Consider the following 72,089-nt stretch of genomic DNA (forward strand, 5'->3'; position numbering starts at 1 on the left):
GGATAGAGGATTCCTACCTATCCAGCTTTGCCACCAGGATACTCAGGAATTCCTTTACTGCCAACAATATCAGGTGCCTGAGCACTCAGGTGCGTGTTGCCTGCTTCTGAGTAACCCAGGAAAGAAAGGGAACTGTTCTATAAAATACTTGGGGCCAGATTTGCTCCCACCATTGCAAAACTGCCCTAAATTTTCTAGGCCTTCAATTGCTCTTTTTTCAAATGTGAATAATAATACTATTTAATCTCACCTGCCTCAGGTTTAATTTATGATATTTCATGACCCTTCAGGGTCAGATAGGATTTGTACATGCATGGAAAGCTGTTTTAGGTCACTTTTAGAAGCTGCAAAAATTGTAATATATATAATGCTATTGGATGAAAGGAATGATATAGAAGTGGCCTTATACTATACATAAGAAGCTGTACAAATTATGGCCCCATCACAATACCATCACTAAATATGGCATGTATTAGCATCCTTATTCACAGTCTCAGCAGGGAAACCAGGGATTGAATGGGCATAGAGACTGAACTCCCATTTCACCACTAGAGGGGGCCAATCCAGAATAGGCTCAGGTACATTGATAAAGCAGTGCTGCTAGTGTTGTACCTATTCTAAGGATAAGAAGAGAACTCTGTTCACCAGATAATATTTTCTCATGCCGATGTGCACACACAGACATAGGATTCATATCTTAAATCACAACAGATATTCAAATACATATTCAATTATATATATGTGCATCCATGCAAATTATTAAAAGTAAAGTTGTGTGATGTAGTGTGTACTGTGATTTTGTTTTGATTGTGTCATTTAATTCATAATTCTGTTGAGACTTGAGATGAATCTTAAGTAGTTTTTTGGCATCAAGACATGCAAAGTTTTAACACAATGCTTTTGCTTATGGTTTCTGGCAACACTTATGCCTTGCACGTCACTTGTGGAACTCTCAGTAAAAAATGTGCAGAGTTGCATTTGTTTTTTGGCCTTATGGACTGTATAAAAGCTATTTTAGTGCTTATTCTAAGCTAGCTATTGAGAAAAATGTAATGTTACTTGAATTTTATAAACAAGTTTCTATAGGACTGTTTTATGTTATTATAGCTACTTAGTCTTTACATTGAAGAGGCAATGCAGAAAACTTTGTATTAGTGAAAATCCAGGAAGCACATGTGGTAGTTCCAGGTATGTTAAAAACTTTCCTTACTGTTGAGTCCAAGGAATCTTTTCCAGAAAGAGGAGCAAAACAAATTAGGTGACAATTTATGGAGCTGAAGCAACTCTCATTTAGTCAATAGAAGTTTTGTCATTGATTTCAATGAGAGCAGGATGAAGCACGAATGTGAAGGATTTCACTTAGATAGTAAACTCTTCCTAGACTATAAACACCTTGGGTCAGAGGCTGACTTTTCATTATTTGAATAGACAGTACCTAGCACATGGAGATCCTGATCCCTAATTGGCAGCTGTAGACACTACCACAATAAAAACACAATTATTATATTTGTTAGTTTGTTAAAAGCAGAATTTGTTACATGGCAAAGCTGAGCACTCTTAACAATGATACAATTTGCAATAACGATGTCAGCTATAGTAAATATGTCTGCTGCCTAGTATATAAAACAGAAGCTGATCCATTTTCAACATATGATAGGCAGGTGTTACAGGGTGACTGGCCCATGCAAGGAGAAAGGGGGCCAGCGACACCTGTGCCATAATTAACTGTGTCCCAGCCAGAGGGGCCAGGACTAATGGGGAGGAGGGGATATTAATATCAGGCTAGGCTGGGCTGGGCTTGGGAGAAGCACAGACACGGTCCTCAAGCAGCAGCATAGGCTCTCTGCAAACTTTCTGGGTGCCAGGGCGAATGGGATGAGGTGTTAGCATGGTGAACACCTGGGCCTCATAATAAAAAGGCTTGCAAGAACACACTCAGGAGAAAGCAGTGATAGGAATGCCAGGGAGCATCTTTGGCTTATGTGGGAAGCCTTGAGGTAGGGTCTGTAGGAGGCAGGGAGGTCCCCAGGACTGTCTACTGGGAGCTGAGACAGTAGGAACCTGCTAGGGAAAAGGGCCTCCAGGGAGAAAATTCTGGAAAGCAAAGCTCAGTTAAAATGAGTGAAGAACTCTCTAGGGCCTACAAATAGGGGCAAAGAGTCAGGAACTTCAGCCAGTGAATGATAGACTATAAGAGACCCACAAGGGGGAAAGCCTAGTACAGAGCAGAAAAGAATTGTAAGGTAGACCAGAGCAATATTCCCTCTAATTATTCCTATCCAGGTGCAGAATGAATTTTGCTATGTGCACCAATATGGAGGTGGTATGTGGTGGGATTTGGGCAGAGGGGTTCAGAGGGTGGGAGGGGGCTCAGGGCTGGGGCAGAGGGTTGGGGTGTGGGGGCTGAGATCTCCGGCTGGAGGTCCGGGCTCTGGGGTGGGACCAGGGATGAGGGGGGCAGGGGGCGGGAGGGGGATCAGGGCTGGGGCAGAGGGTTGGAGCGTGGTGGGAGTGAGGGCTCCAGGTGGGGATGTGGGCTCTGGGGTGGGGCCAGGTATGAGGGGTTTGGGGTGCAGGCTGCCATGGGGAGAGAGGACTCCCCCCAGTCCTCTCTCCCCCCAGCAGCAGCTCTGGGGCTGAGGCCAGGGGAGATGTGCCTCCTCCTGCCACAGCAGCGCTGGGGCTGGAGCCGGGGGAGTCCTCTCTCCGCACTACAGCCCCGAAGCTGGGAGGGAGAGGCATGTCTCCTTGCCGCGCCACAGCTTCGGGGCTGGGGGAGTCAAGTGTGTGGCCCTTGGTGGCCTTCTGCGCGGCCACGCAGGCATGCACTGTAGAGGGAACTTAGGCCCAGAGGGTGGGCTGAAGAGTAACCCAAGACTTGCAGAAGAACTTTATTTTTGTTTGACATTTAGGTGGACTTTTGCTTCCATTGAAGGGGACTGAACTTTAAGTGTGACCTGGCTGGAGAGCTAAGTCACCCAGAAGAAGAGTGCTGCAGAACCAGATGAGCTTACAACAGGAGATTCTAGAGCAGAAGAATCCCTGAAGTGCTGCATGCTGGTCTAAGGAGTTGCCTCAATGACAGCAAGCTTCAAAGGGTTTGGATTTCTGGCTCAATCTGCATGAGCATCCAAAATTTCAGAAGCTTTTTTATCCCTCCTAAAACTGGTCTGGGAGTCTCATGGGAACAGGCTGACACATTCTACTGCTTTCAGGTGCAGTCATGGCTAGTAGTACAGGAAGAATAGCTTCTTTTGTGGTATTTTAGAACTTCTAATTCCAGATATGGAAGAAATTTTGGAAATTTTTGTTCTTGAAATGGCCGAAGGTTCAAGGATATTCTTAGTTTTGAACCTATTCACTAGTTGTTAGATTCAGTGTGGCAATTTCTCTTTGGGGGAAAAAAAGAAAGGGGAATGAATGTCAGGGATCTTTGAACCAAGGCTGAGATTCTGTGTTGCACCTCCAGAAGGTTCAGTGCAGAACTCATAGCCCAGTGGGAGGAGGGGCAAAGATGACTTTAAGCCACCTATGTCTCTGGGGTTCTAGGATGCTCCATGGACCAGTGTGACCACTGGTGTGCAGCAGCCTTCTAAGTTATGCATCTAGGCTGCTCTGTCCCACAGAGCAGCACAGAATCTGTGCTATGGAGATTCCCTGACATGCTCCTTCCTGCTTCCTATCCTGCCCCTGGCACTCTTCTGTAGCTGAAGGGGGCAAGGAGGAGAAAGCCAGAGCTGCCCCTTGGGTATGGTGAATTGGGGTGATTGCCCTGGGCCCCGCACTTTGGGGGGCCCCACGCTTCTACAAAATCATGAGGAGGCGGGCGGGGAGGTGAGGCGGGCGGGCGAGCAGGGTGAGGAGGCGAGCGGCAGGTGGGTGGAGGCAGGCAAGGAGGAGCCCCCCTACCAGAACCTCCCCCTCCCCGCAGTCCCTCCTGCCCACTGGTGGGCCCTGCCAATCAGCGCCTCCCCCACCCTCTCAGCGCCTACTGACTGCCGTGGATCAGATATTTCACGGCGCCAGGAGGCACTGGGGGGGGAGGGGAGAGGAGCGAGGGTGCAGCACGCTCGAGGGAGGGGGCAGAACTGGGTGGGGAAGAGGTGGGGCAGGAAGACGTGGGGAGAGGCGGGGCGGGAGCAGGAAGAGGTGGGGCAGAGCGGGGGTGGAAGAAGCAGGGCAGGGGTGGGGCCTTGGAGGAAGGGGTGGAGTGGGGGCAGGGCCTGGGCGGAACCAGGGGGAGCACCCCATCGCTCTCTCCCCGGGCAGATTAGAAACTTGGCACCTATGTCCCAGGCCCTACACTGCCCTAGGGATGGCCCTGGACAAAGCATAGGGACACTTAGTTGTCATGGTCCTGTGTGGAGCCTGTGCCAGGAGTATTCTCCCTAGAGCACAAGCAGGGACCACAGCAGAGGGGAAAATCCTTCCCTAAAGATAATATAAGAACTGATTTGGGCTAGAGACTGCTTGATATTGAGGTATAATTTGGACCCTGGTAAATGAGACCCATTTTGAGTGTGCCATTGTCAATGATTTCCAGAGGCTCCAAGGTGGTATCTATTCTTTAGCATTTAGTGAAAAGAGTTGTCTACATATATTGTTTTCTTTAGATTTGCATTGGAACCGGTAAAATCTTCAGCTGTTGTGAATTGGCAACGTTCCATTGAAGTCAGCAGAGCAATGCCAGCTGATGATCTGGCCTGGCTATTTTGAAGTATTAGATATAGTGAAGGGACTGAACAGTTAGTAGTTTGCTCAAGGATCTGCCATTAATTTCTGCCTGGATATCTATTTATGTGACATCGTTTTTATGAAGATGTCTCTAGAAATATGGACGAGAATACTATTGGATAAAATCAGATCACCAGATACTAAAGGGCTCACTAGTGGAGAAAGGCATGACAAAAACCAGGTGAAGCCAGGCACATTCACATTAAATATAAGGCAAACTTAACAGTGAGGGTGATTAAGCATTAGAGCAAACTACCAAGGGAAGTGGTGCCTTTTCCATCTCTTCATGTCTTCACATCAAAACTGGATGCCTTTCTAGAAGATATGCTTTAGCCATACATAAATTGTTGGGCTCAATGTAGGGGTAATGGGATGTTGGCCGGTGTTAAACAGGAAGTCAGACTAGCTGATCCAAAGATCCCTTCTGATCTTAAAATCTATTAATCAGACACTACAAAAACAGTGACCATATAAGTACCTAGGTAGCTAGAACTGATTCAAACTGTCAACTAGAACTCAGTCAATACCTGAACCTAAACTATATTTTAGTTTTGAAAAAGTTGTTTGTTTTGTCAATTTTTCACTTTTATTAACATTCAGCTGCAATCTGCAAGTCTAGAAGAAAGTTGACATACCAAATTCTGGAGCTTTTACTGACTGCCTGAACTAGGAGGTACTGGAAATATTATAAAAATGTCCATTCTTGTGTGACATCCAGACTTCTTTCTAATCAAAAAGACCCAGACTCAGATAAGCATCCAAAATACCTGGAAGTTTATCTAACCCACCAAACTGGAGCTATTTGAAACTTTCAAAACTTCAATGGAAAGCTTTTTTGTGAAATACTATGACAATTTTCATCTTGTTCTACTCCAAACCTTTCGGAGGGGTAGCTATCTCTACTTGCTATACAGCTCTGTGTACCACACATCAACTATACTATGAGCCAAGGTGGCATCTACGTTAGAGTGTGAAAGCTCTGCTGAATGCAAAACTAGACAACTTCTGAATACTGTGTAATATCTTAGGAGAATACTATATTCAATTTGTTTTATTTTTGTCTTTTCAGTTCTGTAGAATTGATGTGAATTGGCTTCATAACCCCTACGGAAATGTGCCAGGATATTTAATAAACACCTTTTTACAGATTTTATGGGTGATTATTATGATAGAGAATTTTATCACTGTTATAGATTTCTACAGAACAACTTAAAAAAATCTTTTGGAAGATCACCTTATTAAATTCCATAGGTTTTAGAGTAAGTTTTGCTTAAAAAAAAATTATTAAATTTAGATATAATCCTATTGGTTTCATTTTTACTCAGTTCTATTGGACTATTCCATAGGATCTGAAATAAAATAAAACCTTAAAAAGGCCACATTGTTGCTGTAGCTTATGCACAGCTCCTTCTCACTAGGTACCTGCTAAATAGACAGTATTGTAACATGGTTATAAAAATATCCTCTTCAGTTTTGGTTAGAGAAATTGGTTAGAACACCACAAGTAACAACTGTGCACGGTTTTAACCATAGTGCGCATAAAGCCTTTGGGACTTTCTATAATAGGCTAGTTTTGATTCAGATCAAATCAGAGCAGGGCAGTGAAAGGGGACACTGGCTTTTAGCAGAAGGGAGTTGACAAGTGATGAAGTCAGGAATGTGCTGATGTCCTCAAGCTGAATGAGGGGGCAAAGTGTGGGAAGCCACAGTAACATAAAGATGAAGTCACTGTTGGGTTAATTAATTAGGGTGGGATGTCTGCACATAAAGGGGAGGAAAGGAGCAACAGGCTTGATTTGGCATGGATCTCAAGTAGCAGTTACAAAGGATTCTGGAGCCACAGGAAGGCTGGGAGAAGTGTTGGGTACAGCTCAAACTGGCTGTTGGCCAAAGAAACATGTCAGATATTTGTGAAAACAGGCTGCAGCTGCTAAGGACAGGAGTAGTTCACTTTATAAGCACTGTATCAGGCCTGAGTGAGAGCCTCCATTTACTGCTTTGGTAACTCTGACAGGAATCCGTCAGCCACAGGTCAGGTTACACACACAGGGCCTGATTCTGAAAACACTTAAGAACAGGCATAGTGCTTTCTATGGTGAAGTCAAACAGTGTCAGCTTTGGAGATTCAGTGGGACTACTCATGATAACCAGACCCAGAAATAAATGATTGCAGAATTAGGATCTATATTTTGTATCTGACCTTTGGCTCAGAGACAGCCACCAAGTAGAAGTTGATGCTCATTAATGTCAAAGAGCTAACTTTAATGTATGCTATTAACATCAGTACCAGATATAGGTGGGGTTTTTTAAGTTACACAGCGGTGGTAATTCCTCTATAGTTAAGGCTAAAGATAGTGCTGCCTTACATGCCTGGTTTTCAATCTTTCTCTAATCTCCCCTGCAAAAAACAATCTTCCTGAAATTTTGCATACTACTTCTCATCCCATTCCCAGGGTGAAATTTTCCTGGTAGATTTGATAAAAACCAGCATACGAGTTTTAAAAATAAGGTTTTCTTAAAATGTAGCTCTAATTTACTTTTTTAAAATGACTCTAACACTTTTCTGGTTTAGCTTGTCTCCAGACTTGCTTGGCTTAGAAACTCCACATTTATTTTATTTTGTTTGCCTCTGAAATATATTTTTAGTATTTTTGAGAAGTTTAGTTGAGGCAGGGGTTAAAAGTTATCAAGATTTGTTTCTGTTTAGACTGCACGGTGAAAGTAAAAAAAAGAGGGAATAGTTGGCATGAGTCAAGTGGATATATCCTCATTTCCAGACTTTCTTATTTGTTTAAAGGTAGAAATTTTATTCTGTTAGAAATTCTAACTCACTTTCAGGGTAAACACCATTGAAATACACTCTCATCCTGCACTTTCCTATCATAGTTTTTTCTTTACTAAGTTAAACAAGATAAGCAAAGTATCAGAGGGGTAGCCGTGTTAGTCTGGATCTGTAAAAGCAGCAAAGAGTCCTGTGGCACCTTATAGACTAACAGACATATTGGAGCATGAGCTTTCGTGGGTGAATGCCCACTTCGTCGGCTGCATGATAAGCAAAGACGTTAATCAGAGTTGAGACTTGGCCTTGCTTTTGATGCCAATACTAATTTCACAGAAAATTGAAGGGTTACTCTAAATTATGTTGGCTGCAGTGGTTCTGTGGAGAACTTCTAGAACTCCTCTTCACCTCCCTCCTCCTGACATGGCTCTTATGCAGGGTGCTGTTGAGCTAGTGCAGCAGTTCTCAAACTGTGGGTCATAACCATAGGCGGTGAGTTATATTGACCCGTGGTGCCCATGCTCCACCAATATTTAGGAACAGGGGCCAGCTCCACCAATGTTTGGGTTTACTGCGCTTTGGGGGCCCTGTGCTTCATGGGGATGCGGGGTCCAGGGCAGCTTGGAGGGTTAACGGGGGGCCTGGCACCGGCAACAGTGAGCGACTGCTCCCGGCGTCATTCGGGGGAGGGGATGGAAGTTGGAAAGAGGTGGGGGCAGAGGCTTGGGGGAAGGAATGGAATGGGGGCAGGGAGAGGGTGGAGCAGGGTCAGGCTGGGGCCACGTTGCTTGCTGCTGCTGGCGCCAGGCCCCGTGCTAACCCATCAGGCCGCCCTGGACCTGCATCCCCCTGGAGTGCAGAGCCCCCCAAAGCGCGGGCCCTGAGGTGCTTGTCCCGGTCCGTCCTATGGACGGGACAACTCTGCTTGGACCCGTTCTGGGCACCACCAAAAATTATACAAACCTGGCAACCATGGTTGGAACCTCAAAGTGGATCGCGAACCCATTTTAATGGGGTTGCTAGGGCTGGCATTAGACTTGCTGAGACCTAGGGCCGAAACCCAAGCCCCACTGACCGGGATCAAAGCTGAAGCCCAAGAGCTTCAGTCTGGGGTAGCGGGACTCAGGCTTTGGCTTCAGCCTGGGATGGTGGGGCTTGGACTAGGCCCCTGACCCAGGGCTGAAGCCTTTGGGCTTTGGATTCCCACCCTCCACCCCCCCCCCCCACCAAGGGCAGCAGTGCTCGGGTGGGCTCAGGCTTTGGTCCCCTTCCTGGGGTCATGTAGTAATTTTTTTTTTGTAGAAGGGGGTCTTGGTGCAATGAAATTTGAAAACCCCTGAGCTAGTGTAACTGGTTCTACACCTTCTGAGGAATCCTCGCTGACGGGGATCCTCAGCTACCCTGTAGGGCAGTTTGACGGCCACTTAGTGCTGCAGAGGAAGCACAAAGTAGCTGCAGGTGAAGCTGAGAATCCTGCCCTACATCTTGTAAAAAAATCTAAGGAATAATTGTGCACAAGAAGGTCACCTTTAAAGTTTGCTCCGTGTATGTCACATTGCTGTATTTCAAATTCAGAAGGGAAAAAAGAATGCGCTTTGGTTGCCATTGACTGCTCAGATGCTATGGTTATTATTTATGATCATTTTTGTAGTTCTTGAAAATGTGCCAGGCACTTTAAAGAACATTGGATTTGGCCCCATCTCTTTTTTTTTTTTCCTCAGCTGGCGAAATCCGCATATCTCCACTAAAGTCAATGGGGCTATGGCAGTTTACCCCAGTTGAAGACCTGGCCCCTAGTCCCCATCCCAAAGGACACACAATATAATTGTAGATGTGATTTGATAGGAGGGTAATAAACAGTCAGGGAAATGGTGTGAGGAAGGAAAAGGGTGACAGTAATTGCTTAGGTCCCAATCCAGCAAAGCATTTAACCACATGCATGAGTAATCCCATTGACTCCTATTGGAGTCAATCCCATTTAACTTTCATGCTTAAAATTAGGAATGTGTTTATGTACTTTTCTGGATTGGGACCTAAGCAGTTACTTGCTCATTTTATATGCATATCTCAATAGTGGTTCATCTACAAGCACGTCCACTATACGTCCACCAGTGGCCATGTTCTTTCTCTCCTACACCCAGTTTCAAATTCACATAATTTATGTCTCGAGGAAAGCACAGGTAACTCTAAAGGGGTCAGGGGGAGAGAAGGGAGGAAGTATGTAAGCATTCTTGTCCAGTGTACTGAGAGAGAGACAAAAAAGAGGGCTGAAGCTCTTTGGCCCTATGTCAGAGCGGAAAATGAAGGGAGAGGGTGTCTGGATGTGCAAGTGTAACAAGGTGAAGCACATTTTAAATTCATATCTCCTTATAGCCTTGAACGGGGGGGTGGAGAGGGGGATGTTTTTGTCTCCATTTTAATTCCACTTCATCACACAGAAGAGTTATTCCAAAAGCACTTGGCAGCAGTAAGACAAGCTATTTCCTAACCCTCAAAATAACTCTTGTTTTGAATATTTCCCAAATACTTAAATGTATCTGTCTGTATGTACATTTTGCATGGAAAACAATCTGCAGTTACCATAAATAACTGATGTTGGTTGCTGAAATCCTGCTTTTAATAGCAGTGACAGTGCTTGCCTTCCAACTCATTTTGGAGGACCCTCTCTATTTAAAAAAAAGAGAAGACATATAGTTGAACAATTTTAGAGATACTTTGATCCACTATTGGAGTGGATCAAAGTAGATAATGGTAAGTGATGGACAACCTACTTCTATTATGTCTGAGACCTTTATTTTCAAAATCTAATATTAGCCTTTTTCTTTGAACTCCTTTTAGTACAACAGTAAAGCCACCCAAGAGCATCTGCACAGAACTTGGGCAAGGCTTCATTATCTAAGGAAAGATAACAGATTTGATGAAGAAATTCAGAAATGCAAAACTGACAAACAGAATAAACAAATTTATCATATTGCCTTGAATGGGAGTATAGAATGCCTATGGAAACAACTTTCAAGCAGATGGGAAGAGCTCGATTATTTACATTCTCCCAGTTCCCGTATCCAGTAAGTGAGACCCAAAGGCTAATTAGAGAAAGCTGCTCATGGTTTTAGGTTGACTTCTTGGTAACCACCTATCTACTCAAATGTTCTTGACCCATGTTGCTTATTGAAAGAAATGGGACTCACTATCAGTCTTATACATTTTATTGAAACGTATTAAACTAAAATAAAAAAATGTTGTAAAAACTTAGCTATTACTAATATTAAATTAAGAAAGCATGGAGTAAAAGCTAGAACTGCAGTCAAGGATTCAGGCAGTGATGTTCTGCTGGCACAGCGCTTCTTGCTAGCCTTTTTCAAGTGCAGGGAGCCTGGCAGAGTCTGTTTAATATCTTGACTTCCTCTCCTCAAAGTGGCCAAGTCTTGGAGATTCTGGAAAGTCAGTCTTTCCTTAGGTGTTTTGGTGACTCAAAAGATAAGCTTTCTCAGTCTTACCCTTGACTTTTATAGTTTGCAAACTTTGCTTACACTGCCTTGCAGTGCCTTCCTCCAAGATCTGAGGAAAAATCAGGTAAGAGGTCTACCATGGAGCCATGCACCTTGGTCTAATCAGATTCAAATTAGATCATCCTTAGCAAGCATGAATTTTGTGAAAAGTCCCATTTAGACCAGCAATTTTTTAAAGAACACATTGTTAGATACCACAAAGACTGTAAATCTGTGACCCCCTCCAAAAAAATATAAAAAAGCCAGACATAAGAGACAATTTATGAAGATACTGGTTTGGTCTTATCCAAGTGGAAAGGGGTTTAGATGACATTGTGTCACCAGTTCAAAGAAGGTTCAGCACAAAAGTCCTATAAAAATAGTTGTTTGCTAGGGTTCTTTTTCAATAGCCAGTCACTCAATATTCATCTAGCAGCAAAATGAAAAATACATTTGAATAATTTATGTTTAACTGCATCATCCTTCTCACAAACAAAACAATTTACAGTAATCGTTCTATTTTCGACCTAGCCTATAAATCAAACATCTTATTTTCTGGAATCTTCATCTTGTTATAGAAAAGTTACTTTAAAACCTCTTAGGATGGAACCCATTTAAGGAATAACACTTTAAAAGTTTCCACAAGCCCTGCATTCATGCACACACATACTATTTCTCTTGGTCCCTATTGTTGGTTGTTTTATATAAAGTTGTTATGATTTAGCAGCAAGTTACAAAAGTGCTGACTTCTATGGATCACATTTTCATTTTCAACAGTATTGTCATTTTGCTTTCTAATCCCGGCCACTGTGTGTGCTTATTAACTAATCAGACATAGTTCCTCAAGGAACTTGTCTTCTTTAAAATAATATTTGCTGGTTTATTTCAGAACTGCCAGAACAAAGCATGTATAATCAATTTCAGAATACAAGTCATATGCTTCTTTTACTTTATCTTCATAATGAAGATTTAGGGCCAGTTTTTCAGAGTTCTTTGTTCCTTTCTGTAGGCAGTTTATGCATGCCAAATCAGACACACTAGTCAGTATTTATTAACGGCATTTGCCGTTCATTTATGAGCTCAAATTATTTACTCTCTTTAAATTACTTTATAGGCTATACCAGTCTAGCCCTTATTACCCAGGTAACTCAGTGATGGGCCCAGTATAAATACAAATAATAGGTAGAGTAATGGACAGTGTTTAATCTCCAAAGTATAATAATATTTTGTCAGAATAAAGCATCATAGAAACAAAATTTGCCAGTAAGAAAACTGTGAATATAGCTGAAGTATTTTGGGGATTGGATGACATCATTAAAAATAAACCACTTTGGGTCCTGTTTTGCACTCCCTTTTCAGAGGAAACTACATTGTGGACAATGCAAATGTAACCAGAGTTAGGACTGCAGGATCAGATATTATGTCAACACAGCCCTTGATATATTTATAGTCTTGTAAATTATAAATACCTACAATTTTATCCTTTCTGGACCAAATTAAGCCCTGGCATAAGCTTCACTGGAGATGCAACACAGTAGACTTGGCCCTCTGTTTTTCACATAGACCCCTGTTTAGCTTTATTGGAAAGAATATGAGTAGTCCCGTTGACTTCATTGGGACTCACATGCTTAAAGTTAGGCATGTGCTTAAGTGCTTTGTTAAATCGGAGCTATATAGAGAGATTTGATCTGTTTTATTCATTGTTAGTTATAAATATCAACCTCAAACTTTCAACTTGAATAAAACCATTTTTATTTTCATTTTTGAAAGATCCTAGCAAGCAAGGGCAGCTAGATGTCTCACTAGAACAAACTCTGAGGATCTTTTCCCTTTGCCTTAAGTGTGCCAACAAAGATCACACAGAGACGTTCATTTACTAGCTAGAGCCTTTCCAGTTCACAGCTTCAAACTTAAGAACACTTCTCAGTGAACTCCAGCAAAAATAACACAGAGATAGCTCTGACTGTGATGTTAACATGTTGCAAATTAAGTAGTGCTCTCCCATTTGCAACTTGGTTATTCTGAAAAGCATATTGGAAGGCTTCAATTAAAAATCACTGAATATTGGAGCACACTGAAATGATCTGTATGCTTGCTGCTGAATGTACTGTACAGCTTATAACACAATGAGGTGAAAATATTTCTAAAAGGGGAGTAGTTATTACTTTATGTTAAGGTCACTCAATCATTGTTATTCTCAGAGGGCCTGATCAAGAGCCCATTTGAGTCACTGGGGATCTTTCAATAATTTCAGTAGGCCCTGGATCAGGCTACTAGGCTTTACCTATGTTGTGGTATTTCTTTAGAAGTTAGCTTCCTTGATCATAATGACCATAAATAAATAAATCAGTATCAAATTGCCTGTTCTTAAAGGGCTCTCATCCTGAGTGGCTCCAGAACCACTAATTATGGATCGTGTTTCAGAGTGGAAAGAGAGCAAACGTTTATCACCCATATAATTAACAGGGGACCCAATGACATCCACTGGGGAATGCTATATCTGTGGGCTCAGGAAAGCTAGAAAGATAGGGGAAAATCTGACACATCAGAATAATGGAAACCAAAATTATTGCAGAGGGAAGAGTGCCAAGTATATATGCCAGGAGTGTGTGTTGGGTTTTTGTGTGTGTGTGTGGAACAGACAAATAGTAAAAAGAATTTAGATATTTTCACAGGACACAAAAAAGTCTCAAAGTTCTTGATGGTGAATGCTTCTGCACTGAGCCACAGGTCTGCGTGTAGTATCTCAAATACCACTTTGTGGTAATGCTTTGTAATAGCATCATAATTTATAACAAAATAAGTTTGATTGCCTAATAGTAGATCCCAAAATCCATATTTAGAAGCTAATTAAGTTGCCTTATTTTTCAGAAGTGCTGAGCCCCCCATGTCTCCTTTGAGGGATAGTTAATTGAAGTCAATGGGAGCTGCAGGTGTATCAGCGCCTTTGAAAATCAAGTTATCTATTTAGGTCCCTAAATATGGATTTAGAGAGATTGTGAGCAGAGTGATCTGTGATAGAAAATGCCTGTCAAATTGAAAAGCAAGATTTTTCAAAATAGTAATTAGGCCTTCACTTTTGTAAGGCTCTGAATGTTGGGTACTTGAGAAGAGACAGGAGCAGATCTTGAATACAGTGGAAATGAGCATATTAAAATGGATGTTTGGGGTTTGGAGGATGGACTGTATTTGAAACAAACAAATTAGGGGAAGTGTGAAAGTGGTACCAATTGTAGAAAAGTTCAGGGAGTTCAAGCTTAGATGGGCTTGTGAAAAGAAGAAGAAGATCAGAGTAATATATAGAAAATGGGGTGTTAAATTTAGAAGTGGAGGCTAAGGGAAGGGTTGGAAGACTCAAAACTAGATGGATGGATGGATGTCATGCAGACAGATTTGATTGCTTCAAGGCAGACTGGAATGAAGAGGAAGGATTCAAAGATTTGACCTCATATAGATGAAACTGAGGCTAGAGGAAGAAGAAATATGGATTTAGAGGAACTAACTTCAGGCACACATTTTGAGATTTCTTGGGGCTCAGTTTATAACCCCCATGTCATGTAGGTGCTGTCTTCAGTATTCTGTTCTCTGAGCTCACAACATAGTCTATCGGCAAGGTATTTAATTTCCAGGTTAATAAAGACCGCAGACATCCAATAGAGTGTGCATTCATCAGTCACCATATGCGTACAGATTCTGATCTCATTTACACTACCATAAATCAGCAGTAACCCTAGGTAAGGGAGATGAACTTGTGTGAATGAGATCATTGGGTGTGCTGTATATCTGAGTTGAAATTCATCCCTGTGCAGAGGGTCAAAATATAACCCTTAAGTCCCACTCACCATAAGGAAACATAGGTGGTTGTGAAGGGGTCTACAGGCCCCACACTGAACCAAGACTGGGAGTAGAGCAATGCTGGACTAGGGAGGTTCTGCCCGTCAACAGGAGCAGGGCAGGTTCCCAATGGAGGAATAGTTTAAAAGGACACTGGTAGCCCAGGAAAGGGGGGAAGGAGTTGTATGCTGTACCAGGAAATAAGGCTTGTATGGAGAGGACTGTCAGGAATGGCAATGGATGTGTGAAGGCTGATCTAGTAGCAGGGATTTGGATTCCCCCCAATCCTCTTTGGGAGCTGAAAGCCCAGAAAGAGTCTGAGGAGTGTTGACTAAACTGGTGACCATGCTGCAAACTGAGGAGCTCCAGACTAGCAGGAAGTAACCAAGGGGCAAACATAATTTGAGGTAGCTCAATAATGGACTGGATGCTTTGATAAACCCCTAGGAGCCTGGGTTTGGATCCAGTGGAATGGGTGGGCCTGGGTCCCCCTGCCTTACTTGCCTCCCACCCCGTTCCTCTGTAGTAACAGAACCTCTGCGGGAGCAACTGGCGTGCAGAGGAGTGATTGAGGCCACAGCTGGGGCCTCCTCTGGGATGACTAGTCTGGCAGAAACTGTAAGCCTGTGACCTGGCCACCAGGCCAGCTGATGATTGGACCATCCTGGTGACTGGTTTATGAGTTTCAGGCAGGCCCTCTGGACAGGTATAATTTTCACTCATTGTTTCTTACAGCTTCTGATGGAAACACAACTGGAAAAATAAATGAATGTTATTGTTACTTTTGTACTGTGGCTCTACTTCTGAAGCAGAGCAGAAATGCCAGGAATGAAAACTCTTTTTATTGCCTTCTTTAAGTGGTCCACATTTAAACATTGAACTGAAAAAAAACCATGAAAATATAATAAATTTACAAGGATCATTAGAAGAACAGAATAGTAGAGTTTATATACTGGATGAATTGTGGGATAAACATCAGGGAAAGGCTAACTAATATGAAGTGAGAGGACGAGCTGCAAACTTGAAGTAGATCCTCTGACTCCATTATTAAGTCATTAGAGAAAAAAAGAAATTCACAGTCAAAATACTTCCCAACAGAATGAGAAAATGAGGTGGACTACAACCACTTCCCTGAGTCCCTGAACTTTTGCAGAAAGGTGAGGGGGAATAATTGGGTAGTATTACCAATCCCAAACAGTCAAAAATCATGAGCCAGACCCCAGAAAATCCCGAGATTGTTTTATAAATCATGAGATTTAAACATTAATAATTTTTTGAATTCTTTGTAGTTGCCTTCTGGATTTTGAGACTTAAGGATATATTGGGTTTATGTTTTCAGGCCTTTCTTTACAACCATGAGGACTAGAAACTTTTTTTTTAAACGAAAGCTGACATTCTCGTATAACCACTTGCCTCCAGAAGCTGTAGCTTTAATAAAAATACCAAATAATGTGACACTCACGATAAAATTACAAGAATTTGCAGCATAAAAGGGTCCTAAAGCTGCCCTAAACAAACAGTTGAGAATTATTTTGGTGTGATGTTCAGATGATGTAGCCAGCTCTATGCTACCTCCTGCTGGATCCTGAGGTATGAGATCTATATAGGGTGCTGCTGGGGTGGGAGGAGGTCATGGCCAGAATGTGCTGCACTTCAGCCTTCCCTACTACCATAATGGCAACTACATGAGGATTTCACATTGGTGTAACTGGGAGCAGCCTTTAGCCTTCTCTGAGTTATGCCAGCTCCCAGCTGCCCTAGGGATCAGGGAAGCATAAAGACGGCTTCAAGCCATTTTTGCCCTAACCCTTAGCTGTGCTCTGTGCCCAGCTGAGGCTTGGGGCTCAGTAATTTGACCTCAGCCAGTTGGTTCTTCCATCTCTGTCACACATCTATTAAACAAATGAAAGCACATACACACTTATACTGCCAGTTTTCACAGTTATGACTATGTCTTCACACAGCTCCAGTGGGACTCCAAGACACATTTTTGTGGCTATGAAGTAAATAGTGGTTACACATGTGTTTCGCAAAGATAAGTAGCTGATGCATAGACTTTGTGTTTTGAATGAGCTTTGGCCTATTTCTCCATAAGAAGTTATCTATAACAGATTACAAGCACTGCCATTACATTTAGAGGTGTCATCTGAAGAGGTCTGTGATGCAGCAGAAGCTTTGAAGTATAAGATGAGAACAGACATGGGTATAAAACCATTGCTCCAAGAAATGGCAAAATAATTTTGCAAAGGTCATCCACTTTGTCAAATGAAATTTGATCGATTTCATAAACCTAAGAAAAATTATTTGGCTAAATTCATCTTGGGTGTAAGTTTAAGTTGTGAGACTGTGATAAATTTGGCCCATTAATTTTGATCACAAAAACGTTTTCATTTAACCGCTTGTGTTGGGCTGTTTTTAATTTGAAGGAATCAGATCTAGACATTTTATAAGAAACAAATACAAAGGGGCAAAATTACTAAATTAGTGGTTCTCGTTTTGTGACAAGTCTCAACAAAGGGTCTTCTGACTTTCCAGGAAATGCAGTTAAAATGTGTGACGCTGTGTAGCTAACAATATGGACAATTATCTTATTAGGGGGATTTCAATATAACTAAACATTCATTTTTAAATACAGCATTTGTCAGCATAGAAAACTGAGTTGCTGTGCGTTGAACAGTCCAGATGACAAGCTTTTTATAGTCTAAAGTGTAGCTACCAAATCTAGGGTGAACTCCTGGGCTCATTGAAACAAATGACAAAACTCACATTAACTGCAAATCTGCAGATATCCGCTTTATATCCACGGACCATGTTTGCGGATCGTGGATAGGATGCAAATAGAAATTTTTATCCGTGCAGGGCTCTAACAATGGGGCCCAGGATTTCACATCCATCAATCTATTAATCATTGCAGATAGAGCAAATAGGATATTTTTTTTCAGATTTTAATTATTCATAGAATTAGAGTGGGACTCTGGATCCTGTTCCCTGTCCTGAAAACTGGAAAAGTTTGGATCCAAATCCGAATCCAAATGCCAAGCCTTGGACCCATATGTACATAGCAAAGAACCAGATTTCATTCCCTTTACTCAGACTGCATAGCAGCTTCTCCACATGTAGTCCCACTGCTATCAATGTGAATGGTAGAATCTAGCACAAAGTGCCTCTAGGTATTTGGTGGAAGTGAATGAATTCCGTCCTTAGATTAATTTTATTCTCCAAGTCCTTCCATAGTTTTTGTTCTGTTTATACTCAGAATCCTTTTTGAAAATTCCCAGAATCCAAAACTCTTGACTTCTCCCACTCCTATTTATTCTGTACAGTTATCCAGATCTGCACTCTTCAGGGAAAAGTGCTTTGCTTGCATTAAAATTTGGCCAATTTCCAGTTTGAATGTATGATGATTAAATGCACTTTGAAAAATGTGGTCTGAAAAAATTGCATTATTCTTAAAAACAAAACAAATATAAAACAAAATAATTGTCAGAGCCGTGGTAAAATTTAGAGCCTAGATAATAGTTTCTCATGCCACTAGAAAAGCATTCATTGATCCATCTGCTAATGTACAACAGTGATAGAGAACTGAAATACATAATTAGAGTATATCTCTAAAGTGTCCCCAATGATCCAGTTTTCCTCTTGTAATTTCCTTTTCCCCACTGACCTTTCTGAAACATTCAAAGATTCATTTTATTTTCTGAGTTAATACAGGCGTGGAATCTTATCCTGTGTTTGTAAAAAGATTCTGTTTCACTCATTTCCCCATGCTATTTTACTCAAGCCAGTATTAGACTGAGTAGCTTACTGTAAAACAAACAGGAACACAGGGGCAGACCCTGATTACAAGGATGTCCTTGGTTTCAGGGACATAAGGTGACCCTGTTTATTTATGAAAATGTATTATTTGTTTCTATTGTTCATTCACACTGTAGGCAGAGCTAGCAGCACTGCATATACTTAAGGTTGCCCAATATTTCCCATTATAAGACCCTTTTCCAATTGTTTATAATTTCACCAAACTTTAATCATACAGGCTGAAATTTTCAACACTAAATGTCTGCCTCAGGCTGAATTTTCCTTTAAAATTTCAGCAAAAATGGTTCAACTGCTTTTGAGAATGAGGTTAGAGAAAAATATGTTGCTTTGCCCATGTGCGCTGAATTAGGCAGGGATCTTGTGGAAAAGATGGAATGTGACCATGTAATTAAAGACTGTATCATAATGTATATGTACAAGGGGATTGAATTAAGGTTACTCAGGCAATCTTGATGCTGGCATTTCCTAACTTTTGAGTGCTTGACTTTGCAAATTTATTTTTGTTGTTGTTGTAGTTTTGCATGTGTAACTATATCTAATGAAATGGAATCATATTGGACAGGAGTCATTTATTTTATTTTGGGGGACAGTGGAACATGAGTTAGTTAATTTTTTTTCCAGAGAAGGTGGCAGATGGAGTTGTGGGAGGCAAAACATTTTGCAGTCCCGGCAAAAGTGACAAGGCTGGCCATGGTAAGAGGATACCATGTTCCAGTTTCCTCCTTCAGCATGAACACGCAAGGTATGGCTTAGAGATGAGACCAAACCAAAATCTGTGATTCGAATACCTCCATACTTTGGGAAGTTTGAATCTAGAGAAACCCATCCCCATTACACAATTGCCCCTTATAGTATAGCCTTGACCTTAATGGGACTGTTGCTTAAGAACAAAGAAATGACTATGGACTTGGACATATTATTAATAACCAATAATATGTTGGGCCAAAACCACTGTAGTCATTCAACTACATTATGTAGTTTTTTTTTTAAACAATTATTGTAAGAATATTGAAGTACTTTTGTTGCTTACTTTATTAAAGATAAACAGTTCTTGACAGGGACAAGAATATTATAATTCTTTTATAAGTGATACATTCAACTGTAAAAAAATGGCTAGTTAAGCCACTGAAGTTTTTCTCTTCAACAGCACAGCCTGCCATGCTAGAAAAATGTCAGTGGAAAATATCATATGGTCCAGTCACACTAATAACAAGTATATTTTTCTGACCCTGATACAGCTGAGCTGGATTCCAGATTGTCTTAAAATTGGTATCAATGTAATGATTCGCATGGCAATTATTGAATCAAGAGAATTCTGTTACTGTATTGTGATCTCTATTTTCTATAGAAAAGTTTTCTTTAATTTGCATTCTGATTATGAGTAGGGTGACCAGATGTCCTGTTTTTATAGGGACAGTCTCATTTTTGGGGACTTTTTCTTATATAGGCACCTATTACCCCCTACCCACTGTCCCATTTTTTCACAGTTGCTATCTGGTCACCCTAATTATGATCAATTAGGCCCCGATCCTACAAAACTTAGTGCTTAGTTGAATATACGGTGCGTTGCAACAATGACTTCAATTATTATTACTCTTGGAGTAAGGTATTGCTCTGCCCTAGTAAGGGTATCAGCATCTGGATCAAAGAATTCTGCAGCAATCCATTTTCTGTGGCAATTGTGATGCTGAGAATGACATCAGGAGATTTCACTGAGTATGTTCAGGGATTTCCCAAAAAATCTTTAAAAGGTAGCAGCTTCTGGAGTGTAAATAAATGGCCATCTATCCTCCCCACTGGCATATATACCCACGTGCATTTGCTGCACATATACAATACATGCCACTACATCAGTGTAACACATTTAAAATTAAGCCACTCCAGTAGTTTCTGGCTTCATGGTATAAGTTCTAAGGCAAAATGTGCAGAACACCCACGTAACCCAGGGCTTTTAGATCCCAAAGTAAATGTTTTCACATAATCATGGATTGCATCCAAGCAAATGTCTGTAAGATGACATTTCTGGAAGCGTTTTGCATCTTTACATTATATTTAGTTTACACAATATACTATACAACTGGAAAAAATAGCCATATGAGCCAGACCAGCATTTGACCTCTTGTAGAGCGTCTTTGAGAACAGGCTATTCCACTATCCTCCCCTTAGGCTAACACCTTTTACATCAGACAATTTCAAAATCAGGAACTTCTTTGAAGTTCCTGCTCTTGCTTTCATAGTTTACTTTAAAAACATCACAAGGCCAGTGGAATTTTTTTGTTCATATGCATTGGGGGCCCCAAGCCTCTAAACATAGATGTGAGTTTCTCTGCATTTTAAGCCCACTACATTTTCCCCATATTGGCCCCAAGCCTGCTCCAGTTTGAATCAATGGGAATCTTCAGTGAATTTCTGGGTAGAATTCAAGTTGTTAGTTTTAATCTTATAGCCCTAAATGATACTTACCTGAGGGACAGCTTGCCATGCCACCGTGGTGTTTGGCAGAGTCACTCAAGTACCTTCACTATAAACAGAAGGGAGCTGCTGATGGGTCATTCCCTGTGAAGGCCCCTCAACTCCAGATATAACTGTGCCTAAAATATTTAGGGAGGAGTGTGAGGGAAACCAGCATCTTTCTACTGTGTCAAACAGCACAAACCCAGCACCTCCGATCATATGGTTTGCTAATACCACATGCTGTTTCTATAGTTTTAGTCTAGTGGGTGCAGTGAATGTGCTCTGTTTGTATGAACCACTGACAGGAAGCATGAAAAGAGAAAATAATTTAACTTGGATTGTTTTAGTTTTTCCCTTAAGGCCTGAACCATAGACCAGTGCAGTCAATGGGTGTCCTACTGAAATCCTTTGATGTCAAAGGGCTTTGGATCAGGTCCTTAGTTTCTTTTACACATAAGCCAAGGGTGAGTTTTCATTTTTTCACTACTTAAGTCCTAGGTAGATGACTGCAGTGTGGCCTGGGGGAATAACACAGGGGAAAATGGAGGGGAAATATTTTTAATACCCTGTGACAGGGTTAAGAGTTATTTTTAAGTAATGAGAAATGCAAGAATTAGAGGAGAGTTGTTTTTTTTCCACTGCACCATAGATATGAAAGTACAGCTTACCCTTCCCCCCCATCTTTTCTATAATTTTCACTATATTTTCGATAAACATGAGTCAGACAAATGAGGCGAAGTTCCCTGTAATTTTTAGTAGCTCCCGCCCAGTCCCTACCCAATACTTTACAGCTACAGCTTATATGGGAGCAATTTGTCCTTTAAAAAAAAAAAAAAGACTGGCATGTTGTGATGAAGGGGGGTAAAAGGGAAGAGAAGGGGAAAGGGTGGAAGAGACAGTAAAACTAACCAGAAAGTGTGACACTAACAAAGTAGGGAACAAATGGGCAAATAGTAAAGCAGGCAGCTTGCTCGCTAATAAGCTGACTAATGAAGACTTTGGCAACTGACATTGGGGACATAATTTTGCTCCATTCTGGTTTACAGTTTTCACTTTTATCATTAATCGCAATAAAACCCATGCATTTAGGGCCTGATCCATATCATATTGAAATCCATGGAACAACTTTCATTGACTCAAGTTGCAGTGGGGGAGGTCTAGGTTGGATATTAGGAAACACTATTTCACTAGGAGGGTGCTGAAGCACTGGAATGCGTTACCTAGGGAGGTGGTGGAGTCTCCTTCCTTGGAGGTTTTTAAGGCCCGGCTTGACAAAGCCCTGGCTGGAATGATTTAGTTGGGAATTGGTCCTGCTTTGAGCAGGGGGTTGGACTAGATGACCTCCTGAGGTCCCTTCCAACCTTGATATTCTATGATTCTATGACTATAATGGGCTTGGGATCAGGCCCTTATATACTAATTTCTGTATAGTAGGAACCAAAAAGGTGTTATGTGCTGCACGCTGGTGAAATGCAGTAATCTTGGGGGTGGAACCTGATAGCCATTCTGTACTGCCGTAACTATACTCAGTCACTTGGAGGTTGGGTGATGCTCTCCATGCTGACAAGTCCTCTTGCTAGCCTTTTGTGTCACCATATGGCGAGAGAAAGGATAGCATCCTTTGTGCTCAACACTTTATCTTTGAAACTGGCTCTGCCTGCCTGGACGTCAGAGCTCACTTTCTCTCCAAGACATAATGATTCTGTCCCTTAACTGACATCTTCTTACACAACAAACCTGCTCTTTTCTAAGTATAACTGTGAGAAAGGGAGGAAGAATATAGCCCTTAATTATAAGGCTCCAATTCTAGATTCTCAGATGTATAAAATTCATGCATACAAGCTCATTAATTATTACCTTTCTAGGACTAATGTTATCTGCTGCATCCTATCCCCTGTCCTGTCTCTATACATTTGTCTATTTATGGCCAGGTTCAGTCACTCACTATGGGCTTGCTTGTGGAATAACATCCTACGCAATGTAAGTGTGGCATAACGTGGCCCTTATATTGTAAAATCTTCAGGGCAGAGACCTGGCCCTTGTGTCTGGGCCAGACACTCAGCAGAGCTTCACTGAAGTCAATAGGACTACTCAGATTCTTAACATTCAGCACATGCTTCAGGGTTTCATGCTGTAGTTATGGACTTGATGCAGGAATCACTTGGTGAAATTCTCTGGCCTGTGTTATCCAGGAGGTCAGGTTAGATTATCATAGTGGTCATGGGGTGGGACGTACAAATAGAGTGCTACCAAATTCGTGGTCCATTTTGGTCAATTTCATGGTCATAGGCTTTTAAAAATAATAAATTTCATGATTTCAGCTATTTAAACCTGAAATTTCATGGTGTTGTAATTTTAGGAGTCCTGACCCATAAAGGAGTTGTGGGGGAAGTCGCAAGATTATTGTATGGGGTGTGTGTGTGGTACTGCTACCCTTACTTCTGAGCGGCTGCTGGTGGCGGCGCTATCTTCAGAGCTGGGCAGCTGGAGAGTGGTGGCTGCTGGCTGTGAGCCCAGCTCTGAAGGCAGAGATGCTGCCAGCAGCGGCGCAGAAGTAAGGATGGCATGGTATGGTATTGCCACCCTTACTTCTGCGCTGCTGCCTGCAGAGCTGGGCCCTCAGTCAACAGCCGCCACTCTCCGACAGCCTAGCTCTGAAGGCAGCACCACAGAAGTAAGGATAGCATGGTATGGTATTGCCACCCTTACTTCTGCGCTGTTGCTGGCAGGGCGCTGCCTTCAGAGCTGGGTGCCCGGCTAACAGCCGCTGCTTTCTGGCCACCCAGATCTGAAGGCAGCGCAGAAGTTAGGGTGGCAATACTGAGACCCCCCCCTAAAATAACCTTGTGATCCCCTGCAACTCCCTTTTGGGTCAGGACCCCCAATTTGGAACAGCTGGTCTCCCCTGTGAAATCTATATAGTATAGAGTAAAAGCACACAAAAGATCAGATTTCATGGTCCATGATGCATTTTTCATGGCCGTGAATTTGGTAGGGCCCTATGTATAAACACTATACACGCCAACATGGTAGCAGCCATGATGGGGTAACGGGCAGAATAGTTACTTCCCCAGTTCTGACTAAGTGGCTGACCACCAATAGCTGAGATAAAAGGCTACTCCTAGAGAGAGAAGCCTCCTATAGATGGGGGACTCCAATGGAGAGGAGTTCCAAGGGAAGAGGAAGGAGAACTTCCAGGAAAAGGAACTTATGAAGAAATGTCCCTGATAGCTGGAGGAGGCCAGCCTGCAAGGCGCTGCATGCTGTCACGGAGGTCGAGGGGACTCCGCATTAGCCAGAAGATAGGAAATGGCTGAGTGAAACAGCAGAGAGTCTACGGAAGCATACCCTCGCTGCTTAAGACAGGGTCCTTGGTCTGGAACCCAAAGGAGAGGGAGGGCCTGGGTTCCCCTACTGATGCCCCTGGAAATGGAGATAAAAAGAGGGACAAGGACTATCAAGTCCCAGGTGGGGTTGAAGGCCTGAGACAGGGTTATTAGACTTTTGTTTTATTGGATTCTTTTTACCCTGGAAGGGATGGGGTATAAGCAATGGGGCTGGAGGGCTAAGTCATGAAAAGAAGCAATCCACCGGAGGCTTGGAGTAGCCATTCACCGGGGTGCCAGAGCCAAAAAAGCTGCTACACCATGTTTGGCCACTAGGAAGCACTTTGGCCAGTGAGTGACCCTTCTATAGGTCCTTCTGGTCATAAAAATATAGGAATCTATTAAGTGCTTTGCTAATTTGGAGATTAAGTAATGCAGGATTCTGAAATACCTCCTTATTTCCACGTGGTCCTTCCAGAATAGTGTCTGGGCAGTATGGTATGATTTGTCCTGCTTTTTTCTACGCTATACCAATTGTGTATGTTAAAAAATGGACTTCACTCTCCAGAGGTGTTGATCCTGCATCTTTCATCACATCTAAACTCGCTCAAGCAAAAATGGATAAAATAAAAGGATTATTTTCCTGCATCCACTCTGCTGCGACTTTGCACATTAAACAGTTGTTTGAAATGTTAAAAAATAAAAAGGTTTCCAAGAGGAACACCTTTTAAATGCTATAATTTTAGCAACAATATTATTAGTCAAGACAGAGCTTTTAAGAAGATGAAGTATTTGGAAACTGTATTGTAAGCTGATAAGACTGTATGACTTTAGCACCATAATTGCTCTCTGGTACATCCCAGAGAACACAGTGGAAAATTAGAAGCATCCCATCAAGCAATACTCAATGTGAATGAATGTTTAACAGGAAAATAAAATAGTTAACAACCTTTAAAAAAGGGAAGTAACAGGCATCTTTAAAAATATCAGGAGTGGGTCCTTTATGGGAAACTCAGAATAAAAAAATGTTTGGACTAAACTCAAAATGTTATGAAAAGCACTCTTAAGTAAGGACACATATCAGCAGTATTTGTAACAATAAGAACAATGTGATAAATTTTAATCGCAGGGGACCCAGTTTTATGGGAAGTGCCTAATACACAGACATCATTTATAGGTTTCCAGTTATGACCTACGTCTAAAAGACATTTTAATGATAACTAGAGAAAGTAGATGGATTGTCTTCCCAGAGTGTTGAAGGTCCTGTTTGTTGTCATCCTCAGCTTCCATAAAGACCAGAGATTTGCAAAGGTACTCTTCAGCCTTGCTATCAGTGTGCAATACCAAAAGGATGGAATTATCTAAGATAAAACATGCCAGAGACATTCACTCCTCAGGATTTCCTGTGGGAGTCTGACCAAAATAAAGCAATATTAATAAATATAAATTCTGAAACATTATTATCACCAGAACTATGTCATGCAGTTTACCCTTGAATTCTTATAACCCCACTAGTTTTCTCAGGCAGTTCAAACATTTAACTGCAACCGGTCAAAATGTTAGACCTCCCCACTGGGACAATTGTTCTAAATTACATTAAAGGCTCAAAGGCTTTGATAGACATGCCAAGGCGAGGAGTTTAATTTACTGAATGTTTTAACTCTCTGAACTAATGTGGGATCAGGAGTCCCCCTACCCATAGCTCTTAAAAATACTTCAAAACTAGATGCAATCTGGAAGCATATTAGTGCCAAAAATATGTGATAGCCCTCTCTTTGACTCTGTCTTTACCTTTTTTATTTTCATTTTCTTGGAGGTGGTGGGTAGTGGGAGCATAACAAATGCAAATTTCCTAGGGAAAGTGAACTGGGTTGGATAAATAAATCCCAACCAACCAGAATTTTCATTAAAGATTTGAAGTGAATTAACCTCTTTTTGAGATATGAAAACCTCTGGCTATTATTTTTCCAAGTTGCTCACTACTGCGCTTCCTGGTTTTGGTCTGGCCTAGAAGTGGAAGTATCAAAATTAAGCCATGGAAAAAAACTGCTCTTAGAAAAAACAGGAAGCAATACAAATCTCATGAGAAATCCTCATCTAATGGGATTTCTTGGCCAAGAAAATTAGATTAGTTTATCACAGAAAAATAGTGTATAACAAGCTGAAAGCCCATTCCGTTGCATGGGTGTAATTCACAAAGTCATGTGCGTCTGTATACAAATATGTATGAGAACAGACCACAAATGCTATTGATGACTGAACCTCGTGATATTCTAAACAAAAAGAGCACTCAACCATACTTGTAGCTGTTTCCAGTGTGTCACACTGACTCAACAGACCTTCTAAGCTTCAGAGTGGCACATGGACAGTGACAATTCTGGAATCTTATTACATGCATACTATTATAATTACACATGAACAGAGAGAGGCACCATCTGACTAAAGGTTTGGGGTTTATTTCTGAGCTTTCCTTAACCCTCCACATTACAAAAAGGCTTGGGCATGCTGCACATACAAAGTCGAAGGGTACGTCTACACTGCCCGCTGCATAGTAATCGATCTATCAGGGATCGATTTATCACGTCTAGTGTAGATGCAATAAATCAATCCCCGATCACTCCGCCGTCGACTCCTGTACTCCACCGTGGTGAGAGGCGGAAGCGGAGTCGACGGGGGAGCGGTGGCAGTCGACCCTGCGCCGTGAGGATGCGAGGTAAGTCGACCTAAAATACGTCGACTTCAGCTACACTACTCTCGTAGCTGAAGTTGCATATCTTAGGTCAATTTTCCCCCCTCCCCCCAGTGTAGACCAGGCCTAAGAGTGCATCTACACTTCGAACTGGGGGTGTAATTCCAAGCTTGAGGAGATATACTCGCACTAGGTCTTGGAGGGATATGTACGCAGTTTGCTAGCCACTCCTCCTGCCACTCAAGCCACCATGGCTACGTTCTATTTTTATCACACTAGCTCCATGAGAACTAGTGCATGTATTTCTCCTCAAGCTGGGAACTGCACCCTTAGCTCGAAGTGCAAACATACCCTGAGTAGTGCAGTAGTTAGTGTCTGTTCCAGAATCTTAAGTGAATGTTTAGAACCATAGCAGTTACAGACCATACTGCATTTATATGTACCTATTTGTCCAGTGGCATTATGGGTACTGTTCTTTCATATGATTCAATGCTTATTGTTTTGATTGTTGATATTTCAGCTTCTATTTTATTTTGGTTATTTGGCTTGTTTTTTAAACTAAAGTCAGTTAACTCAAGGTCACTGTTAACTCTGTGTTAACTAGATTATGGCTGAGACAAGTAAACCTTGTGGACATGTTTGATACTGAGAGTTGGTTTAAAAGTGAGCTGTGCGTTGCTGGGTTATGTTATGGCTAATATTGTATCTCAACTAGTTGAGAATAAATTTTTACAGAATGTACTACAAACCAACTGAAGAAACCTCTGAGAAGTAAATTTGCTATAAACCTTTTTATTCCAATTCCTAGCTAAGGGTTAGATTATGTCTCCCAATCAATGGGAGTTGCATGTTCAAATAGGAGAACATAATTTTATCCCAATATTTTTTCCCCCAAGCAATGGTAAGCAATGAAAGGATTAGTTTTCAATAAATATGTACTATAGATAGGTGCTTGCAAGAAAATGATGAAAGCACCTTTACTTTAACAAAGCTCCTATGAACGTCATAAAACCTAAACAATATTTTTGTGGTGAAACTGTTATTTCAAAGTTGACTCTGTACATGACTTTTTGGATTAAATTAAGTTTATTTGAAGGTTTCAGTACACCTCCTTAGTTCTCTGGAGCTCAAACCCACATATATCTGTCTAACAAATAACCCCTAACATTTCTATTATTAGATAAGAGAAAAATATTTTGTTTTTTGTTAATTTGTTTGCTTTGTGCATTTAACAGCATTTTGTGTATAGCCAATTTCATTGTTCTGCCTGTCTACTGAGTCAGATTTCCCCAGGTCTTTCACATAGCAACAGAGGAGAGAAAATTTAAAGAAAAGAAAAGAAAAACAAAAATGTGATTTTAAAACCACAAAAATTGACAAGCAGCATCAGAGGCAGGAGCTGTACCTTAAAAAAGTTAGGTTTTAAATTGACTAGTTTTCAGATTGATGGTGTCCCTTTAAACTAAATTTAATGAGATACCCAGAACAGTTGGTAAAATAACAAGTGACATCAAAGGATGTTCCAGATCAGTATTGCTATATATAGTGAAAAGATCATCCCAGTCACATCTTAAAGAACACTGTGATGGGGTCTACAACCAGAGCTGGGAGAATAGCAATACTAGGCTAGGGAGGCCCTGCCTCTCAACCAGTGCAGGGCACATTCTCAGCGGAGGAACAGTTTAAAAAGATGCACTGGTAAGCGGAGGAAAAGGGGGATGGGGCTGCATGTGGCATCAGGAAGCAAGGCTGATACTATGTCAGGAGTGGCAACAGCTTTGTGAAGGCTGGTCTAGCAGCAGGGAGTTGGATTCCCCCTCCACCCTCTCCCCACTTTGGGAGCTGAAAACTCTAAAGGAATTGATTGATTGAACAGGACACTAAGAGACAACAGTGGAGAATTTGCTAAGCTCACTGAGGAGCTCCAGACTAGTAGGAAATGATCCGGGGAAAACATAATTTGGGATAGCTCTGTAACTGGGCTGGAGTGGGTAGCTCCAGGTCTTCCTACCTTGCCCTTCCTCCCCCATCTACCTACCCCCGCTCCTCTGTAGTGACTGAACTTCTGTGGGTGCAATCTGAGCACATGGGGGTTACTGAGACTGCAGTCAGGGCCCCCTCTGGGACAACTAGTCTATCAGAACCTGTAAGGCCATGACTTGACCATTAGGCAAGCTCGTCATCAGACCCTCCCATTACAAACACATACCAAAATAGCAAGCATTGATTAGCTGCCTGGCCTAGTCAGTAACTCCCGCAATCTTACTTAGGACCTGCTCCTGCAAATACTTAGAGATGAGCTTACTTCACACACTGTGAGAAGCCTCACTGAAGTCAAAGGGGACCACTCACAGCATGTAATGTTAAGCAGGTGCATAAGTCTTTGCAGGATTAGGGATTTAAATTGTAAACTTTCAGGGAAGGGACTCTCTCTCTCTCTCATAGGTTTATACAATGCCTAGCACAATGGGGCTGAGGCTGCTACAGACTATGGACTAGAAACCCCAGCCCTTTGTACAATGACTTGCACAATGGGGACTTAAGCACCTAACTGCCTCTTTAGGCTCCTAAACCCAACATTTAGCTACATTGACATTCACAAAACTCAATTAGTGCCTAAGTTTCCACTGGTGGACATGTTTGAAGCTGCCTAAGTCCGGACGCCACTCCACAGCTAATGAGATGCTCAGAGCCCTAGCTCATGCCTAAGCACTGGCAGGATTCTCAAACTGGGCATTTCCCCACCTGTCTCTCCTGCACGGCCCAATCTGGTAGGTACGCTCTGAGCATGCCTAACCCAAGCAAAAGACAGCTGGGGATGAACAGGTTGGGAATTTATTGGACTGGCAGGCTGGCATGTGTCCTACTCTACCCAATAGCCTATGGGATATCCAGATTTAAATCCCCACTTTGCCTGCTTTGGAGCAGGGACTTACCCACCTCCCAGATGAGTGCCCTAACCACTGGGCTTGTGGGGGGAGAGTTTGTCTCCATCTCTCTTGTTGAAACTGTTCCACTTTGTATAAATAAATAAATAAATATTCACTGAGCAAGGGAATGACTGTACAGCCTTTGGCATTTTCCTACTGGGCAGCAAGCTCCCTGAGCAGCTTGCTGACATCTGTGAATCTCTTCCTTAGGTGGCCCCAGACAATGCATGGGGAGCCTGCACACCTAACTCCAGCTTTGAATTCCACAGGGTGGCAGGGTGCCTAGGAGTTAGCCATTGCAATGCCTGAGTTCCTTTTGTGAATCTATCCCAGGTTACTTAATAAAATTGTTAGGGAAAAAATAGGAGCTAAAATACAACAGAGCAATCTAACATTTGGACGAAGTTCAACATTCACCCACGAAAGCTTATGCTCCAATACGTCTGTTAGTCTATAAGGTGCCACAGGAGACTCTGTCACTTTTTACAGATCCAGGCTAACACAGCTACCCCTCTGATAGTTAAAACAAAGTTCATTACAATTAAAATATTCATGGATCATTGTTTACCAGGCTTGTTTCTGCCCAAGTAAAGCTGATGAATGCAAGTTTCCTAGCAAACACACACAAGGGAGAAGGGAGAAAAGACTATAAGAAGTACATTACATTATTTGAGTATATTATAATGGAAGTGAATTTGTTTTATATCTGTTAAATCTGCAGGATGGAGAAGGAATGGGAAATCAGCAGCAACAAAAATAAATGAATACATAAATAGAGCAATGAAATAAACTAAGCCTGTGTTGGTTTGCACAGATTAAACGGCTGTTCCTTACGGTATTATCGATTTTTGGAAACAGTGCAAAGCCTTTCAATGAATGCTTTATAGTAGGACATTCAGCTCCCACACACATACAGGTGTATTTTGGGAGAGACTCCTGATCTCAAAGTAATCTCATTATACACTTGAGAAGTGTATATACGTCTGACGAAGTGGGCATACACCAACGAAAGCTTATGCTCCAATACATCTGTTAGTCTTAAAGGTGCCACAGGACTCTCTGTTGCTTTTTACAAATCCAGACTAACATGGCTACCCCTCTTATACTCATTATACACTGAACACATATATTACAGCTTTTTTTTTCTTGCTATTTGTCTTGCTATCTAACAGACCATGGTGGTGTATGCTACCTTTTCTGGTCTTGGGAGGCATCTGGGAAGAGGTCCAGCTGATGGACATAAAGGTGAATTAGAAAGAGGGAAGGAAAATGAACAAGGTTGGATTCAATCCTGACATAGACTCTGTTGCCCTCTTACTTCTTAGAAAGGGAAGGACGCTTATTTGGGACCCTGCATGTACCCCAGAAAGGGCAGAGAGCTCAGTTGTATGGACTGGCCAGATGAGCTTCTGACTCAGAGTAACATTTTCAAAAGTGCCCAAGTGTCAGGTTTTCAGAGGTGTTTCGGCACCCAAAGACAGGTGCCCCGTGGGGGTTTTCAGAAGTGGATTGGTACTGGGCACTTTTGAAAATCTCATTAGGCATCTCTCTGTATCTTTAGGCACCTAAAAACCTTTACAAATCTGGCCCTAAGTCCCATTGACTTAAGTTTCTGGCTCTGGGAAATGAAAATAAAACTTCCCTGGTCACATTTTCAGGTGTTTCTTCCCCACTCACAGGCACGCAGAAATCCTTGGCAATATGGAACCACAAATACCTGTTGTTTGGGGGGAGGGGAGAGAAAAACAAACAAATGAGGCACAATAATGGCATATATATTTATATACAGCAAAACGAGCAAAATCCCATCAGGGTAGGATGGCCAGCCAAGCAGTTCCAAGTATTAGATGTCCAGCTTGCTGAAATCCAAAACTCTTAGTCACCTACCTAAAATCTCCACCTACCTAAAATTCCATTCACGGGGCCTGTGGTAGTCTGGGGCTGGCTCTCCTTCATGGTCCACACCAGCCCACAGACCTCAGGGTTTGGTGGGGTTTTTTTAAAATTTTTTTTATTTTTTTTTGCTTTCCTCTGTAGCATGGTTTGCTTGCTGGGATCAACTGGGTATACCACGGCTAATCAATTCCCTGTTATCTGGGCATTGGTGCCACCTTGCTCTCTCCTGTTCTCTGCCTGTGACACACAGTTTAGTTTTCTTAGGACTGAAATATTTTGGTCTAGCCAATGTCTTAGAGCTTAATACAGGGGTGGCTTTAGCATGGGCTCACCTTCATCCACAGAAATCATGAAACCAAGGGTGCAAAAACAGGTAAACAAACACTTCTTCTGGCCCAGTGTGGAGGGAAGCTACGGCGAGGGGTGGTGATGTTGGAGCCTGAGCCTGCCCACTCTGCACTCACCCTGCCCCTGCAGAGGTGTCTTCTGTCCCACTTGGCTGGGCCGAGCTCCCTATTCCAGACATTGTGACCTGGTGCACAGGGTCAGAACACCACTCAGGGATGTGGCCCAGCTACGACTCTGTCATGACTGGGGGCATCCATGCCAAATTTGAATGGTGCCTGGGGTTGCAGTTTTTCTCCAGGCATTGCTCCCTGGTGCCTGGGGTTGAACTCAGGTTTGGCCTGGCCATCCCTTCTGTCATGACAGAGTGGCACTGCAAACCTGTGTTCCAGGTTGCAACGCCTGGAGCAGGGAGCTGGGCCCAGCCCTACAGGACAGGCCCTTCCACTGCGAGGTGATCACAGGGCCGGTTTGCTCTCTAGTTCCTCACTCCCCCGCCAGGGCCTCCCTGCCACACCAGGCCAGGATTAGGGTTGCAGTGCCAGGGCTGAGGGTACTGCTGCAGATGGTCGGTGCTCCCTTGGCAGTTTAGTGTAGTGCAGCCATTGAATTGGGAGGCTACATCTGCCTTTGGCTTAATATAAAGGTATTCTGAGTGAAATTTCATGGCCTGTTTTACACTGGAGATCAGACTAGATGATCCGATGGTTCCTTCTGGTTCCTTCTGGCCTTAAACTCTATAGCTCAGAGCCACAAAGGTATTGAGGTTCCTAACTTTCATTGGCTGCAATGGAAGTTAGGAGCCTAAATACCTTTGAGGATCTGGGCTAATGAAACTATGAAAAGTCTGAATCACCACATCTCACTCCTCTGTGTAGTTTCCTGAACCCATTCTGTGATATCAGCTCTGCCAACACTGGTCTGGTCAGGCCTTGATGCAAAGTCAGCTCTGAGTCACCAACAAGGATCCTGTCAGGCCTTCACTGTGAAATTAGCTTTATGCTGCTGGTGGTCCAGATAGACCCTGCTTTGAAGTAGCTCTGCACAGCTACTGCCAATTTAGCCTGAGCCCACCCCACAGAATCACACAGGGTTCAGAATCTCCATGTAGGGAACCCAGAAAAAAAGTAAAAGAAGGCTCTTTGGACAGAGTCCCTAGGTTACTGCTCCTGGGCTTTAAGACACAGCTGTCTACCTTTTAGTTTTAATTCCATTCCTGAACTAGAGTTCACTACCTGTGAAGTTAGGATGACCCACTTACTCCAGGGCCTATCCTGCACAATTCCTATGCCCTTTCATGAGTACAGTTACATTAACAATCTGTTAGCATTTATACAGTCAGAACAAAAGCAACAAAATGCAGCATTCGTAACTATGAATAAGTAACGTAAATGAGGCTCTCTCAATCTGGCTTGTCACCTATAGAGGGAGCAGAAAGTTCCACCCTCTAAGCCTTCTAGCACTGGGGGGCTTACATAAACAAATGCCACTGGTATCACAATCTGAAAGGTGCAGAGAGATTCAGCTTCATAGTCTATTTTCTGTTTGTGACATACAGGTATTGAAGCTAGAAGACTATTTTTCTCACTGCTGAAATACCATCCTATATACATGTGTGCCAGTTTGTTTCATATTTTGCAATAGATGTCAGTAGCAAATCTATAGCTCAAATCTCAAATCCACCAGAAGCCAAATTACCTCTTACTTGATTTGCTCAATATTTATTTCAATTGTATTAGACCTTCTGATACAAAGATATTAAATCTTAACAGTTTAATGTTTTCTTGCTGAAAATTAACACATTGTTTAATATTACTAGTGGTAAAATATTTTTCTACAACTCTATTATCTTTAGCTTTTTCCACCCTCACTCTTTTGGGTTACACTTACCCATCTCCCACAGGACAACATCTAATTGCTCCTTGACTGACCTTCTGCCTTGTCCCAACAACTTTGCCCCAGAGGTCATTTCACCAATCCATTATTCTTAAAGAGAGAAGAGAGTGCTTCCTAATGTAGAAGCTTCTGTTCCTGTTACTGCTCAATTGATTAAAAGGGAGTGATTCATAGCTAATGACCATCTTCTAACAAATATCCGGTGGCAAAGCTTTTATTAAAACAGTGATTTAAAAAACAAACACAGAGATATGTTAATTTTCAGAACCAGAAAAGGTTACAACTGGCTCTTTAATGGCAAATTAAATCCCGTACTATATTGTCATGTATTCTCCTCATTGCCAAATGTGGTTTTCCAATGAATGACTACTCCAACATAAAAATCTGCCTTCAAAAAATTATGGCAAGGTAGAAGCTATCTTGAACTGTGTGATCTTTGTAGGAAAACAAGAACAAAAATGCTGTTTCTTTTAATTAAGAGCCTATTTAAGTTCAAAAATTTATGGACAAATTTTGTTCACACATGTACCCTGTAAATCAGGACAGAATTGGTCCTTAACAGTGTTCCTTGGCTGAGTTTCCTCAGTAGGGGTCTAATCCAATGCCCACTGAAATAAAAGGAAAGACTCCCACTGAATTCAAGGGGCATAGGATTAGACCCTATGGTTTAGGTAATTTGAAATTTTAACTGCAGATGTTTAATTTATTGTTCTGGTTGCAGAAACTGAAGCTGCTAATAAAGAGCCAAATTCAACTCTGAAATATACCTAGATAAATTTGGAGTGACTCCATTTTGAAAGGCATCCTCAAGGAAATGTGTTTTGAGAAGAGATTTGGAGGAGAAAACAGAGGTTGTTTGATGCACAAGATTTTCAAACAAATGACTCTTTAACTTGGATTTCAAGTAGTAGCCAGTGTCAAAATTGATAGAAGATAACTAAGGTTGAAATCCTGAACCCAGAGAGGTCAATTGCCGAACACCCATTGACTGCAACAAAGCCAGCATTTCACCCTAAATGATTGCTTCTAATTTGGCTGGTAGTTCCACTATAAACAGTACTATAACACATAATATTCAGTTCTTAAAAATAATCAAAGAAGAGGAGGACTGTTTTGTTTTCCTAAAACATTATATTGAGGTTCCATGTATAAAGGGTTAATCAATTATTAATAGTTGTTTTACTATACAGTTAATCAATTGCTATAGATTGGTATAAAGTCCAACAGATAAACTGGTTGCTAATAACAATGTCTTATAAATCCTTCTACTGATGCATTTATAGCCACTGATACATATTCTACTTGTGTCTGTGACATGCCTATAACATATAATCATTTTATAAACCCTTTGTAAACCATTTATACATGAAACCTCAATATAAAGTATGACCAAAAAACCCTCAACTGCAATGCCAGTACATTTTATCTGTAGTTCATCCTGTGAAGCATTTCAAAGGCATGATTTGTCTGGGAGTACAGTGCCAGTTTTGTTCCTTTGTGGGAGTTTTTGATCTAATTTTATTCATTTGTGTAGTTTTCCCTTTACAAATACATCACTCACTAAACTATTAAAAGCAATATTTGCAGAAGGTCTTCAAAATAATGACAAATAACAAACAATCGTTTAAAAAAACAGTAACCATTCATCAAAATTACAAACTAGAAGTGTATTTCCTCCAACTAATACATGGGCCACTTCACCCTGGCATAGATAAATCATGAATCAGCCAAGGGGTTAGTTAGTGCTGCTGGTTTCTGCTGAATTGAAAAGCAAAGAGGCTTTCAGAAAGATACATTTCCTGAACAAACAGGGATAGTGGGATTTATTTATGCTTTAAATGTTGAAGCCTTTGCCCTGAGATAAAGATAAAAGGATGGAAATATATTTGTCCTGATGTCCTAGTGGAAACTGTTCAGAGCATGGTATTCCCAATTTTATAGGCCAGTGGAGACAGGAAAAAAGATTTCTGTGATGTTTGTAGTGATACAGTTCACAGAAAAAAACCTTCCTATGAACAAGCAGAGAGAGCAGAGACTAGTGCTAAAGCAAACAATGAAACAAGCCCTTGTGTCCTACATACTGACAAAATTGTAGGCACAGGGATTAAAATGTTTCATCCCAAGTATCCAGTATCTCCCAGAAGGACTAGAATAAGAGGAAATAGGAAGCATGAGGTTAAGAATTTAGTGAGATTGGAGAGATAGTCAAAGACTTGGATGGATTAGATTGTCTGCAACTGATTACTAGGAGGATGTCTCTAAGGTCTCCACAACATCCTATCAGCACTAGAGAACTTTTCTGCAGTCGAGAAGTGGAGTAACTGGTGTGATGAGTCATGAAATGTGTGTGTGTGTGTGTGTGTGTGTGTGTGTGTGTAAGATAGATGTATACATGGACTTTCAAAAGTTACAAGTAACTTTGGGTGCTTCCACTTTTAGAGTACCCTATTTGACATCTTAAAGTGAGCTGATTTTCAAAATGTGCTGAGTACCCACCCTCTGAAAATCAGGCTCCTTTAAGGTGTCTTACGTTGGGAACGCAAAAACCTGAAACACCCTAAATTACTAGTCACTTTTGAATATCTTGACCATATATATATACATATATTAATATGTGTAAATAAATTACGAATGAGAGAAAAATCTGAGAAAAGAAGGAAAAACAAGGAAATAGAAAATCTAGCCTGAAAAGAATAGTCACAGATCAAAGATATAAAATGTAAAGTGACATTATTTTGCATTTCAATAAATGCTGTGACACAGTAGGACTAATGTTGTTTCACCAGATCCCGAGAGAGAGATTCAAGGAGGAAGGAACCAAATGCCATAATTGTTTAAGGCTATCATTCTAATATAGTCTTAAGGTTAGAGGATAACCAGGACTTTAAGAAAAAATGGCCTGAGCCACAAATTTGGAATGCGAATCCAGAACCAAACTTTCTAAAAGTTAAGGTGGGTTTGGATCTAAATTTTTGGCTCAGCCCCATTTCTAAGCACTGGTCTTCACTACAAGATCGACACTACTGCAATCGATGCAGCAGGGATCAATTTAGCAGGTCTAGTGAAGGCCTGCTAAATTGATGGCAGAGTGCTGTCCTGTCGACCCTGGTACTCCAGCTCTCTGAGAAGAGTAAGGGAAGTTGACCGGAGAGCGTCTCCTGTTGACGCAGCACAGTGAAGACACTGGGGTAAGTCGACCTAAGCTATGTCGACTCCAGCTATGTGAATAACGTAACTGGAGTAGCATAACTTAGGTCGACCTACCCCCGTAGTAAAGACAAGCCCTCAGTATAAGTATCTGATGTTTTTTGGGTTAATTTGGGTTTTTGCTTTTAATTTGCATTAACACACTATTCAAGTAAATGATGCTACTGTGCCTGCAATACCAAAGCAGGTGCCAGAGGAAGCATGGTGTTTGTGTCAGCACTTGTCTTCCCATGTTACAATACACAATAAAATATAATCACCATCACATATTCTATATATGATATCAACCCGACATTACCAAGGCCCCAATCCTGCAAACACTTCTGAACATATTAGATTTGTAGATGAGTAGTCCCACTGAGGGGACTTCTTGTGTGTGTAAAGTTTAGCATATGCATAAGCGTTTGCAGGATTAGGCCCAAGTCACAAATATCCAAAACTCCTTTCATAACCAGTCAATTAAAAATGGAAAATAGAAAATAATCTTCAGACAAAACTTGTCCCACTTGTGAATTACATGCCACTTTAGATTTTGTTTCTCACAGGAGTCTGCTGATTTGTCATCTTCTTTGTGCAATGCCTATTCATCTGAAAGTTTAATTTTGCAAGTACAAATTGTGAGATCTAAGATGATGTATTAAGGCATATAAGTAATCAGGAAAAAATGCAGTTTAGCCCATGTATTCTCTGGAACTATGTATAAATATTTACAAATTATAGAGTTAAATCCAACTTGTTTTGTAAATGAAATAGATTCTGCTTTTTGATGGGAAACATCAAACTCCAGAGAGCATGGGAGAATGAGGCATGAAACCCTTCTGAAAAGGACTCCCATAAACTCTTACAAAATCAAGTATTATGCAGTTTTCAACTTTTTGCATATTTTAGTTGTGAATACACCCACACATCCATGCATTCATGGAAGCATCTTTTGCAGATGAGATTTTTTTTTTGCACTTACCAGTTTCTTTGTAAACAATTTAACAAAAAAATAGTTTGCAAGGGACTGCTCTGTATAAATGAGAGCACATCTGTGGCACAGGCAGTAAAAGTCAACAGTTAATTAATTGTTAAGGGCTTTGGTCATCTAAAACTTTGGCTCTGTATGTACTGTATGAATCATGGTTTGTGATCCCTAATGTCCAAAGAAGTCAACGTTTGGCCCTCCATTTCAGCCCTTTCCCTCCTTCCCATTATCACCCCTCCCCACACACACCCACGCCCAATTGTGAAGAAGCTAAATGGCCATATATGGAAAATGGTCAATTCATACATCGGTGAACTGTACTGAGCATGATCAATGAATACTGTAGTCTGAGATATAGAGCTCTCTCCCAGGCTGATTTAAATAACTCCCTGATAGAAGAGCCTTTAAAAAAAGAAACAAAATGTTAACACACGAAAAAGAAAGACAAAAAAGAGGAAAAAATAGAACAAAATAAAGACAGTAAAAGACTATGTACCGTTTTTAAAGAAATTGTAGCTTGCCTTTAGCTACTCAGTATAAATCAATGGCTGCCAGTTACAGAAATCAGAATTTGTATCAATCAGTCTGTTGCATGTTGAAAAATGACATCTCACAAACTGTGAGCCTTGTCTCATCACTTTGATCTCTGAGACCCCAGATCTATGGGGAATACAATAAAATCTTCCACAGCTTCTGGTGACTTGCTCAGTTGCATTTGTTGAGGAAAGATCTACAGGATGTAGTGTGGATGGATGCCTTTTTTTTTTTTTTACACACACAATGGATCCAGCCGTTAGCAAAAACAGGCCAAACTCTGCAATCTTTACTCAGGCAAAACTCCCATTGAAGCCAATGGCAGTTGTGCTTGGATAAGGAATGACAAACAGCTGCATGTTTTGCAATAATAAACTTAAAACTGCATTTTAATCTGCAAGATACCCTTTGTCCAAAGGAATTCCATGTGCTTACCAGAAGCCTGCTAACAGCAACTAGTGAAAAACTGTAACAGGCTGGCTGACCTTTTAAGGCAAGCTGGTCTCACCTTTGCCCATGACTTAGCAGCTATCCCTCAGCCTCACTGATGAGGGCTAATTAACAACATAAGGGCTAATTAGTGACCCCCAGCTAGGTGTAATGGGGCTTAATTAGAAAGACTGACCCCCTAGTTGTGGTGGTGAAGCAGGGAGAGTACTACTTTGATTGAGCTGGGAAGTCAGTAGGGTGGAAAACCCTGGGAGGAGGAACAAGGGGAATCCCACTCTGGGAAAAGCCTGAGGAAGTCAGGTTGAGAGATCCACAGGGAACAGAGGGAGGAGCCCTGAGCTAGGCCTACAAAGATAAGGAAATAAAAGAGAAGCCCAGGAGATGCCCAAAGGCTATTAATTATAAGAGAAATTTTGCAGCAGGCAGATCCCTTAGGAAAGCTGTAGGAATCTTTGGGAAAGGGAGGCAGTAGGGGACTCCTTCTGGAGAAGAAGCAAGGTGAGAGAAGCCCTGCAGTGGCCAGGAGAAGGGGTCAAGAATCAGAGGACTTTAGTGGAGCCTGAGAGGGGCAGATGGGCAATTAGTTTGGATATTTGAGTTGGACCTTTACTTACCCCAAAAAGGGAATGAACCATTGTGTGAGTTGGCCAGAAGGAAGCATCACAGAAGATCCAGTGAGTGAGTCTGGGGAAGAGGCTGGCTGGGAGTGGTCATGGTGGCTGAGAAAGTGGCTGCAAGGGAGGGTATGAGAGGCAAAGTCCCTATAAGGTGTGTCTAGGTGTGGGGGGGGGTGCCCTTGAGGTGAGGACATGGGTTTACAAACACCTAGCAATACTATCCAGTAATTAAAGTTGACGCACCTGAAACAAAACATAAACCCACAAATAGCCCATCCTCATAACAAACAAGAAATAAAACAATCAATATAGGATAAAGGAAACAACAAGGAAACAAAAAATTCTTGAATTTCTCCCAGAAAGGTTCCACAGATGTGCATGTGCCCATGTAAGATAAGTAGAAATAGCATGTCATGGACCCTCAACAAAGAAGCTCCGTTCCCCAATCCTTTTGAGATTACACAAAGATACAGTCAACATTTCCAACCCTGTTGATCTTAACTGCCCTTCTGAGTCACAGGAAATCAGACATCCCTCCAGTAGATCAGTGCTATATTATTTAAGGTTATGAATACTCATTTATATTCTGTGGGGGCAGAATCTATGGTAGAGCTCAGCCAATCATCTTCACTGTGATACAAAGAAGGGAGAGCAACTCTTTCTAACCCTCCCCCTTTCATGCCACTGAGGGCCAGATCTTCCATTTTTGGCTCCTATTTGCTTTTAGAGGCAGAGTGTAGCATGGAGCCCAAAGTGTTTAACCTAGCCTAGATGTCACAAAGGTATTGGCTGAAGATGGACTAGCTGACCTAATAGATCTTTTCCATCTTGAATTTTCATGTTTTTATGGCTTAATGGGGGAAGGTCCAAATCTGGGGAAAAGGTTACAGATTCTAAATTTTTTCAGAGATGGAAAAGCCATTCTTAACCATTGCTGAGGCATGTTCTTTCATGTTCCGCTCACAATCAAAATCACTTTCCAGGCTGCAAACTTTAACCTGTCTGCCAACAGATAGGGTCTCCATTGAACAGTCAAGATACTCTACTACATGCTTCCTTGAAATAATATTTTAATGATTTCAGGAGACATCACCTAGGATTTCTGGTTTCAAAAATCAGTTACTTTAAAAACAAGATTTTGGCTGCAAGTTGAGAGATCAGGATCCCCTTAGATGATCGTTTGAGAAATGATTTTTGGAGCTTCTCGGTATTGAAGAAAAGACCACATCTTGTTTGACTCACCAGAAGTAAACAAAGCCAACCAAGGAAGCTCTATCTATCCTAGTGCACATGTCCAGCTTTGTTTACTGTAGGACACACAAACAGTCACTTTAAAATAAAAATACCTGTTTGGCTGCTGCTGCAAAGATCACTTCTAAAGAGAGGAATGTCATGGGGAGAACTCTGACCTCTAAACCTGCAACAACAAAAAGGCTAACTTTTCAGAAAGTTATTTTTGAAGTTTAAATAAACCTTGACAGACTCCCCTTAAACTTCTTTTCCAGCGACTAATTTCCAGCTAGGGAAATATTGCCTCCTAGAGAAGATGAAAATATTTCCATTTTCCTTCTGTCTAGTGCTGTATTATAAGATCATTTGACCTACCAGACAGAGTGGAAAATCTCTCTTAAACTCAATGTTATTAGTTGGGTAGTGTTTCACATTTCTCTGTTCTCTGCTCCCTTTGTCTCTCAGCATTTCTTCCTTGTTACGCTGGCTCATTCCCTTTCACAGACTATGTGGAAAAGGTTGAATTATATGTTTACATTTTTCTTTTTAGTCCAACTACAGCATTAAGTGGGAACAGTGACAACACTTTCTTAGGGGAAAATCCTGCCTGGGCATAGAAGGGGTAGGCAGTGGAACACCATGGAGGCCCATGAGTGAGGAATTCTCATTCTCCAAGACACTGCAGTAGTGTCCATGTTGATTATGTCCCACCTCCAACATCTAAAGAATTATAGAGGACCTGAACCTTTTCTTCCTTCATGTCATCCCACCACAAATAGCCTCTATATAGACCTTAACCAAATTTCAGGAGGGCCAAGGAGCAGTGGGAGAGGGAAAATATATAAGCCCTAGGCTAATTAAGGCATGGTTCCCTGTAGACTAGGGAGGGTTGTTACAGGTTAATTGAAGCATCTGTAGTCAATTAAAGCCCTGTCAGGAACCTAATAAAACCCCCTGCTTCAGGCAGTCAAGGGAGGAGGAGAAAGGACTGGAGCTTGGAGGCGTGCTGTGCTAGTCCAGAGAACTGAAGCAAGGGAGACTCCCTTCCCCAGTATCTAAGGACTGAAGGTACCCCACCCAAGGGGGAAGAAGGTAAGAATCCACAGGGGTTGAGAGGGGCTGGGGCTCAGAGTGAGGAGCAAACCCAGGCCCTCTCCCCTGCTTCCCTCCTCTACCACCTTCCTGGTCCACTAGCGGGGAACTCCCTGCCCAAGAGCAGGGGCAAGGGGTAGTGTCATAAGAATGGCCATACTGAGTCAGACCAAAGGTCCATCCAGCCCAGTATCCTGTATACCAACAGTGGCCAATGCCAGGTGCCCCAGAGGGAGTGAACCTAACAGATAATGATCAAGTGATCTCTCTCTTGCCATCTTTCTCCACCCTCTGACAAACAGAGGCTAGGGACACCATTCCTTACCCATCCTCTTAGTCTTAGGCACCTCTGCCACGAAAAGTGCAGGACCCACCATACTAACATTGGCCATCTTGCCACAGTGTGTGTACACACACACAGATTATTTCTAATATAAAATCCTGTAAACTCAATCTTGCATGGTGCTGCTGGGCTCCTGCTACATGTGGCCCTCCTGTAACTCCCATGGTTTTCAGTGATCTTCCAGGATGCTCATCCTTTTACAGAAAGGGAATTGTTTATAAAGTCATTGGTTCAGATAGTCCTTTTATCAGACTTTTAGTGTAAAAATAAGGATCTATTCCAAGACACTAAAGCCAAAATTGCATTACTTGTGATAAATTTGAGAGAGTTGGCAACACTGGCAATGATAAAAGCTACATAGAATATCCTAGAATATCAGGGTTGGAAGAGACCTCAGGAGGTCATCTAGTCCAATTCCCAACTAATTCATCCCAGCCAGGGCTTTGTCAAGCCTGACCTTAAAAACCTCTAAGGAAGGAGATTCCACCACCTCCCTAGATAACCCATTCCAGTGCTTCACCACCCTCCTAGTGAAAAAGTTTTTCCTAATATCCAACCTAAACCTCCCCCACTGCAACTTGAGACCATTACTCCTTGTTCTGTCATCTTTGAGATATTTAAACTACACTGGATATAGCATTAGCACACATACTATAAGGAACAATCATGCATTGGAAGGGGGATGGATTAGATGGCCAAACAAGGCTTCTCCATCTCTAACTTCATTGATTTTTATCTTCAAGAAGAGTCCTCAGTACAGCACACTCAAAGTGTATGTGTAGATCAATGGTGGGCATGTCCTATGTATTAAATGTAACTGCCTGTTTAATTTTCTAAAATTAAATAATCTGTGTGTACATGGAAGTTATGCAACCCAAAGCAGAACACAGATAAAAATATATTAGGCTCCCATACACTCTTAATTCAAAACCATGTTCAATCCTTTACATCAACAGGCCTGGCTGGAGCACCTCTCAAATTAGTTAACGCTGCAACCAGTTTCCATTATAAGTCAATGGGAGTTCTGTACAAATGAGGCCAGGTTGTTTCTGCCAAACTGATGAGTGAATCTGAGAAGAACAGAAGTCTCCCTCATGATAAGAAAAATCTGGGCACACATGTTACAGCATATTATTCTGCTAAATGAAAAAGGAAATAAGGATGTGACAAACTACTGTAAACAATGCATATGTATAAATACTCAGGGCTAGATCCTTAGCTGGCATAAATAGTATAGATCCATTGAAGTCAATGGAAATAACTGATTTACTCCAGCTCAGGACACAGCCCTGGATGCATAATTATGGTGGAAAATTGTGTGGTGATTAGCTATCAAAAACTGACAGTGGGAAGTGGACATTGTGAAATTAAAGGGTCTGACAGACAACTCATGGAAGAAGCTTGTGATTACTATGAACTGACGAGTGCCAAATTACCCGCGTTCTACAACATCAGACTGCTTATATGAGGAATCATGGGACTCTGATTTAAATTTGCATTTGCAAATATTAAAATGGAGCAATGATAGTTAGTACTTGCGTTGCACATTACATGTTTAAAGTATTTAACCACTGACTAATCGTCACAGTAGCCATGTGTGATAGATAACGAATATCATACCATCCTATAGACAAGGAATCTATAGGCAGAGAAATTAATGAGTTGCTTGAGGCCACACAGCAAGCCAGAAATTCTTGACTCCCAATCTGGTTCTCATTCTTCTAGGCAAGGGGCTCCCAAACTCTTCCTCAGGGCTTATCTTCAAGGCAACCATTAGCTTGAGTTACTGACCCTCTGTTGCTTTTTACACTCTAATTCAGTGGTTCTCAATCCGTGGGCTGCTTTGGCTGAATCAGCACACAGCTGCGGGCCATTTGACATACTCGGGGCCATACAGGTAGTATATATATTGTGTGGATGTGGCCCAAAATCGGTTGAGACTCACTGCTCTAGTTATTCCACTTGAGCTAGCATAGCTTTAGTGAGAGCACTCAGTCCACACAGTGATTAGATAGATTAGCAGCACAGAGTGATTAGATTAGCAAAGTAATGGGATTGGCAATTGATGAGTAAACTGAGCTGCTGCATCCCTCACTGCATTAGTAGCTCAGTGCATGTCCACTAACAGGCCAGCTAGCTCAATCTTAAAGCACTGCTTAACTCAACCTAGAGATGTTAATATGTGGACAGGAGTTGGATTAGTGCAAAACCCAAATTATAGTTCCAGCTAACATCTCAGTGAAGAAAGGCCCATAGTGAGAACCACATTATAGTAGAATAGGGAAACTGTTCCATGGACAATTCCTACTCCCCTTTGTGATCTTTGAACATCTCCATGGTAACTACAACTGATTGCTTGTAAAGATATTAGGAAAGTATGTAATGTATATTTATCTGTTAGTGCAAAACTGTTTTGTTGGTTTTAAAAAAAGTTAAGCATACTGCCTACTTTCCCCTTTCACTGCATCTCTCCCTCCCCTGTTCTTTTTCTATCCTTCCTTCTGCCCTAGGCATGCTTCACAGCCATCTAGTCTTGCTATTGCTTCTATGCAGATAGAATAGTTATCTTTAAAAATGTTACTTCCTTTATGATACCTGAGTTAACTAAATAACTTTACCTCACTATTTATAGTGTTCAAGGCATTTTCTATAGTATGTATTGGAAAGGAAGAGTCACAGCAATAGTGGCACAGCTCAAGGACATAACCAGGTATGTTCACAGGCACCATGATAAGCACCTAGCTTTCTGGCGGAGGGGAGGCAACATAAAGACTGAACCTCCCTGATCTCTCTGGAGGACAGAGACAACAGGACAAAGCTACAGTGTCTCTCTGGATGCTCAGCAGGATCAGAAGTCAGGTGATTTCCTTTCCTTGCCTGCAGAAGTTGAGATGTGAGGAGTGGGTAAGTAGCATTGTTACAGAGAGGAGACCAGTTTCATTGCTCTCAGGCTGCTCCTCCACTAGAAGAACTTTTGGGAAGCAGGAGTTGAAAAGATCGAGGCGGGCAGAAGAAACTCTGAGAATATAAAAAGACCTCGAAAAGGAAGAATAAAAACGTAGGGGGAGGGCAAATGAGGTACAGAGTAAGGGATTGAACCAGAGTGAAGGAGAGAAGGGCTTCCAATGGACCCTCTAGAGTCAGTGGGGATTGGAGACAGAACCACTGGCCATCCCATGGTGTGGTGACAACATTCTCTCTCCCCTCCTGCTGCCGCACCAACAGAATATTCCCAGGAAAATGAAGTGAGAAGATCCGTAGTGTATTTGCCTCCCCAGAGCAGAGAGCCCTCCTGTGTGGCTCTACTTACTACTTTCTAAAGCATAAATAAGGAACCTGAACTACATCATTTCTATTTGCTACTTTAACTATTTGTCTAGTAACATTAAGCTCAAGGAAGGAGTTTTGTCTGAGGGACACAACCTCGGTTATTAGCACCACATGTTCTGAGATAAAGAAAAGAATCTTTCTTATTTCAGAAGTCTCATTTCTGAGTTGCCACCCCAGCCTCTGACTTTTTAACTTCTTTGCCATTTTGAATGGATTTCAAAACAAATCAACAGACACATAGTCTTCGGTTATTTTTGGCTAGTGTTGGATAAATGAATAGTCCAAAAAGTTTCTGACGTTGTGCCAAATGTCCATGTGCCTAAAGCTTAAGAGTCATGTTTTCCAGGAAACCTTGAAGTTGCTGTGATTTATGCTTTTGATATTGTCATCCATTACTGTATTCAAAGGAGTTGTCTGCATAAAGGTTGATAGAGGGCAGTCAAACCTTTAGCACTGCACAAATTATATCATTAGGTGTCTGCCTATGGGTCGACTTGTTCTCAAGCCCCCAAAACTAAACACAGCTGAGATCTAAATCCTTTGACAAATGAAGGCCCTGTGCAAGGATCACGAATAACATATGGCAAATGGAATTTCTAAACACTACCCTGCAGTACAATATACACCTGATAAATGGCCATCTACAATAATACTGTTGAAAAAGACACTTGATGCAAGCCTGATGCATGGCAGGGAAACATTAAGAGAAATTTATAAGACATTTCAAAGTGGACAATGGTTTTGTACAATTGCACTGTCGCAATTTCTTGTGCCACATAAGGGCTGCATCCTTATTTGCTTGAACAAGGACATGAAGGAGGATAGTCATTTGACCTGTCATGCCTTAGGTCTGTGGAGCCACAAGGAAGAAAGGTGGTAATAATTACGGTAGTGTGGACACAGATAGAACAAGAGACATACATAATGGAGATAGGAACAAACACAGGAAGGTTGAAAGGATGATAGGAATGATGAGGTACTGCTTGAGTTGAATTTTTCAGGTGTATTTGTGGTAATAATAAATGTAACACCTTGCATAATTATAGTGCCTTTGTCTTAAGAGGTCCCAAAGAATTTTGCAGTTAAATTGAAATATAAATTAAATGCAGGGATCACTTCACCTACAACGGAGATGCAGCCGTCTCTGCGGTGTAACACTTAAGTGAAACAGAGAAACATTGCCCAATGGTTTAGGACAAAAAGTGAAGGATGCTGCATCTGAAATGCCAGAGGGAATTTTTGTACACAAAATGTAATTATCCCACTTCGAATTTGCTCAGGACACCAGAGTTAATGCTCCTGCTCTTGTGGAAAGTACCCTGGGATTCTTAATGATCAGAGGCCATTTCACAGCTCATTAAAAATTGATTTTATGGGGGGGGTATTTGATTTGTTTTGCTTCAAAGACACCTAAAGTGATCAGTAAACATTGGCCTCTCCTCAGTTACCGGCTAGGGCATTTCAAGCCCAAAGGCAGGGCCGGCTCCAGGCACCAGGCAACCAAGCTGGTGCTTGGGGCGGCACCTGGAGGGGGGCGGCGCGGTGCTCTGGCCGCCGGGGAGAGCGGGGCCACAGCCGGGCTCGCCGCCCTCCCCCCCCGGCGCTCTGGCCGCCCTCCCCCCGGCCGCCGGGGGGGAGAGCGGAGCCCCCGCCGGGGCTCCGGCCGCCGGGGGGGAGAGCGGAGGGGGGCGGCCGGAGGCTTTTTTTGCCTGGGGCGGCAAAAAAGCCAGAGCCGGCCCTGCCCAAAGGTAACAACATCTGAATATATCTGCTCCCAGTGTGATCCTCACTGGTAGCTAGACCCACTGACTAGCTACTCAAACCCACCTATAACCCTACTCCCTACTGTTTCAGGCTGCTTCTTTGCTGATTTGGGCTTAAATCAGAGAGCCTGTTCCCTTTTTGGGATCAGGCACCCTGCCTGGATTTGGTCCTCTTATGTTTGCCACTTCTCCTCTGAGGCCCCAATTTAGCTGCACTCTTGTCTGCAGCTCTGTAGCAGCTACTCCGTTGCTCCTTGTCCCATTCATAGTAGCCAACGTGTGAAAATTATTTGAGGGACAATTCCCCAAATGAGCCCAGGGGCTGCCAGGTCCCCAGCCTCCAGGGCTGTACTCAGCTGTGTGTATTCAGCTGAATTTTTGGTTTCATAAGTTTCCTAATTGGCAAGGGATACCTCCTCACAGCAGCTTCTTTTGACATGACGGTAAAAATATCTAAAAATAAGTGATGATGGGAAAACCCCAAAGCGTTTGCAGTTGAGATAAGCCTGATCCAGATACTTATCTGAACCAGTGGAGATTTCCCTGAGATTTCTTCATCACCCTCTTCAGACAGCCTGCCCCCCCCCCCCCCCCCCCCCCCCGCTTGGATCTGTCTCTCTGGTGGAGGCTCACTGGCCAACTATCCCTCCCTCCACGTATGTTCCTAGAGGGAGGATAGGTATGTTCCCCACCCTTCTGACACCATCACTGCAGCCTCCACTTGCCTTCCTTTTGGGTATGTGGAAGGGGGTTGTCTGCTTCTTCCACCCAATATTTTCTATCCCCCTAATTCATTCCCTGCCCCTGGTGCTGAAAATACATGGGGCAGGGATATGTCTTCCCTTGTCTTTGTTGCTCACCCCAATCAGTCAGTTCAGCTCTGGGCAGGGTGACATGTTTTTCAGCTCTGCTCTGTACTCGCTGTAGGTGGCTCAGCAAAGAGAACCTGTTGGCTTCTTGCCCTACTGGTCACACACTGACATTGCAGTTTTAAACCACTCAGTCAGCAACGGAGCTGGAATTTTGGCCACATCTGTGACTTATGGAGCTGGCTGAAAACTTTACAATGTGTAGTTGGTTGGTTGGTTTTTGTGAAAATCAGGGACAAATTTTACCTGAGAAATTTTCATAAAAGTTCCCATTTTTTCAACCAGCTCTAGAGAGACTAGCCTGCACCAGAGACTAGCCTGCAAAACCCATGATCTGAATTCCCCTGCCCTGCTGTAGTAGCCAGCTGCTCCTTCACAGTTCCTGGCTCCTACTTACAGCCTTTGGGATAGTCCCACCATCTTTGTTTTAGTTCCTTCCTAGCTTCCTGCTTTTGGCAGCTCCTCGCAATGCTCTGGGTTCTCTCCCCTCCCTAAGCTACCTCACATGATCCCTCAGCAGCATCTTTTGGCCTCTGTCTGGGTCTGTTCTATTAACTGCCCATCATTTTCTCCTGAAGCTAAAATGTAATATTTTGAAGTAGTATTGTGAATTTATCAAATACTCCATGAGCACCTTATACTTAGTATATACTGGTACCTCTAGTCACAATTTACCTGCATGGAGTACATTATGTAAGAGCCTTATCAAAATATATAGACATTGTTTGAGATTTAAGAAAAGATGTGTATTTAAATAATGACTAAACAGATGGCATTTCCTGGAAGTTAATGACTGGCTAGAACAGGTTTTTAACCAAGTTACTGTTTAATTACTAGGCGACGCCCATTCCAAACATCATTTTTGCAATTATAAACTGTGCAAAATTAAGTGAAGAAATCAAAAAATGTATTGAATAGTTACACATGAACTACACATTGTCATCAATATGGTGTTATATTTACAGTATAAGTCCTACGAATTAAAGATCATGCAAGCCTTCTGTGTACAGTGCTCCCATTGACTTATCGTGGAACCTGCGGGACCCCACTTGATATGCCCTTCCAGCTTGACTGTGAACCACTGATAACTACTCTTTGGGAACGGTTTTCCAACCAGTTATGCACCCACCCTATAGTAGCTCCATCTAGGTTGTATTTCCCTAGTTTGTTTATGAGAAGGTCATGCGAGACAGTAACAAAAGCCTTACTAAAGTCAAGATATACCAGGCCCTGGTGACTTGAAGACATCTACCTTGTCTAGGTAATTTTTAACTTGTTTCCCTATTCTAGCCTCTGATTTCACTTTCACTGGCATTCACTATGTCAGACTTCCAATTGCTACTAACGTTTTTTGGTGAAAGCTGAAACACAAAAGTCATCTAGCACTTCTGCCATTTCCACATTTTCTGTTGTTGTTCCCAACTCCCCCATTGAGTAACAGGCCTACCCTGTCCTGGGTCTTCCTCTTGCTTCTAATATATTTGTAGACTGTTTTCTTGTTACCCTTTGTCTCTAGCTAGTTTGATCTCGTTTTGTGCCTTGGCCTTTCTAATTTTGTCCCTACATACTGGTGTTATTTGTTTATATTCATCCTTTGTAACTTGACCTAGTTTCCACTTTTTGTAGGACTCTTTTTTGATTTTTAGGTCATTAAAGATCTCCTGGTTAAGCCAGGGTGATTCTCTTGCCATACTTCCTATCTTTCCTACACAGTGAGTTTGCTCTTGTGCCCTTAATGTCTCTTTGAAAAACTGCCAAGTCTCTTGAACTGTTTTTTCCCTTAGACTTGTTTCCCATGGGATCTTACCTACCAAATCCCTGACTTTGCTAAAGTCTCCATTCATGAAATCCATTATCTTTATTGTGCTATTTTCCTTTCTACCATACCTTATAATCATGAATTCAATCATTTCATGATCACTTTCACCTAAGCTGCCTTCGACTTTCACATTCTCAACCAGTTCCTCCCTATTTGTCAAAATCAAATCTAGAACAGCCTCTCCCCTAGTAGCTTTCTCCACCTTCTCAAATAAAAAATTGTCTCCAATACATTCCAAGAATTTGTTGGATAATCTGTGCCCTGCTGTATTATTTTCCCAACAGATGTCTGGGTAGCTGAAGTCCCCCATCAAGCCCCAAATCCTGTGCTTTGGATGATTTTGTTAGTTTTTTTTAAAAAAGCCTCATCTACCTCTTCTTCCTGGTTAGGTGGTCTGTAGTAGATCCCTACTATAACATCATCCTTGTTTTTTTTTTTTTAACCCCTTTTATCCTTACCCAGAGACTTTCAACAAGTCTGTCTCCTATTTCCATCTCAACCTCAGTTCATGTGTATACATTTTTCATATAAGGCAACACCCCCTCCCTTTCCCCCTTGCCTGTCCTTCCTGAGCAACCTGTACCCGTCTATAGCAATATTCTAGTCATGCATATGATCCCACCAAGTCTCTGTGAAGCCAATTGTCATAGTTGTGTTTATTAACTAGCATTTCAAGTGCTTCCTGCTTATTCCCCACACTTCTCACATTAGTATATAGATATCTAAGATACTTATTTGATTTCCCCTCTATGTTCTCTTGTCTCTCCAATCCCTGCTATAACAGCCCCTGCTCCTCCCAAATTCCAACCCTTCTCCTTGGTCTCCATGTTTTTAACTTACCTGTCTTCTTCTTGAACTAGAAGGCCCTGTCACCCTATTATACTCTAGCATGTATAAGTAATAGCCAACATGAATTTGTCAAGAACAAATCATTCCAAACCAATCTAATTTCCCTCTTTGACAGAGTTACTGGCCTAGTGGATGGGGGAAGCAGTAGACTTGATATATCTTAATTTTAGTATGGCTTTTGACCCAGTCCCACAGGACCTTCTCATAAGCAAACTAAGGAAACTTATCTAGATGAAATTACTATAAGTTGAGTGCACAACTGGGTGGAAGACCATACTCAAATTATAGTTATCAATAGTTCGGCGTCAACTGCAGTGGTCTGTCCTGGGACTGAGACTACTCAATATTTTCCTTAATGTGACTTGGATAATGTAGTGGACGGTGTGCTTATAAAATTCACAGACGACACAAAGCTGGTTGGGGTTGCAAGCACTTTTGGGATGGGATTAGAACATTACCTTGACAAATTGGAGAATTGGTCTGAAATCAACAAGGATAAGTGCAAAGTATTACACTTAGGAAGGACAAATCAAATGCACAGCTACAGAATGGGAAATAACTGGGTGGTAGTGCTTCTGAAAAGGATCTGGGATTGTAGTGGATCACAAATTGAATATGAGCCAATAATGTGATGTAGTTGCAAAACAAAGCTAATATTGTTCTGGGGTATATTAACAGAAGTGTCGTATGTTACATTGAGGTTAGATATTAGGAAAAACTTTCCAACTATAAGGATAGTTAAGCTCTGGAATAGGCATCATTGGAGGTTTTTTAAGAACAGGTTGGACAAACACTTGTCAGGGATGGCCTAGGTTTACTAGGTCCTGCCTCAGTGCAGGGGGCTGGTCTAGATGACCTTTTGAGGTCCCTTCCAACCCTACATTTCTGTGATTCTAAGCAGAAATCACTAGGGGAAATTCCATGGCCTGTGTTTCGTAAGTCAGACTAAATTACCACAATGGTCCTTTTAGGCCTTAAAACTATTAATATGTGTAATATATGCACATATATACAATTTAATTATTATTATGTAGGTAACAGAGGTTCCAGCTAACTCCATTTGCCCCTACAGCCATCATTAAGTAGCTGATTTCTTACAGGCATCACGGCAGAGGTGGATTTGAAGGGGAAGGTAGTGGCCTTATGTAGCTGTTCAGGGAGCACATTCCATGCATAGGAGTAATTCTTACTCACATGAATAATCCTAACCCACACAAGTAGTCCTTTTCACTTCAGTGGGACTCTTCACATGAGTAAAGCTTTTCAGGATCAGGCCCTAAATGTAGTTAACAGCTTGGAGTCAATCCCAAACTCTGAACACGTCTTCCATGCATGTTTTCCTTTAGTTTATTCCTGGCTTTGTATCACCACATTTTCTTCACAGGAAACATCTATGTTAAACATCACTGTCAAATCCAAGACAAGAGACACATTCAAAAGCACATCGAGGGTTTTTTTTTGTTACTATAAGTTGCCCACAGAGGGTCCGTTCATTCTGTTTGCTTGTTCCACTGTGTAATAGCTCAACTCGAGTATCAACAAGATAAGCTTTTAAAAGCAGAATATTCCCAGCTGTTGTGGTCAGACAGCAGCAGGTTCCTATCTGAGGACAGGAGAACAATCCAATGCACCCGTGGCAATGGCAGCGTCTGGGGGAAGCATGTGTTCTCTGTACACAGTAGCGAAGGATACAATAGACAGCAATTAGCACCAGCAGAATGAAGATGAACAGTCATATACATAACCTTAATAAAAATGTCACACAAAAGAAGTTTCACTATGGATCCATGTCAAGCCTTCTTTGTAGGAGAGAGAGAACTTTATTCTTTTACATTAATTTATGTCCATATTTTTGATTTACTTAGGCACATGTTTTTTGCTGCCATATCATCCCTTTGTTCTATGACAAAATAAATAAAACATCATTTTCACCATCAAAAAGCCTAGCATTCAAAGCAGTATAGTTCCATCATTTTACACCTACTTTTTTTCTAGCCCAACATAATCACCTGAATAGATAATTTATGTAGGATTAATTAATCCATTTGCTGTCCAAAGGACCACCACCAGTTTTTGCAAGGATTTCCTCCCATGAAACCAATGTATAGGATGGACCTGAAAATCTTTCTCTCAGGGTTGCTAGTTGAGTTCTAGAGCATGACAAAGATGATAAACCTCATCCCTGGTAAGCATAACTCTTGAAATACCCTCTGGGCACCAATAAGGAGTAGTTTTAATGCCATGCTGGCAGTGCCCTTTTTACCGTCTCAGCTCAAGACAAGTCCCATGACTGTAAGCTGAAAGGAAAAATGATTAAAGGACAATTATACCATGGAGGAAAGTTACTGTGTGGGACATGTTGCTTTTTTTTTTATAGTTATTCTCTTAGTCATTTTCTTTACTCAGTTTGCTAGTCAAAAGAGAACTTTTCTAATTGCTAACACTATGCAAACTGCATTAGGGATCTGAAAATCAACCAGGGTTCGTTCTGCCTCTTATATCATCGCTAGTAATAAAGATTCCATTTCAAAACTTAGCTGAGAATTTTGTTGTTGATGCACAAGGCAGAAGAAACAACGTGCTGTCCTTTATCTGTGCTGGTCCTACAATACCAAATGCAACAATAGTAAAAACTTGATTGTGTCAATAAAGTAAATAGCTATGATTTGAAGATTACAGAGGATAGATATGTTGCATAAGAAGGTGCCATTTTACACTGGGCTTGATCCTTCCAACATTTAAATATGTGCATGTCTGTATTCATGGGAGTATCCCCATAGAAGTCAACCGATCTGCTCATACATAAGCTAAACAAGTTAAATTGTGACTTAATTGGCATCACAGACACTTGGTGGGATAAATCTCATGACCAGAATGTTGGTATAGAGAGGTATCACTTGTTCAGGAAGGACAGGCTGGGAAAAATAGGGAGGAGGTATTGTATTATACATCAAGAATATATTCACTTGTTCTGAGGGCCAGAAGGAGGTGAGAGGCAGACCAGTTGAAAGTCTCTGGGTGAGGAGGTAAAAAATCGGGGTGATATGGTAGGGGGTCTACTATAGACTGCCAAATCAGGAAGGGGAGGTGAAGGAGACATTTCTAGAGCAAATAACAGAAATATCCAAAACACAGGAACTGGTAAGACTGGGGGACTTTAACTCCCCAGACATCTGCTGAAAAAGTAATACAGCAAAACACAAAATTTCCAGTAAGTTCTTGGAATGTATTGGGGGCAACTTTTGTTTCAGAATGTGGAGGAAGTAACTAGGGAGACAGCGAGTGGAGAGTATGCTTATAAAATTTGCAGATGACACCAATGTGAGAAAGGTTGCAAGCACTTTGGAGGACAGGATTAGAATTCAAAACAACCTTGACAAATTAGCGAATTGGTCTGAAATCAACAAGATGAAATTCAAGAAAGAGAAGGAAAAATCAAATGCACAACTACAAAATGGGAAATAACTAGTTAGGCAGTAGTACTGCTGAAAAGGATCTGGGGATTATGGTGATTCCAAACTGAATATGAATCAATGATGTGATGCAGTTGTGAAAAAGGCAAATAATTCTGGAGTGTCATATGTAGGACACAGGAAGTAATTGAACTCTTTCCTTGGCACTGATGAGGCCTCAGCTGAAGTACTGTGTTCAGTTCTGGGCATTGCATTTTAAGAAGGATGTGCATAAATTGGAGAGTCCAGACAAGAGCAGCAAAAATGATAACAGTTTTAGAAAACCTGACCTGTGAGGAAAAGTTTTAAAAAACTGGGCATATATAGACTTGAGAAAAGACTGAGGGAGGATCTGATAACTGTCTTCAAATATGTTATAAAGAGATGGTGATCAGTTTTTCTCCACATCCACTGTAGGGAGGACAAGAAGTAATGGGCTTAATCTGCAACAAGGGAGATTTAGATTAGATTTTAGGAAAAAACTAACTATTGGGGAGTTAAATTCTGGAATAGGCTTCCAAAGGAGGTTATGGAATCCCCATCAATAGCTTTTAAGAACAGGTTGGACACGCATCTGTCCATGATGGTCTAGGCTTACTTGGTCGTGCCTCAGCATAGGAGGACTGGACTTGATGACCTCTTGAGGTCCCTTTCAGCCCTACATTTCTATGCTATGCATAAAGTCATTAGCATATGTGAATATTTGCTATAACAGCATCTTACAGATAGGAAAAGGAAGAATTCCAAATGAAAAAGAGTTTGAAATTCTTCAGCCTTCTGTGCGGTCCCTTTTCTGCTAAAACTGTCTAATGTCTACAAGGCCATGGAAGGGAGTGAACGGAAGGACCCATGATTCAATCCCTGAAATACTTGTGGCAAAAAAACAAATTTAACAAATCTTTACTTAAAAAATGAAAACATTATCTCATCAAGCAAGGCAGCACATAGTAATACCCATAGGAATAGAAGTGTAGACAGTACACTCTGGTATGACATCCCATCTTCTTCCTAGTTAACTTGGGTGATGACAGCAATCCACTTGCAATATGCATCGAACCCTGAATAGCCTCTTCTAACTGTGCTCACTTCTGTTCACATAGCTATATATCCCTATAAACAGAAGAGAAATGCATGGCTACAAAAATTATCTTTGACAATTTTAACTGTACTGAGTAATGAATCGGTTTTGGATCAAAAGCAATAGAAGTTTCTCTCTCTCTCTCTCTCTCTCTCTCCTCTCCCCCTCTTACTACCCACTCCGTCTGTGATATGGACATTAACTCATGGGGACTATTGACTTAACATGATTAAAGGGGTGGCTGTTTTGCATCAGTATGCCTAAAATCCTTTTTATTATCTTCCATACGTCAAAGTTTGATAAGGGGGAAGAAGGATGAAGCTATTTATAATTCAGAATGACTGTTACCAAAAAGTATTTAAAACCAAATCACAGTAAGTCAGAGTTTACAGTTAAATCAGCTCAAATGAAAGACATCACTTTGAGAACAATTAGTAAAGCTGACAAAACTAATTTTGACCTTACAATCTTTTAAGTGCCAACTCAGCTTTTCTTCCAGTATCCAAATATGTCTGTGTCTGTGTGTGCATTACGGCGGCAGCATAACAGTTCCATAGTTGCAAAGAGTCCTGTGGCACCTTATAGACTAACAGACGTATTGGAGCATGAGCTTTCGTGGGTGAATACCATGCATGCATCCGATGAAGTGGGTATTCACCCACGAAAGCTCATGCTCCAATACGTCTGTTAGTCTTTAAGGTGCCACAGGACTCTCTGCTGCTTTTACAGATCCAGACTAACACGGCTACCCCTCTAATACTTGAGTTCCATAGTTAAATCTGTGTTGAGATTTGCATTTAATGCAAGGATTAAGCCTCTTTGCTGTATGTGAATAGTATTTTCCCCCATATTTTGAGCACTCAGTCAGTGAGTACAGAATACTTTTTCTGAGAATTTAGAATTAAATCTCTTCATTATTTTATGAGTAATAATCATATGAAAACAGGCCCTTCTTGAAATTTTGATTTGCTCACTTTAGCAAATAACTTCCTGATTTTTGAGATAAGAAAATTTACTCACTTCTTAGTAAAGTTTAAGGCATAGGCTATTTTTAAAATGTATTAATGTGGTATTTTAAAATTCATTCATAACTATTTCCATTTACTTAGTGATAATCATTGATGAATATTTTTGTTGAATTTTATTATCATAGGACATATTTGTCTTCAAATGAATTCTCCAGCATATAAGATTTCATTTAAAAATATGTTTCTATGCCTCATGGTGCTGAAGATAACCTTGAGAACATGAACCAAGTATGATTGGTCGTCTTCCTTAGCCTCAAGACAGCCTAAAAATATAGCTGTGTTGCGTGACCAGCTTCATTTATCTCAACCTTAACTTTGACCTGTTCATTTGTTATTTATTTATATATTACAGACCAGATTCTCTTCTGTGTGTCAGGACAAGGAAGAGGGGGGGTCATCAAGGCTCCCTGATTCTGTGACCCAGTTCCTGCCTCATCATCACTTATTGCTGCTACTAGGCAGCTCTAAGTTATGGCACTGGGATAGGGTCCTTAATGGTTCATCAGCTGTGACTTGGGACTGGGAACATGCTTAAGTGATTTACTGAATTGGAGTCCTCAATAAAAGTGGCCTGATTTTCACAGGTACTGAGCACTTGTAGCTGCCATTCAAGTGACTGAGGGATGTGGGTGCTCAGCACCTTAAAAATGAAGCCAGTTGAATTAGGAACCTAACTACAAATGTAGTTGCCTAATTATAAGCACCCATGTTTTGACCGCAGGATATAAGTTCTTTAGGGGTAGGTGCCATGTCTGTATGTTTGTACAAGGCTCAGCGCAACAGTATCCTGATTCTGATTGAGGCTTCTGGGAACTACTGTAATGTCAATGTTAAATTACACACAGAAATATGTTAAAAGAACATTGTTAAGGTTGGAAAGTCAAGCATTCAAAAGTTAGGAAATTCCAGAATTAAGGTTGCTGGTGCAATCTCAGTTTATCCCCCAGGTGCAGATGCATTATGATACTGTCTTTACTTACACGATAACACGTATTTATTCCACAGGACGTCTGCTTCATTTTTTTTTTATTTTTGCTGATACCAGAGGAATGGTGAGACTCTGGAATATTGAGTTCCATCCTCAAGGCTCTAAAGGCAAGTGTGCTCGTGTGGTCACAGATCCTTCTGCCCTTTGCTCCCAACAGTGACCCCATCTGCCCCTTCCCCTCCAAGCTGTCCCTGTGCCAAATTTGGGTGCATTTTTACAGGAACAGCAAAAGGTGCATCCCTGACACAAATTCCAAACTGAGGAGCTAGAGCTTCTCAGAGTAAAGGCCACAACATGATGTATTTTCCCCTAGTTTCATACTTAGAAACAGTTGAACTGTTCTGGCTGAAATTTCCCAAGAAAAACCCCAGCCTGAGGCAGACACCCAACATGAAAAATTTCATCCCAAACAGTTAACGTCTGGCAAAGTTTTATACACAACTGCAACAGGGTCTATAATAGGAAGATTTGTCTTAGGACAGCAGGCAGCAACGACCACTGCTTTCCCTCAGGAGCTTCACAAGGACCTAACAGCTTCCAGTGTCTCTTGGGTTTGATATCCCCAGCTGGTTGAGACTGCCTGGGAGTTGCATTGAATCAGTACACTTCTTGATTCAACATCGTAGGCTGGGTCAACCCAAGTTAGGGGCACCTTCCAAATTGGGGATGGTGGACAGTTCCTTCCCCTGTTCCTGAAGGACTTTGGCCACCAAGGATGATGTGGAAATATTTTTGGGGGAAATAAAATGTAGATTCAGATTTTTGCTGAAAGTATTTCCCTCCTTTTTTACCAGCTCCAGTGCTGTCAGCAGGAAGTGACTGTGCACCCAGCTCCTGTTCAGAGAGCAGCGGTGATAAGGGCCGGGGCATGCACCAGAATAAAAATTTAGCTGCTTTTTGAGGGGCACTTTCTGTGCCCGCTGTGGCCAGAGGAGCTGGTTCTCTCTCCCCCTCGGCCGGAGGAGCTGGTTCTTCCCACCAGGGCCAGTGGAGCTCACTATCCCTCAGCAGCCAGAGGATCTACCCCACCCCCAGTTCCAGGGCTGGAGGAACTCGCTCTCTCCGCCTGGCCCTGGAGGAGTTCTGTACCCCCACTGATTGGGGGTGGGGGCTGTGCCCCTATTTGCTCCTCCCCCCGCACACACCCCTGGATAAGGGAGAGTGAAAAAGATATTTCTTCACATGATGAGGAATCATAAAAAGTTTCTCAACGAAAAGTGATGAGAGAAAATTATGCCTAAACCTGGGAGAAAATGAGCTGGCATTGTGCTATGTAACAACTGGCCACAGAAATGGACAAACTTCAAACCCACTGCATAACCTTATGCAAGCAGATCATCCCTCCCTCCCATAGAGACTGGAGTGGTCTATGTTTTTATGCACTATGGCAACATTCACATTGCTTGTCATGCCCATAAAGTCTTATTGAGCAGAACTGAATTGAAAAGCTCGTGTATTTCTCAAGCTCATTCTGCCTGGAGGAATCCTGCTGTAGCTAGCAGAGCTCCTACATCAAAGGATGTGCCAGCCAGCACCTCTGCTGTCTCTGACCTCACCTTCCTGCCAGGATACTACCATTCGTGTATTGTTAATAATCTTGAAGTATTGGTTTTGTAATAGCCGGTTTTGGGGGTGGGGGAGAAGACATTCATTGCCTGGTTTTTTGTGTAGTAAATCACATGACAATCTTATATAAATGCTGTACAGAGCTTTTAATGAACTGAGTCCTATAGGTGAAAGCCAACAGCAATATTAGAAATGGTGTTTATTTTATAGCCTAGAAACTGCATTTTAAATGCTAGTATAGGTTTATATGACAGTTCTATTAAATATATAATAGACCCATTACAAAGAAAACCCTTTACATCTGCTTTTATCTGTGTCTAAATGGCATGCCCAGCCCTGCAACTCCTCAAATGAGACATTTTTAGAACCTTATTTATGTTACAGCCATAACAAACTAGCAACTAGAAAACTATAATGGGCACAAACGGCTAATAAAAATGAGATTGTTGAAAAATACTTCTTAATAGCAACTTACAAAGGATCCTGATAAAACAGAGCTGAGGCTCTGTTTCCCTGGAAATTTGCCACCACTGTAATCATAGCCATTTGGCAACAGGTACTCCCCCCTTTGCATCTTCTGTGACCATTTCCCTCTGAGTCTGCTGAAAGCCAAGTACCCTGGGGTTATTTCCAGCCCCTCTCCCCCCCTCCGACATTAGTCAGTTGGTGCCTACTAATCCTGAGACCTTTTGGAGTGAATCCTCCCCGCCCCCACCCATTATACACTGGGTGACCTGAAAGGAGAAGTCACAGCAGATGCTTGTAATTTGCTCCGTGGGGGGCAGGGTGCCAGAATCTCTTGCAGACGTGTGTGTAAGTGTGCCCCTTTCCTACTGAAACCTGTATGACTTGTCTGCTGAAGTTGATGTGTTTAGACAAGGCATCTAAGATGAACAGGTCAAGCTCTCTGTTTGTCGAGTTAAAACTATTTTGTCTCAGCTAAATCTCAGCTCCCTAGCCAAACGTTTAGGGCAGAACAGAAGTCATTTTCTTTGCAGGAATCTGACAAGGTCCATGTGAACTGGCAAAATAATATCCCACCAGACAAGAAAACATGCATTCCTCAGAATATAAAACTGTCTGTGGCAGCACCCCTGGGTAGTTGTGGAGCAGGGAGTGGGGGAGATAGTGCTGATGATATTTTTAACTAATGGTTCTCAGTGATTTGTCTGATCCAGTCCAAGGTCATGATGAATAGTCTTGGTTACAAATAGATATCTCTCCTGGTTCAGCATAATTCCTGGCATTACACCTCAGAAGATGGAAAGTACAGTAGAACCTCAGAGTTATGGATACCAGAGTTACAAACTGACCCATCAACCACACACTTCATTTGGGACCAGAAGTATACAATCAGGCAGCAGCAGAGACCAAAAAAAAAAAAAAAGCAAATACAGTACAGTACTGTGTTAAATGTAAGACACTAAAAAAATAAAGGGAAAGCAGCATTTTTCTTCTTCATAGTAAAGTTTCAAAGCTGTATTAAGTCAATGTTCAGTTGTAAACTTTTGAAAGAACAACCGTAATGTTTTGTTCAGAGTTATGAACACTTCAGAGTTACAATTCCCAAGGTGTTCGTAACTCTGAAGTTCTACTGTATTTGCTAATTAGTGTATACATTGTATATTTAGTTCTCTATTCCTTGAAAAACAATTGATTAAACTTTTAAAAAATAAATACTGTAGCAGGCAACTTGTTTAAGGACTACAAATACAGTGTAATGTGTGCAAAAAAGCTAATAGGTTGAGAGAGTAATTTATATTACAGTAGAACCTAGAGTCTAGAAATTGTGCGAGGCACACATAGTAAGACATACTCTCTTCTCTGAATAGCTTAGGGCCTAATTAGCCAGGGGTAGCAGAATGGTGAAGTAACTCACCCAGCAGATAAGTGGCAGAGCTAGGAATAGAACTGAAGTCTCCTGAATTTCAACCCAGTTCCCCATCAACTAGACAACCTCACCTCCTGGTTAAAGTCAAGCTCATTTCACTCACAATTGAGCGTATCTATTTATAGTCATATTGCTCATTCTTTGGTTTTCAGTGCGTAATAACACCTTACAATTTTTTTTTGAGGGAGGTGGGGAGTTTCGGAATGATGGGAGGTGGAGGATGGGGGTTGTTTGATGAATAGAGCATACACAGATATAGAAAGCCAAAATAAATATGGACCTTCTTTTTCCTTTTTATCTTTGAAAGAATCTGAGGAACTGTCACAGATTGAAGTGTCACGAGAGGAGGTTTTGGAATTAATTGATAAACTTAACATTAACAAATCACCAGGACCAGATGGCATTCACCCAAGAGTTCTGAAAGAACTCAAATGTGAAATTGCGGAACTATTAACTAGGGTTTGTAACCTGTCCTTTAAATCGGCTTCTGTACCCAATGACTGGAAGATAGCTAATGTAACGCCAATATTTAAAAAGGGCTCTAGAGGTGATCCCGGCAATTACAGACCGGTAAGTCTAACGTCAGTACCGGGCAAATTAGTCGAAACAATAGTAAAGAATAAAATTGTCAGACACATAGAAGAACATAAATTGTTGGGCAAAAGTCAACATGGTTTCTGTAAAGGGAAATCGTGTCTTACTAATCTATTAGAGTTCTTTGAAGGGGTCAACAAACATGTGGACAAGGGGGATCCAGTGGACATAGTGTACTTAGATTTCCAGAAAGCCTTTGACAAGGTCCCTCACCAAAGGCCCTTACATAAATTAAGTTGTCATGGGATAAAAGGGAAGGTCCTTTCATGGATTGAGAACTGGTTAAAAGACCGGGAACAAAGGGTAGGAATTAATGGTAAATTCTCAGAACAGAGAGGGGTAACTAGTGGTGTTCCCCAAGGGTCAGTCCTCGGACCAATCCTATTCAACTTATTCATAAATGATCTGGAGAAAGGGGTAAAAAGTGAGGTGGCAAAGTTTGCAGATGATACTAAACTGCTTAAGATAGTTAAGACCAAAGCAGACTGTGAAGAACTTCAAAAAGATCTCACAAAACTAAGTGATTGGGCAACAAAATGGCAAATGAAATTTAATGTGGATAAATGTAAAGTAATGCACATTGGAAAACATAACCCCAACTATACATACAATATGATGGGGGCTAATTTAGCTACAACAAATCAGGAAAAAGATCTTGGAGTCATCGTGGATAGTTCTCTGAAGATGTCCATGCAGTGTGCAGAGGCGGTCAAAAAAGCCAACAGGATGTCAGGAATCATTAAAAAGGTGATAGAGAATAAGACGGAGAATATATTATTGTCCTTATATAAGTCGATGGTATGCCTACATCTTGAATACTGCATACAGATGTGGTCTCCTCATCTCAAAAAAGATATACTGGCACTAGAAAAGGTTCAGAGAAGGGCAACTAAAATGATTAGGGGTTTGGAGAGGGTCCCATATGAGGAGAGATTAAAGGGGCTAGGACTTTTCAGCTTGGAAAAGAGGAGACTAAGGGGGGATATGGTCAGTGGTGAGCTGGAGCCATTTCACACCGGTTCGCAGGAACCGGTTGTTAAATTTAGAAGCCCTTTTAGAACTGGTTGTCCCGCGTGGGACAACCAGTTCTAAAAGGGCTTTTAAATTTAACAACTTTTAAAGCTCCAGCCCCCGGCCCCGGCCCCAGCTCACCTGTGCTTCCTTGGCTCCTCCCCTGAACGCTCTGCCCCCCTTCTCCTCTCCCTCCCCTGCTTCCCGCGAATCAGATGTTCGCGCGGGAAGCCTGGGAGGGTTCAGAAACAAGTGGCGGCTTCACAAGGTAAGCTGGTGCGGGGGAACGCGAGGAGGGCTCCAGGGAGGCGCGGCGCAGCCCAGCCCAGTCCTGCTCCGGCCAAGCGGCTCCGGCCCCGGCTCTGGCCCCGGCGGAGAGACTTCGGCCCGGCACTGGCTCTGGCCGAGCGGCTCCTGCCCGGGCCCGGCCGAGTGCCCCGGCTCCGGCCGAGAGACTTCAGCCTGGGCCTGGCCGAGCGACTTCGGCCCGGCCCCGGCCGAGCGGCTTCGGCCCGGCCCTGGCTGAGCGCCCCGGCTCCGGCCTCCAGTGCGGTAAGGGGACAGGGAGTAGGGAGGGGGTGTTGGAAGAGGGCAGGGGAGTTCGGGGGGGGAGGTGGATAGGGGTCGGGGCGGTCAGAGGGCAGGGAACAGGGGGATTGAATGGGGGCAAGGGTCCCGAGGGGGGCAGTCAGGAAGGAGCAGGGGTTGGATGGGGCCGTGGGGGGCAGTCAGGGGCAGGGGTTCCAGGGGCAGTCGGGGACAGAGAGAAGGGGTGGTTGGATGGGGCAGGGGTCCCGGGGGGCCATCAGGAATGGGAGGAGGGGTTGGATGGGGCAGGGTCCCGTGTGTGTGTCAAGGAATGTGGGGGGTTGAATGGGGCAGGAGTTCTGGGGGGCGGGGGGGGCATGACCCCCTCCTGGGGTGAGGAGGAGGGAACCAGTTGTTAATTTTTTGGCAGGACATCACTGGATATGATAGAGGTATATAAAATTATGAGTGATGTGGAGAAAGTAGATAAGGAAAAGTTACAGAGTAGCAGCCATGTTAGTCTGTATCCGCAAAATGCAAGGCACTGCATTTAGCCGTATGGAGTGGAAATCCATCAACTTCATGAAGCCACAAGTACTCCTGTTCTTTTTAAGGAAAAGTTATTTACTTATTCCCATAATACAAGAACTAGGGTTCACCAAATGAAATTAATAGGCAGCAGGTTTAAAACAAATAAAAGGGAGTTCTTCTTCACACAGTGCACAGTCAACTTGTGGAACTCCTTACCTGAGGAGGTTGTGAAGGCTAGGATTATAACAGCATTTAAAAGAGAACTGGATACATTCATGGCGGTTAAGTCCATTAATGGCTATTAGCCATGATGGGTAAGGAATGGTGTCCCTAGACTCTGTTTGTCAGAGGGTGGAGATGGATGGCAGGAGAGAGATCACTTGATCATTACCTGTTAGGTTCACTCCCTCTGGGGTACCTGGCATTGGCCACTGTCGGTAGACAGGATACTGGGCTAGATGGACCTTTGGTCTGACTCAGTACGGCCGTTCTTATGTTCTTATGTTAATCAAGGAATATAAGACAAACATTTCCCCTGAAAGGATTTGAACAATGTGAACATTAGAGTAGAATCCCTAATTAAAGAGCCTGTTAAGGAATACAGCTAAATTAGGAAGCTAATTTATTTAAACGACTCCTCAGAGATGTAGATAAACTAAAAGAGTAAGCAAAGTTCTGCTTGTTTTACTCTTGTGAGTCATCCCATTGAGAACAATAGGTCTACTTGCATGAGCAAGGCATGTAGGATTTGACCCAAAGAAAATAAATGTGGCAAATTCATGTTAACTGGGAAATCAGTAGTAGCTATTGAAAAATCTTAGCTTTTAAAAAAGTTATTCTATGGAAGATTGCTTTTTAACCACATTTTTTCTCCTTTTTGTCCCGAGTGCTTAATTGTGAGTAAAATATTTATACTGGGAAGACATCAAAGGCACTGATTTTAGAAATTCAATTTTATATAATGCAAGCCCCCGAACTTTTATGAAAGTTCATTTCATCAGCTATCACTAATCATCTACGAGTCTGGTGTTCTACCAAATAAAACACGACACTATGAATAATAGATTTTCTCCACATTTGAAGTGTAATGAGAATTACAAATATGAAGACAAGCTATGATAATGTGTTTCAGGATTTCACTTTCTGACTAGGCAATGATGTTCAGAATTAGACTGATCTTTTGCTTTAAATAATGGATAGCCCATAAAATTAACAAGTGTACAAAGTAAACTCAGTGAAAAGTTTTATTTTGCATGTGTCCTAGCTGTTATTTTTTTGATCCTTTCTCCTCCATTGCCCTTGGGCTTTGGGGCCTCTTTCAGATCATGATGTTGGAAGGTGCTGAGCCCCTGCTGAGAGATGCTGGATGCCCTCAACTCCCATATGACTGGGGGTTGAGAATGCTCAGCACCTTCAAGAATGGGGCCATAAATGTGCTTACAGTATTTCCAAATTTACCCCCACCTGAAGTAGCAGGATTAGGAGACAGGAGATTCCTCACTAGCAGAGTTCAGCTGCATACTTGCTGCCCTCAGAGGATGTAAAACAGCCACTCGGTGACAGATAGAGGAGATACCCTTTAAAATGTCCATCCCTGTCAGAGGGGAGCCTTCCCCGCCTTCTCTAAGAGAAACAACAGTGAGATTTCAGCACCTTTTGCTAATGCCATGTGTACAGACAAAGCATGGCCCTTTCCTGTCGGATAAAAGTTCTACAGCAGAGTTAGGAGCAAGGGAAGCCAGTGTCAGTCCAGCCTCTCCAAAAGGGAGTGATGGGGACCAACAAGAACATTTTAAAGTTCATCCACTCAGATGCTTTTGTTGCTGCAGGAGAGTAATGCAAGACTTCTCCCAGCATGGGAACAACTAACGGGTATTGTTTAACTGCCCACATTTTTGAGCTGCCTCCGGTGTTATGTTTTGTATGAGTGGCAGGAGGGATTAGCTGCCATGAATATTACCTCGCATCTTGGACAGGTCTGGAGTTGAGGGGGCTTGTCCCGCCTGCCTCTTGCACTGCCCTGGCTACACTCTAATTTTAGCATGCTAGCGCAGTCAGAGGTAGGGCAGGTATGTCTCTTCGAGCTGGAAATTACTCACTAGTCTATACCAAAGTATAGAATCATAGAATATCAGGGTTGGAAGGAACCTCAGGAGGTCATCTAGTCCAACCCCCTGCTCAAAGCAGGACCAATTCCCAACTAAATCATCCCAGCCAGGTCTTTGTCAAGCCGGGCCTTAAAAACTTCCAAGAAGGAGATTCCACCACCTCCCTAGGTAACACATTCCAGTGCTTCACCACCCTCCTAGTGAAATAGTGTTTCCTAATATCCAACCTAGACCTCCCCCACTGCAACTTGAGACCATTGCTCCTTGTTCTGTCATCTGCCACCACTGAGAACAGCCTAGCTCCTTCCTCTTTGGAACCCCCCTTCAGGTAGCTGAAAGCAGCTATCAAATCCCCCCTCATTCTTCTCTTCTGGAGACTAAACAATCCCAGTTCCCTCAGCCTGTCCTCATAAGTCATGTGCTCCAGACCCCTAATCATTTTTGTTGCCCTCCGCTGGACTCTTTCCAATTTTTCCACATCCTCCTTGTAGTGTGGGGCCCAAAACTGGACACAGTACTCCAGATGAGGCCTCACCAATGTCGAATAAAGGGGAACGATCACGTTCCTCGATCTGCTGGCAATGCCCCTACTTATACAGCCCAAAATGCCGTTAGCCTTCTTGGCAACAAGAGCACACTGTTGACTCATATCCAGCTTCTTGTCCACTGTGACCCCTAGGACCTTTTCTGCAGAACTGCTACCTAGTCATTTGGTCCCTAGTCTGTAGCAGTGCATAGGATTCTTCCGTCCTAAGTGCAGGACTCTGCACTTGTCCTTGTTGAACCTCATCAGGTTTTTTTTGGCCCAATCCTCTAATTTGTCTAGGTCCCTCTGTATCCGATCCCTACCCTCCAGTGTATCTACCATGCCTCCCAGTTTAGTGTCATCTGCAAACTTGCTGAGAGTGCAGTCCACACCATCCTCCAGATCATTAATAAAGATATTAAACAAAACCGGCCTCAGGACCGACCCTTGGGGCACTCCGCTTGAAACCGGCTGCCAACTAGACCTGGAGCCATTGATCATACCCGTTGAGCCCGACAATCTAGCCAGCTTTCTATCCACCTTATAGTCCATTCATCCAGCCCATACTTCTTTAACTTGGCGGCAAGAATACTGTGGGAGACCGTATCAAAAGCTTTGCTAAAGTCAAGGAATAACACATCCACTGCTTTGCCCTCATCCACAAAGCCAGTTATCTCATCATAGAAGGCAATTAGGTTAGTCAGGCACGACTTCCCCTTGGTGAATCCATGCTGACTGTTCCTAAGGCTGAATAAAAAGATCAAGGAAGATTAATAAAACAAAACTGAACAGCCATAGAGACTCCATAAAGGGAGAACAATGTGTGCGTGTCCTCTGTGACAGGCTGCATCTGACGTGAACACAAAATGGCAGCTACCCTGGAAGAGTCCTAGAAATGTAAAGGTGCAGTACACAGAAAATAAAATTACACCAGTTACATACCTTCTACATGCACCACACCAGGATCCAATGGGGAAGCATTGTAACGGTGGCAGAATCTGTTTCCATATCGATAAGCTGTTCTTTTCTGTTTTGTTCTCTCACATATAGTGGCAGATCCTCCTTGGGTGTAAATCAGTGTATCACCTTTGGCTTCAATGGACCTATGCCAAGATATCAGAAAAATTGGAAGAAAGTTATATTCATTTCACTCACCCCAAAAGTCAGATATTTTGAAATGTTGATGCTCCATTGATTTTTTTTTAAATAGTTGGGAGTTTCTGTTGACTGGTATTAGTTATCTTCTGACAGTTCAGAGATCTTACATTCTAAGCACCTGATCCAAACCCCATTGAAGTAAATGGGAATCTTTATACTGACTTCCTGGGGGATCAGAACACAGAGATATCATGTAACATAGGGATGTTGATTCTTTTTATAATGCTTCTCTATTGAGAAGAATAGAGTGTATATTATAGGCTAATGAATGGCAAATCTCAAAAGGTTAAAAGTTTGGATTTGGTTTATTTAAGCATCAAAAAGGATGAATACTTCTCTGAACTATCTGAATCTTTTGGGCTGGAAAGACCAGGCTTTCTTTTTTTCAGTTTTTTTCAGCCTTCACCAGCCTTATGTTTTCTGATCAGTATGAAACACATAACGAGATGGTTCTCTGACCATCGTCCATCACAGAAGATTGTGGAGATTCAGTTATTCCACTTAGATTGTGAAAAAGCTTTTGCTTCAGAAGTGCCCTTCAGTTAAACCATTTTCAGAAGTGGAATGAGTGGGCTGTTATCATATGTATGCTCTGATTTTGACAAACCCCTACCTTCCTTTTTCAAGGTTTTGGAATTGTGCTAGACATATGGCTCCCAAGTTAAGCATTAAGAGGATTAGAGATTAATCCAGGAGAGCATATTAGCCTATATCATCCTCAGGTCACTTTTCAGAAATAAGAATGAACGGATTGGAGAGAATTTTTTCCTAAATGCTCCAAAAGGATACCAGGTTTAATCATAGCAACAGCCACAGACAAGGAAATGAAGTAGGCAAGGGATTAGCCCAAAATTCCTAGTCCTCGGCAAATTGTATTTGTAAAAGCAATACGTCATGCTCATACAACGGGGTGTGTTTTGTCTTAGGAGTTCCTAAGGCATTATAAAGTCAGGTAGGTGTTATTATCCCCTTTGTGCAGAAAACAAAAGTGAGGCTTACAGAAAGCAAGTGACTTGATTTGCTCATACAGTTGCACAGCTGAAACTAGATCCTAGCTCCCCTAATTCCAAACTCTGTGTTTTAACCATTAGATAATACTAAATGCATTTATTTAGTTATACTGGGACTACCTCATGAGGTGAAGATGCAAATGCTGCATTGCTAGGTCAGTCTTACAACACAATTTAGAGATGGGTTTTCCAAGGCTAACCTCTTTTGTTACCATCAAAATCCATAAGCCAACTTTGTTCGTTGAGAGATGAACAAGAGAAGGCTTTTCACAAGATCTCTGGTACTGGTGTTCCACTTCCTCGACAAGATGGAAGAATATCTTATGATATTTTGATACTTTCACTTCTGATTATTGCAAAACCCAGAAACCACAAACAATGCAAAATTAAAAATAAGAGGTCATCAATTTTTATCAAACTTCAAAAATGTTTGGTTTGAATTAGACAATTAGGTAATGTCTTGGTTTGGTTCTTAATAAATCTCCGCCAGTTCACCCATACCTAGTCCCTTGTGAACATTTGCCCACCACACAACAATTCCCAGCATTTATCCAGTCAGACCAAGAGCGGTAGTGCTACAGGTGAAGGCTGAAATAAATTAACAGCTGAGTGAGAAAACCATGCTTGGCTGGAGCTGGTGCTGTTAGGCTCTCACTTTCATGAACCCTAAATTCTTTCACAATTATTAAAAGACAAAAACAAAAGAAAAAATAAGTTGCATGAACTTTTCTGAGAAGGAAAATGAGACACATTCGAAAGAGCTAGTTAAGATCTAGGCCAGAAAAAAATGTAGAACTGGGAGGTACTCCTTAAGAAGCCAGAGACTGATGCAAGAAATCATGGAAAACATCAGCAATTTACTTATACTAAAATATATGCAATATGTCTTCTTTCTTCTATCCTGAGTATCCGGGTTCAATGTTGACCAAAAGCAAGAAGTCCTTTGTGGGAGAAAGAAAACCACTTCAGTCTCAGTGAATAGAAGCAACACATCATTCACTGGTTCACATCTCACTCACAAAGTCACCTCCCTAGGCACAGATGAAAAGATCTTCTTGCTATTCCCTGGGTCAGAGAGAAGCTTTCTTTCAATAGTGAGTGACTGTTTGACTTAAGAGCACTTTTGGAGCTACAAAGAGAAATGTTTAAGGTAAGATATCTGTGTATAGGGAAAGATTATATTCAAATAATCACTTCAAAGGAAGTGGGGGAGGAAGCATGTTTCTAATTTCTATACAAAAACAAAGAACGGAAGAATTTCTTTCAAGGTTTTTTATTTGTTTTTCAAATTGCACAGTACTCAACTTTTAAAATAATAATTGGCCTTGACAGTCGTTTAATAATTGTTAGTGATCTATAGCTTTATTATTAAGTACTCATCTAATGATGTATTTCCTTTACCCCAAGGGCCAAGTACAAAGCAAGGAAATTATCTTAGTGATACTTTTTAATAACTTCCTGTGGGATTGCAAATGCTGGCCGAAGCTGTCTCTGCAAAAGAGTTAATCATGTAATTTCACAGATTAGACAACACAGGGTTACTAATGAGAAACTTCAGTTCAGTGATAAACTTTTTTTTCCCCCAAGAATATTTTGAGAGGCCTGTGACCTTTGGCTGACACCCAGTGAGGCTATTAGTTTAACCATGGGATGTACGAGAGTCAGCAGAACCTCTCCTTCTGAAAGTTGTTCATAACCTTTCATAAAGAAGTGTTCGAAAACCCCGAAGGAATAGATGGAAGGAAAAAACAAGCAGAAAAGGACTGACTTATCAGCTTCCGATAGTTGGCATGGCTTCAGCTTCCAGTTTCTTTTCAACAATATATGCTCACTATAGCAACCCCGGATCCCATTTAAATGTCATGCTGCCCTCTGTTCTATAAACATGTATCATCCATCACTAAATATTTAGATCTGAATTGTTGGAGCTGAGTTCTGTGCCAGGGGTAGGGGGATTAATTCCTTTCAAGGTCCTCACATGATGGATTTTTCACTGAAGTAAACATCCGAGAAGAGCTCACACTATGGCCATAAAATATATAAATAAAGTTTAAAGTTTAATTAAGTCAACATTATTTAAAGTGGTTGTCATATTTTATGGTGAACTTTTCATGTTTATTTTGTATGACTCCTCATAAATAGTCTCTCCCCATCAGACAAAAGGCACTGCTGGGTTAAAGTTAAAGGCTCCATGCATGGTACAGGAAGGAGAATCTCTCGGGCTTCAGGGTTCCAAAACACACACTATCATGCCTTTCGCTATCTCATGTCTTCCTAATGAACTGAGATGTTGTACAGACACAGGAAAAGCAGGGTGGAGTTTACAAAAGACATGACACTGGGAAGTCCTGGGCTTTGCAAAGTTAGGGCCCGATCCTGCAAGGTGCTAAAAACTTTCACTTCTTATTGACATCTGGGCTGGACAGTTAGGCTGTAGAGAATGGGAGAACAGGATCTGGCTTGGGCTTTAGAGACTAGCAAAATATAGGAGAATGGAATCAGGCTCTTAGACCAGGGATAGTAAGTGAATTGGAATAGGCCGTTAGAGAGATCTGGTGCTCGCTTTAAGTGCTTTAGATACCTCTGTAAATAAACATGCAGTATCCAAAGGAAAGGGGATTACCATGGTATTTTCCCTGACTCTTTGTAACAGTAAGAAATCTCACACAGTTTTAATAATTCTCAAAAGGAAGGGAAAAAATAAGTAAAGAAATGTATATAAACCAGTGATGGGGGCTCCTCACCCAGCTTTGGAGAGTTGGCCACGTCGTGATAAGTACGCTAAAGTATAGGTGCCTTTTTCAGCTACTAGAAGAGGAAGGACAGTGCTCTTTTTAGAGTGTTAGCCTGGGCCATGGGAGATCTGGTTTTAATTCCTTGCTCTGCCAAGGACTTCTTGTGTGATCTTACACAAGTCACTTAATCTATAAAATAAGAATAATAATATTTTTCTATCTAGTCTGTTTTGATTGTAAGATCTTTGGGGCAAGGAATGTCTAGTCCAGTGGACCCCTAATCTCAACTGGGGCCTCTGGGAGTTACTGTATACAACAATAGTTAAGAAGAAGAATGTGCTATCACATGAGGTTTCAATAATTTGATCATTCCTTCTCCTGATCGCCCTCTTTTGTAGCATATCAGTACTTCACTGCCAATGTCTTTTAGAAGCCAATGTCCTCTAGAAGATGGATAAATCCATCTTCCAGTTGCCCCCTTTAATAGCATTTCAGGACTTCACTTCCAATATCCTCCAGAGGTGTGTTCAACTGGAAAAGGGTGGGGCAGGGAGGAAGTTAATGAAACTTTACTGAATCTCAAGTATCCATTTTTGATCTCTGGGTGTGTATGTGTAAATAAGAAGAG

This window comes from Terrapene carolina, unplaced genomic scaffold, assembly GCF_002925995.2.
Source record: "Terrapene carolina triunguis isolate 2854851 unplaced genomic scaffold, T_m_triunguis-2.0 Scaffold85, whole genome shotgun sequence".
Classification (NCBI taxonomy): Eukaryota; Metazoa; Chordata; order Testudines; family Emydidae; genus Terrapene; species Terrapene triunguis.